The 56,092-nt window shown below is 51.8% G+C and overlaps 4 protein-coding genes and 1 long non-coding RNA gene across 10 annotated transcripts; 3 read left to right on the forward strand and 2 right to left on the reverse strand.

Moving 5' to 3' along the window:
* Positions 1-458: 458 nt before the first annotated feature.
* On the reverse strand, positions 459-7,775 carry LOC128316395 (uncharacterized). Its single transcript, XR_008300233.1, has 3 exons — positions 7,642-7,775; positions 1,574-2,383; positions 459-892 (listed from the first exon to the last, which is right to left on the reverse strand). It is a non-coding gene; the product is annotated as an uncharacterized LOC128316395 (long non-coding RNA).
* On the forward strand, positions 459-10,912 carry PRPH (peripherin). Of its 2 annotated transcripts, XM_027036041.2 has the most exons (11): positions 459-894; positions 3,467-3,542; positions 5,234-8,127; positions 8,486-8,546; positions 8,730-8,825; positions 9,231-9,398; positions 9,499-9,624; positions 9,722-9,942; positions 10,056-10,105; positions 10,349-10,428; positions 10,678-10,912. In XM_027036041.2, the coding sequence occupies exons 3-11, from the start codon at positions 7,586-7,588 to the stop codon at positions 10,744-10,746; spliced, it is 1,413 nt and encodes a 470-aa protein (XP_026891842.1). In that variant the 5' UTR covers positions 459-894; positions 3,467-3,542; positions 5,234-7,585; the 3' UTR covers positions 10,747-10,912. The 2 variants fall into 2 exon arrangements, with proteins under 2 accessions (XP_026891842.1, XP_026891843.1); XM_027036042.2 differs by lacking the exons at positions 459-894; positions 3,467-3,542 and having other exon boundaries at positions 10,681-10,912.
* Positions 10,913-27,100: 16,188 nt separating this feature from the next.
* On the forward strand, positions 27,101-33,609 carry TROAP (trophinin associated protein). Of its 4 annotated transcripts, none has more exons than XM_053226193.1 (15): positions 27,120-27,302; positions 27,555-27,709; positions 27,814-27,997; positions 28,512-28,669; positions 28,759-28,896; positions 29,085-29,167; positions 29,667-29,719; positions 30,206-30,318; positions 31,193-31,309; positions 31,417-31,500; positions 31,610-31,669; positions 31,925-32,059; positions 32,212-32,845; positions 33,108-33,301; positions 33,513-33,609. In XM_053226193.1, exons 2-15 carry the CDS (start codon positions 27,566-27,568, stop codon positions 33,525-33,527), a joined length of 2,112 nt encoding a protein of 703 aa, XP_053082168.1. In that variant the 5' UTR covers positions 27,120-27,302; positions 27,555-27,565; the 3' UTR covers positions 33,528-33,609. The 4 variants fall into 4 exon arrangements, 2 of the variants coding, with proteins under 2 accessions (XP_053082168.1, XP_026891844.1); XM_027036043.2 differs by having other exon boundaries at positions 27,121-27,302; positions 33,480-33,609; XR_008300235.1 differs by having other exon boundaries at positions 27,101-27,302; positions 32,212-33,301.
* Positions 33,610-34,698: 1,089 nt separating this feature from the next.
* C1QL4 (complement C1q like 4) lies at positions 34,699-38,466 on the reverse strand. Its single transcript, XM_015065837.3, has 2 exons — positions 37,694-38,466; positions 34,699-35,553 (listed from the first exon to the last, which is right to left on the reverse strand). The coding sequence occupies exons 1-2, from the start codon at positions 38,228-38,230 to the stop codon at positions 35,374-35,376; spliced, it is 717 nt and encodes a 238-aa protein (XP_014921323.2). The 5' UTR covers positions 38,231-38,466; the 3' UTR covers positions 34,699-35,373.
* A 10,730-nt stretch (positions 38,467-49,196) lies between these two features.
* Positions 49,197-54,702, forward strand: DNAJC22 (DnaJ heat shock protein family (Hsp40) member C22). 2 transcript variants are annotated; one of them, XM_053226199.1, is made up of 3 exons: positions 49,197-49,298; positions 50,683-51,630; positions 53,335-54,702. In XM_053226199.1, exons 2-3 carry the CDS (start codon positions 50,791-50,793, stop codon positions 53,518-53,520), a joined length of 1,026 nt encoding a protein of 341 aa, XP_053082174.1. In that variant the 5' UTR covers positions 49,197-49,298; positions 50,683-50,790; the 3' UTR covers positions 53,521-54,702. The 2 variants fall into 2 exon arrangements, with proteins under 2 accessions (XP_053082174.1, XP_014921352.1); XM_015065866.3 differs by lacking the exon at positions 49,197-49,298 and adding an exon at positions 49,384-49,507.
* The last annotated feature ends 1,390 nt before the right edge of the window (positions 54,703-56,092 follow it).

The following is a 56,092-nucleotide window of genomic DNA, read 5'->3' on the forward strand; positions in this document are numbered from 1 at the left end:
ACTCCACGGGGAGACTATAGGCTGAGGGGAGGGGAGTTTCTGCTCCAGGGACTCTCCAACTGTGGAGAGCACATCCTCTGCCAGGGAGTAGGGACAAACTCTCATCAGGTACAGTCTTGTTACAAGAGACCCCAGAATCAGGTGGAGGCCAAGGTAAGAGGCCCAGTTTCTGTTCTCATAAGTGGTGTGACCAACCCTGCAACAGCTCCTTCCCGGTCTCACTCACCCAGTAACTAGAGCCTCTGCCTTGCACCACAAGGACGTCAAAGACAATGGGACTGACCTACTAGAAAGAAGGTCTGGGATGTCATGACACTTCCCTCCTAAATGCTCCTGTGGGCACCTCCTGAGAACAAGAACATTCCCTTACACAACCATATTCCCATCTTCACAGCTAAAAACAGAATAATCGTTCCATAGCATATAATACACAAATTACTCCAATAGTGCTTTTTTTTATCCCCCTCTGAATCTGCGATCCAATCTAGTTTGTACATTGCATTTAGTTGTTATAGCTCTCGGTCTCTTTTTTTGTCTAGAACAATCTCCCACTGTACTGGGTTGAATGGTAGCTCGCCAAAAAGATGTCGACGTGTCAGAACCCGTGATGGTGACCTTATTTGGAAGAAGGGTCTTTGCAAGATGTAGTTAAGGATCTCGAGATTATCCTGGATTAGCCGGGTCATCCAGTTTAATGGCAAGACAGAAAAGAGAAGACAGACACCGAGAAGAAGGCCATGTGAAGACAGAGGCAGAGATTAGAGACGCTGCCACGAGCCAGGAAACACCAGGAGCCGCCAGGAGCTGGAAGAGGCAAGGAAGGATTCTCCCCTACCGCCTTTGGAGGAACAGCCCTCCCAACATCTTGATTTTGGACTTCCAGCCTCCAGAACTGTGAGAATGAATTTTTGTTGTTTGAAGCCCCCAAGTTGTGGTAATCTTTTATGACCTTCCTATTTTCCTAGGAAATTCATATGCTCCCCCCCTTTAAAAAAATGACACTGACTTTTTTAAAAGTCTAGGAATTGTTGTATTATCGAATGTCCCAATTCTGAAATTGTCTTCAGATTGACCTTTTAAAGTCATAAATCAGATCAAGTCATTCCCTTGCTTAAAACCCTCCAACGGCTTTTCATTGCATTAAAATAAAATAAGCTATAAACTCTTTACTCTGATTTACAAAGCCCTACGTGCCCTGACTCCCTCCCATGCCTCCAGCCTCACCTTTCCCTCTCCTCCTCACTGATCTCGCTCAGCCTCACTGACCTTTCTCTAATTCCTCAGACATGCCAAGCTCATCCCAATCTTACCCCTTATGCTCTGGTTCTTTCCTCTGCCCAGGTGACAACCAAATACAACTCTTGATCTTTGATCCCAGATTGGGGGAAATAGCTATGAAGGACATCCTTGAGATAACTGGGGGAATTTGAACAGGACTGTATATTAGATAATATTGTTGTATTAATGTTAAATTTCCTGAGTGGGGAAATAGTACTGTAGGCAAATGTCTTTGTTCTTAGGAGATGCCTGATGAAATATTTAGGGGTGAAATATCATGATGTCTGAAACTTACTTTCAAAGGAATTGTGGCAAAATACTGACAACTGTAAGTCCAGGAGAAGGGTATACTGGGGCCTCTAGCAATGTTCTTTCAACTCTTCTCTGGGTTTGAAACTCTTAAAAATAAAATGGGGAAAAAGACAGACAATTTAAAGAAAAAAAATCTTAATCCAGGAATACTCAAATTTTCATGCACATTAAGAATCATCTAGGAAGTTTGTTAAAATGCAGATGCTAGAGATTCAGAAGATCTGGTTGAGGCACTGGACACTGGCATCTGCTTTTTAACAGTCTCTCAGGTGACTCTGTCAAGCCCCCAGGCCATGCTATGAGAGGGAAAATACACTTAGCATTCCATGGCCATAAGCTGCTCTCCTGTTCTCCAGCTGAGGGGTGGCTGGTTGGAAAGGTCAGGAAGGCAGATGGAGACGTGATTTTATGATAGGGCAGGACTGAAGATTGTGAACATAGTAGAAGATGGGGGTGGGGGGCAGTGTTTGCAGGCAGAGAACAGAGTTTGCCCTGCTTCCGTGGCTTTTTGTTTGGGGTGGGGGCTGCTGGGGCAGTGCAGAGGAGGCTCCTAGAGACCAGGTGAAGAATAGAATCAGGGCTCTGAACTCCTAAGACCAGTGTTGCTATTCTATTTTACACAACCTTGTGAATTTTTCTTAGCTGTAGAAAGAAGGTGAAATAATTGTGAATTCCCCAAATTCCAATGTTGGTGAACCAACCTGGAGTCTTAGATGGATTGACTGCAGACATGTCATTCTAACTTCTGACCAGAAGGTGGCAGCAACACATCTCTCTTTATTTTCCAGACCACCTATCATGGGAAAGATTTTTTTTTTTTCAGGTGCCTCAGAGTTCCCTTCACAATTTAACCAACACTTATTTGACCTAGATCATATGCTATACTCCACAGACACAAAGGTGACTAAGACTCGATTCCTTTCCCAAAGATCATATTATCAGGGATGGGGGAGTCAGACCTATAAACAGATTAGTGCTAGTTTACTAGCTGTGTGACCTTGGGCAAATTGCTTAACCACTCTGTGCCTGCTTTTTCAACTGTAAAGTGGGAATCATAATAGTACCTATGTTGTAGGGTGATTGCGAGGATTAGAAATGATAACGTGTGTAAAATGTATACCACACAGGAAATGTTACCTATTACTATACGATACAGTGAGAAAAGTGATGGGATGGAAAAGATACCCAGAGTACTCCCTAACTGGGAGGAGCAGAGTCCCCAGAGGGAGATAATGGGGAAGGGATTCCACTCTGGTGCAGCCACTCTGTCAGTGGGGACCCTGTGGCCAGACCAGCCTGGGAGACAACCCAGCTTGAGAGGTGTGGAGCTGGACTCCTTCTGGCTAGGTTCATCTTGGCTCCTACAGGCCCAGAGCCCAGAACATCAGCAGGGCCTAACCAGCAGAGGGAGCCAGAGATTAGCCTGCTGTGCAACCTCAGACTGGCAACTTTGTCCCTCTGAGCTTCAAGTGCTACTAAGTGGTGGGGAAAGGGGACCACAGAAACCATGGGATGGTACTGAGTTCCACATCTGGACACCACCGGAGAGTCAGCTGTAAAGTCAGCCAATTCAGGGGCAGCAGGGACTTGGAGCTAGGGGTGTAAAGAGGAAGCACTAAGAAGGCAAAGAGATCTTGAGGATGACATTGGACTTTCCCCAGGATGTGGAATGGAGGTCGAGCCGGTCCTACACCTCTGGAGGGCAGGGGGACCCCAGCTGACACTTAGTTACAAGTGAGCAGGGTTGTGACATTGCTCCCCCGTGTCTCAGCTTCCTCTCTGTCACATAGGAGAGGAAGAAGGCCATCAACAGTGTTGAGCACCTACTATGAGCCTCATGACGTGCTAATTACTTCATGTACAATATCTCACCTAGACGCCACAATGCCCAGGAAGGAAGGTGTCATTTTTCCTGTTTTACAGATGAAGAAACTAAAGCTCAGAGAGGACAAGTAAGTTGCCCAGCGTCGTGCAGCTAGTAAGTGCCCAGGCTGGTGGCCTGATCTCTTTTCCCATGACCTTTTCCGTCATTTGGCTTTAGCCTCAGTTGTCCACTCCCTTAGAAATGCCCTGGAAGTCTTATCATCCATAAATACCCCAGCTCCAGAATCACAAATTCATGCATCTTGCTCTCTGACATCCACTCCCCACCCTCTCGGTGCCTCTTTCAATTCCATTGTACTGTGACTGTTTTCTGGCCCTGCCTGGGAGGCCAGCTCTGGACCTCTTTACTCTCCCAATCTCCCACCCTCTTGCCCACACGCCCTTCCTCAACCATTTTGAGTCCGTGGCCTGTCATTCAGTAGCACTATTGCCAGTAACCTCAACTTCATTGCTCACCTTCCTTGCAAACCTCTGAATGCATCTGATTGTCATTTCTCTCCAAGCCTTCACTGGAGCAGCGGAAGGGGGAGGGGTAATAATACCACTGACTACTATGTACACAGCACATATTCTGTGCCAAGTGCTAAGTGCTTCACATATTTAACTCAGTTTATCCTCCAACTCTATGCGGTAGGTACGATTCTTATTGTCCCCATTTATGGATAAAGAAAATGGAGTGGATAGAGGTGAAATCACTCACCCAAACTCAAAAGCACACAGCTAATTAATTTGAGGAGGCCATGATCAAACCCAGGTCTGTCCAGAGTCCCTGACATTGAGAAGAGATCAGCAAGGAGGTACTTGGCTCCTTCCACTCTGGGACCAGAACTGCTCTCAGCCACTAGTAGGGACAATCCAAAAGAAATCCAGAACCTCACTGCATTCGGCAGCTGACAAGATCATTTGAGACATCCGTGATAATAATAAAACTAACTTACATTTCATCCATTATTCTATTATCCTAAGTGTTTAATCCTCCCAACAGCAGTATGCAGTAGAAGTTACAATTGTCCGCGTTTTACTAGGGGACATGGAAGGACACTGTAACAGGCCTAAATTCATACAACACAGAATGTTGGAGTCAGATGGGAAGCTGGGCAGCTGGATGCCAGAGCCCTGGCTCTCTCTTTTTTCAAATTTTTGTAAAGTGTATTTATTTTAGAAAGACAGAGACAGTGAGAGTGGGGGAGGGGCAGAGAGAAAGGAGAAGAGAGAGAGAATACCAAGCAGGTTCCGTGCTGCCAGCGCAGAGCCCGACTTGAAGCTCGAGCCCATGAAACCACGAGATCATGACCAAGAGTCGATCACTTAACTGATGAATCACCCAGGCGCCCCCAGAACCCTGGCTCTTAATGGTGACCCTTTCCTACCTTTCTTCTGGCCTCAAGATCTCCCAGGGCTGGCTCATTCTTTCTTTCTTTCTTTCTTCCTTTCTTTCTTTCTTTCTTTCTTTCTTTCTTTCTTTCTTTCTTTCTTTCTTTCAAGTATGGTGGGGGGTTGCAGGGGTGGGCAGAGGAAGAGGGGGAGAGAGAATTGCAGAGCCCAATGTGGAGCTCATTGTAAGGCTCCATCTCATGACCATGAGATCATGACCTGAGCCAAAATCAAAAGTCAGATGCTTAATCAACTAAGCCACACAGGCACCCCCTGGCGTAAGGGGGGAGGAGTAAGGGGTAAAAAAGGGGGAGGGATCTCCTCTGACTTGCCTGCAGGCCTAGTTCCCCCACCCAGGCCCTGGCCTTCCTTACTCCCTCCACAGCTCCCAGAGCCCTGCTGAGGAGGTTCTGGTCCCTTTTGCTCTGAGGCATCTGAGTGGTGAGCTGGGAGCTTAAGCAGCAAAAGGGTGGGAACTCCCCTTGGAACTCCCTGGGCCCAGCCCAAGGGGCCTCTGCTCTACTCTCAAAGGCCCACACCTACCAGCAGCTCCCTATAAAGGACCAGCTTAGACTCCCAGTTTGCTCCCTAGGTACAGCAGGCAGAGGCAGGGCAGGGCCTAGGCTGGAGTTGGTGGGACTCCAGGCCAATGGCAGCTGGGGCTCAGAGCCTAGGGTTGCAGCAGAAAACACCAAAACTTCTCCATCACCCCCTCCCCCACCCCACACATAGCTGCCAAGCTCCCACCCCCAGCCCAGGCTGGACCCCACCCCACCCCACTCCTAGAAGTCAGAGGGGACAGGCCCAGGTCTATCCATCCTGTCCCCTCTCTCCCATCCTCCCTCTTCCCATTCCCCTGGCAACCAAACCAGACCCATCAAGGAGAAGGACCTGGCAGCTGTGCAGGGAGAGACTAATGGCCCGGAAGGAAGGAGGGGCCTGGAGAGGAGACGAAGGAAGGCGGTAGGGTTGTGAGCAGGCGGGCGTTGGCCCATCTCAGAGGACACACAAAGGAGGGGCGGCTCCTCTGCCCTGCAATGCCGAGGAGCTGGCTGGCCAAGGAGCCGCCCTCCTCATCCCCCCCTGCCAGAGAGTCAGCCTGGAGTCCCAAACCTGCTTCCCCAGATGCCCAGCTCTTATCCTCAGGGCCAGTCGAGGTGGACCTGTCCGTGCTGGAAAGCCCTGGAGTCCCCGGCAGCAGCAGCCCCATGGCTCTTGGCAAACCCAGCAGGCCTCAGCACCCTGGCTCCTGCAGACCATCTGAGCTGCCTCTATCCACTCCGGGGTGGCCTGTGCCTGAGTTCTGGAAGCCGCAGACATGCAAAGGCCAGACATCAGCCTTCACGATAACGGGGGTGGGGGAGGGCAGGAAGGGATGTGTGGTTGTGTGTGTGTAATGTGTGTGCACATAGGTAATGTGGCTAGCGTGCATATGCATCTGTGTGTGTGCACAGGCTTGTAGATCTGCTTTGGGACGTTCCCTCTCCTCTTTCAGTCCCTGGACCACTAGGGATGAGTACTTTCTCTTTCCGCATCTCTTCCCCATCCAGCCCCACCCATCCCTGGGTACCTGCAACTCCTCGATACTGGTAACCGGTTCCTGCCAGTCCATTCATCTCTCAGCCTTGGCAGCAGCTGCGGCCCCTCAGCCCCCTCCCCTTCCTACCTCAGGAATTGCTTTGGTTCCCGTAAGGCCCATGACTGAGCAGCAGTTGGTTGGGGGAAGGGAGAATCCAGTAAAGCCAGACAGCATACAACTAGCTCCCTCAGCTCAGCCTCTGGCAGGACACAGACTGAGTGGGACCCAGAGTTGGGCCCAGCCACCCTCAACCCCCTCTGCTGTGCCCACCCTGTTGGGGCCTGGTGTAGGTCCAAGTTTGGGAGCTGTGTCTTTAAGGCTGAGCCATCAGCAGGCAACCCCCTGGCCAAGTGTCCAGAGGAGGGGGAGGGGAAGTGGCCAGTCCATTAGCGGCAGAGCTGGCGCCAGGCAGCAGCCCTCCACAGGGCCCTGGGGACTACGGAGGGATGAGCCCTTCCCACCCCCCTCAGCTCCCCCTGCCCTCCTGTCCCCCATTTCTCCCTGGGCGTGGTAGCAGAGGGGTAGCTGACAGCAGGTAAAAGCAGAGCCTAGCCTTCAGGGGACAAGTGGAGGCACAGGCCCTGGGGCCCAAGCCAGACCAACTCACCATCTACCTGGGCCATCTCCTCCCCACTCATATGCCAGAAGCCTGCCCGTTAACTTCCAGTCCTCCTATCCCCCCATTTTTTTTTTTTTAACTGAGGTTTAACTGACATAACGTTAATTTCAGGTGGACAATGTAATGATTCTACATTTGTAGATCTCCGATTTTCAATAGCTCTCTCAGGCAGGAACCCCAGCTCCAGTCAGGCCCTCCCACCCAAGGCTCCAGCTCCGGATGCTTGCTGGAGGGTGCTGACCCCCAGCCCAGGCCTGCCAGTGGTCGCCAGGCCTGCTTCCTTCCCCGCTTGCAACAGGGGGAATCAACTAGGCAGGGCGCCAGCAAACCTAGGAGCGAGGGTGCGGCGCTCCTGCAGCTCCGCAGGAGCTGGGTGGGGCATCCCCCTCCCCACATAGCCCCGCCGTCAGGCCAGTGGGAGGAGCTGCCCGTGCCCCCCCTGTGCCCGCAGGGCTATAAAGCCGCCTCGCAGCTGTCTGCGGCTCCTTCCCCGCTCCCGGACCAGCTTTGCCAGCGGTGACTGCCCATCCTCGGCCACCATGAGCCACCCGTCGGGCCTCCGAGCCAGCGTCAGTTCCACCTCATACCGCCGCACCTTCGGGCCACCGCCCTCACTGTCCCCTGGGTCCTACTCCTACGCGTCCAGCTCCCGCTTCTCGAGCAGTCGCTTGCTGGGCTCGGCATCCCCTGGCTCCTCCGTGCGCCTGGGCAGCTTCCGCGGCCCCCGGGCGGGCGCGGGCGCCCTCCTGCGCCTGCCCTCGGAGCGCCTCGACTTCTCCATGGCCGAGGCTCTCAACCAAGAGTTCCTGGCCACGCGCAGCAACGAGAAGCAGGAGCTGCAGGAGCTCAACGACCGCTTCGCCAACTTCATTGAGAAGGTGCGCTTCCTGGAGCAGCAGAACGCGGCCTTGCGCGGGGAGCTGAGCCAGGCCCGGGGCCAGGAGCCGGCGCGCGCCGACCAGCTGTGCCAGCAGGAGCTGCGCGAGCTGCGGAGGGAGCTAGAGCTGCTGGGCCGCGAGCGCGACCGGGTGCAGGTGGAGCGCGACGGGCTGGCGGAGGACCTGGCGGCGCTGAAGCAGAGGTCAGGGGGCAGGACCGGGGCTGGGCGGCGGCCGTCGAGGCGGCTGCTCCTCGCTCTGCTCCCTTCCCCACCAGCCGCCGAAGGGCGTGGCTCCCCTCATCCACCCCAGCGTGTGCAGGCAGCATGCTCGCCTGTGGGCTCTAAGACCCCTGCTTTCCCTCTACCACTTTGTTGACTCTCTGGGGAGGGGAGGGGGGAGTTACTATGTCTGATCATCTCAGCCCGTTAGATAGTGGGCAAGTCCATCGGTCAGCATGAAGACCCCTCTTCAGAGTCCTGGACAGTAAGCAGCCTCTAGCCCAGACCCTGGGGTGCGCGGTGACCCTACAATTCAGCTTCTGCCCCCTCTTCTTGCCAGGTTAGAGGAGGAGACGCGCAAGCGGGAGGATGCGGAGCACAACCTCGTGCTCTTCCGCAAGGTGAGCCCGGGCCCCATGTCAACTCCGACTCCCCACCTCTGCCCTCGCCTTTGTACTAGGATGGCATCTGTGGGCGCGAGGAGGCGACCAGAAACCTCTAGAGACAGGCAGGGAGGTCCTGGCCCTTTCTCAGCCTGAGCAGCCCCTCCCGGCTCTTGAACCCTCATTTCCACCCCCACTAAGGATGTGGACGACGCCACCCTGTCCCGCCTGGAACTAGAGCGCAAGATTGAGTCTCTAATGGATGAGATTGAGTTCCTCAAGAAGCTGCACGAGGAGGTAGGTGGATCCGAGTGTCAGGGGAGGCTTCGAAGGTAGCAGGCGGTCTCGTTGGACCTGGAAGGCAGGCGCTGGTTCAGAAGACTGGCGAATGGGGAGGAGGAATTGCCTGGGGAAGAGTAGTGAGATTCGCTGGGCAGACGCAGCCCCTCAACCCCCTCTCTACAGGTGGTTTGACTCCCACCCCTGCGCCACCTGGTGGCGAGTAGCGGAGCTGCACCCCTTAAAACTTGGCCGCTGGCTTGGAGCCGGCCAGGGCGCAGACCGCACCGTCATATGCGCGCTGCACTCCCTGGCGCCCCCTTCTGTTCATTCGAGTTCATTTCTTCTCTTTCTGTGCGTGAACTGCGCGGCCCGCGTGGGATCCGCGCGGCAACCTCGACAACTTGTTGTCCTGGGCGGCAGGAGCTTCGAGACCTGCAGGTAAGCGTGGAGAGCCAGCAGGTGCAGCAGGTCGAGGTGGAGGCCACCGTGAAGCCTGAGCTGACGGCGGCGCTGAGGGACATCCGCGCGCAGTACGAAAGCATCGCGGCGAAGAACCTGCAAGAGGCAGAGGAGTGGTACAAGTCCAAAGTGCGAAAGCCCGGGAGGGTTAGGGAGAGTCGGGGAGGTTGGGCGCTAAGGGGAGGGCGCGTCCCGTCAGCTCACAGCGGCACTGCCTCGCGCGCGGTAGTACGCGGACCTGTCCGACGCCGCCAACCGGAATCACGAGGCCCTGCGTCAAGCCAAGCAGGAGATGAATGAGTCCCGACGCCAGATACAGAGCCTGACGTGCGAAGTGGACGGACTCCGCGGTACGGTGAGTACCAGGCTTCGAGCCCAGGCCCGGGGGGCGGGGGTGGGGTGGGTGGAGGATGAAGGCTGTTACCCCAATGGTGACCCTCTGGTCCCCCCAGAACGAGGCGCTGCTCAGACAGCTGCGGGAGCTGGAGGAGCAGTTTGCTCTGGAGGCGGGCGGGTACCAGGCGGGCGCCGCGAGGCTCGAGGAGGAGCTGCGACAGCTGAAGGAGGAGATGGCACGGCACCTGCGCGAGTACCAGGAGCTCCTTAATGTCAAGATGGCCCTGGATATCGAGATCGCCACCTACCGGAAGCTGCTGGAGGGCGAAGAGAGCAGGTGGGGGGCAAAGCTGCTGGAGGGTGGGAGTGTAGGGGACGGTCGGGATTGGGTGTGTTCAGGGAAGGGGAGGGGCTTGGGCAGAGTAACTGACCACTTGGCTTCGCTCCCAGGATTTCCGTGCCAGTCCATTCTTTTGCATCCTTAAGTATAAAGACGACTGGTGAGTCTCCTCCCATGCCTGGCTTCCAATCTACCTGTCCCCTTGTCCACTTCTGCCCTGACCAGACTCTTGCTATGGCCCTGCTCAGGGATCGATTCTGTCCACGAACTACTGAGTCCTGGTCTACATGCTACCCCACTCCGCATGTCCTGCCACTCCCCTCCCCCACAGATGGGAGTGAGGGCTTCAGAGGAGAGAAACCCCAAGCCTCCTCTCTTCCACTCCTCATCCTACTTTTTCCAGTGCCTGAGGTGGAGCCTCCCCAGGACATCCACAGCAGGAAGATGGTTCTGATCAAGACCATTGAGACTCAGGATGGGGAGGTGAGATGGGCCACTTGAGCCCAGGATCCCATCATGGCACATATTATTTCTGAGCGCCAGCCTGGCTGCATCTTAGAGTACTGTAGGTTAGTGGTCCTTGGGGTGGCAGAGAGACAAGGAGATAGAGAAGGTGGATGGACAGCCTGGAGCCTCAGCTGGTTTTGCTGGAGAAGGAGACACCATACCCCAAAGGAGATTGAAAGAGTGTGGTGCTTAATGGTTTGTGCCCTTCACATACCTTGCCCCCAGCAGGTGGTGACTGAGTCCCAGAAGGAGCAGCGCAGTGAGCTGGACAAGTCTTCGACTCACAGCTACTGAACCCATTGGTCCAGAGTTTCCTGACCCTGCCCTAGGCCTACTCTAAGTCCCAGACCCTAACACCAGTACTGAATTAGTCCTCTCTCACTCTGCATGTGTCTAGGGGATGGCACAAGTCACCCCTTCCCTGGCCTGTGGCCAAGTGCTACCCAGCCAGCCCTCTCCCTGCCCTGACGTACATATATATGACCTATATGTGCCCCTTATTGCGTCCTAGTCAGAGGCCAGCAATCCCCCGATCGAGTCTACTCCTACCATTATCCCATGACCAGTGGACTGGGCCGGGGTCTGAGTTTCGCTTTTGAATCAAATAAAACTGCTGTCAAGAGAAACCTCGCCGGGGCATTTGTGTCTGTGGAAGTGAGGGTGCCTGTGGGGAGGGGGCGTACCAGTATTTTCCCCTTGTCTCTGGTCATTTCTTTTCTGAATCCCGTATGTTGAAATCTATGGTCCTATCTGTACTTCTAGTTCTACCTCCGCTCCTTCTCGGCTTCTGTCTGCCATCTACAGCCCTGAATGTCCAAGTGCTTTCTGGGTGTGCCCTAGACCCCTCAAACTCAGCATGTCCAAAACAGAGCTCCTCATTTCCCTCTCCACCATCTGCAATCATGTTCTTCCTTCTGGGTTCCCCACTCTAGAAGAAGGCACCACCAAGAACCTCTGCTGCCATATTAGAACTCACCTCATCTTCTGCCCCTTTCTTTTCCTCACCTACTCCCCAATTCTGTTCATGCCACTTCTTAACTCTTTCAAGTCTATTTCATTCTCCCCATCCCCTAGTCCAGGCCACTGTTATCGTTTGCCTGAGTTACATCATCTCCCTCAGTGGTCTCTTGCCACTGGCCTGGCCCTGTCACCCACCTAAACCTACTCAACACATTAGCCACGCCCTCCACTTGAAAACGCCTGTTTCTACATTGCCCTCCGACTCTATTCCACCCTGCCCTCACTTTCAAGTCAAAATCCACTTCTGAGTTTAAAATAATCCTTTTCACTCAATTATAGTGCTACATGCCAAGGAAAAAGCCAGAGTCCTTGCTCTCAAGGAGCTGGTCGTCTGGGGGTGGGGGAGAGAAACCAACAAGCAGATAGTTCCAACCTTGTGAAGAGTACTATGACTGGGAAAGAAGATGACATTGTGGGAACATGAAGAAGAGCATCTCACCCAGCCTTGGGGTTCCCAGCCACGGTTTCCCAAAAGTGACACCATCATGCCGAGCACTGAAGAGCAAGCAGGAGTTGTTCAGCTAAAGCAGGGAGAGGAGAAGGACTTTCCAGGTAGGTAAGTCAGCCAGGAGGTAAGAGAGTACAGAACTATACTAGTTCTATAATTCTGGAATGAAGGGTTGGAAGGAGGAATAGTGCTGAGGTGGGAAAGATGAAATGAGAGCTGGGTCTCAGGGGACCTTACGTGCCATATTGAGGCATTCAGAATATGTCCCGAGGAAAAGGGACAGAAAGTGGGTTTCAGCAGGAGGTGAAGTATTCAGATCTGCATTTTTAGAAGATCCCTCTTGCTGTAGTGTGCAGAAACCACTAGAAGGAGGTGGAGAACCAGGTCAGAGCCTGTTGCAGTGAAACGCACCAGAGGTGACAGTGAGCAGAGAAGGGGGTGGGTTTGAGGAATATTCAGGGGGTGGATTCTGGAATACCCAAGGAGAGATTGACACCGTAGGTGAACGGGAAACAAATAGCAAAGAGGACCGAAGGTTTTGGCTTAAATCAGGCAGATGGTGGGTCTTTCACAGAAACAGGGAAGATTAGAAGAGGCGGAGGTGGGGGCCCAGACGACAGTCAGTTTTAGGCTGACTGAGTGTGAGAGGCTATGGAACAGCCAAGAGGAAGAGTTGGCAGGCAGTTGGATCCACAGGTCTGGAGTTCAGGTGTGATGGAATGTTTTGAAATACTGACTCTATCAGGATGCATTCTGCTACAAGTAACATAATATCTCATTTGTTTAAGAAAAAAGAAAGAAATAGCTAGCGTAACAAGGAGCCAGAGGTAGGCAGGCTCTGAGGTTGGTTGATTCAGCAGTTCAAAGATACCATCAAGGACCCAAGTTCTGTCCAAGGTTCTACTCAGCCTTCCTCCTTGAAGCTTTGTCCTGTCTCCTCATGGTCCCAAGATGGCTGCCAGTAGCTACCTGGTGATGCTTCTCTCTTCACATCCAGTGGAGGAAAGAGAAAAGCCTCCTGCCCAGTATGAGATACAGTCCTTTCCTTTAGATTGTGTGGCTGAGGTCATTGGCGTGCCCAATCCTGGAGCAGTAACAGTTGCCAGGGAAAGCTACTGATGGGCTTGGGCTAATCATCTGATGCAGAGTAGCCGCTGAGGCTCATTTGCAACTTACTACCTCGGAGGAGACGTATCACTGCAGAAAAGCAGACCAAAGCTTTGGATTTCAATGTTCAGGCTTTCAAGTGAGCACGATTTTAAGTTTGGCTACTTTCACATCTGTGGCCTATGTTTGGTACTGGATACAAAGAAGAGAGATTGAGTTGAAGAGAAGGGCATGAGACCTCCCTGGTATCCCACATGAGAAAGCATGAATCTACCTAAGAACAGTATATAAAGTGACAACAGAGAAGGGCCTCGAGGAGACTTCTAGAGTAGCAGTGGAAGAGAATCCTGACAACGAACTGGCAGAGATGGAGGAGGACAACTAGGAGAATGCGGCCTCGGGAAGCCAAGGCAAGAGAAGGCTTTTAGGAGGAAGCGGCTGGCAGCACCAGAGGATTCTGGGAACCCAGGGTTAGACAACAGTCCGAAAATCTGGGCTCTATCAACAAGGAAGCTGTTAGAGACCTCAGGGAGGGCTGCTTCAGGGCAGGGGGGTGCCAGAGACAAAACGTGGCCTACTGATGAGTGAATTCAAGATGAGAAAGTGGAGAGCCGACCACTCTCTCTAGATATTGGAAGAAAGACCAGAAAGAACCAGAGCAAAGAAAGACCTGCATCTGAGAAGTGAAATTTTGAAGAAAGGAGAAACGAGACCCGTAATTTTCAAACCGTGCATCGTGAAACATTGTGATAAAAATTGCTGGGTCAAGACCAACATTAAAAAAAATATATTTATTTTTGAGAGAGAAAGAGAGAAAGGAGGCGTGAGCAGGGGAGGGGCAGAGAGAGATGGGAACAGAGGATCCAAAGTGGGCTCTGTGCTGACAGCAGAGAGCCTGATGTGGGACTCGAACTCATGAACCATGAGATCATGACCTGAGCTGAATTTGGATGCTTACCCGACTGAGCTGCCCAGCTCAAGACCCACATTTTAAAAGGAAATGAATAGGTGTTAGGGTGGGGTGAAACTTTTCAATGTATTTATATACATGTGTATTGGCTTGTCACATAAAACGTATTTTTTTTTTCAACACTTATTTTTTTTGGGACAGAGAGAGACAGAGCATGAACAGGGGAGGAGCAGAGAGAGAGGGAGACACAGAATCGGACACAGGCTCCAGGCTCTGAGCCGTCAGCCCAGAGCCTGACGCGGGGCTCGAACTCACGGACCGCGAGATCGTGACCTGGCTGAAGTCGGACGCTTAGCCGACTGCGCCACCCAGGCGCCCCAAAACGTATTTTTTAAAAATCTTGAATTGTGGTAAAGACGTGAACGCGTTTAAATGCTGGGGAGAACTGGAAAGAAACGGGTTGTCATGAGTAGGCCCAACCACCTATTGAAGTGACACAAACTCGGACTTGGCTGTGATTGAAGAGTTTTAGGGAAACTCCAAATCCAATTCTAACCAAGGAGATCAGATGTTAACCTCCGGAAGACAGGGCTGGGATTTCGCTGTAATTAAGAAAGCTTATACCACATTGATTTTATTGTACTCAGCTTGTTGGAAGCAGGGAGATAGATCCATGACATCTATTAGAAGGTCATCTCAGAAGCAAGGATGTGGCCGCATTTATTTAGTAGTTCCTAGAGGGAACCGGATGTGGCGGGCGCGTGTCCCGGGGCCCAGGGAGGTGCCCACGACTGCAGCAGGGATAATTCCTCAGGGGCCACTTGCAGTGGGTAGGAGGAGTTCGGTTATCTGGGTCGCAAGGAACAGAGACTAATCAAATATCTCAGGCAAGGGGGGGTGAATTGTGGGCTTACACATGGAAATGAGGGGAATGAGAATTGCCGCTGCCTGGGGCCGAGTGACAGTGGCTTCACAGGAACCCAGAAACACCTGGGTGACCCGGCCTCCCAGGAAGAATAGACTCCGTAGCCCCGCAGGCCTCACCGAACAGAAGTGACAGGCCCCTCGGCAGCAGGAGCCCACTGCTCCCCGACGCAGGGTCCCTACTGCTTCCATTGCTCCTGTCACAATGAGCAAATGACCTCATCCTCCACCCTGGCTTTTGCTAACTCCTACTTCCTTCTTACTTCTGGTCTCGGTTGTCTTATGGCTTCCATGGCCTAATAGCGATTGCATGCTGACTTCTGGGACTTTCTTTGGTTCTGCTTTCTCTTCCTTTCACAGAAGATGCCCACTTCACCAGCCCTAACAGACTAATTGACATTTCCCATTCCCTCTCTGAGACGTACCAACAAATGTCCCAAACGCTGAGCTCTTGGGGCTGACAGGCTGCTCTCGTCCCCTGGGCACTTCCCTTCCCACTGATTAACAGATGTTGATAAATGCATAAAAGTTGTTTTGACGCTTACGCGTGTTTAGTAATCCCGCAGCAAATATTTTTTAAACTAATGAAAGAATGTGAAAAGTACAATTTTTATTTTAACTGAGAGCATAGTGATTAAGAATCTGCATTTCGAGGTGCGTAGGCGGCTCATTTGGTTAAGTATCTGACTTTGGCTCAGGTCATGATCTCGGGGTTCATGGGACTGAGCCCCCAGTGAGGCTCTGTACTGACAGTGCAGAGCCTATGTGGGATTCTCTGTCTCTCCCTCTCTCTGCCTCTCCCCCCTCCCTCAAAATAAATAAATAAATAAATAAATAAATAAATAAATAAATAAATAAATAAAAACATTTTAAAAAATTCAAAAGGGGGCACCTAGGTGGCTCGGTCGGTTGAGCATCCACCTCTTGATTTTGGCTCAGGTCATGATCTCATGGTTCATGGGTTCAAGCCCAGGTCAGGCTCTGCACTGACAGGGCAGAGCCTGCTCAGGATTCTTTCTCCCTCCCTCTCTCTCCCCCTGCACGCACACACGCACGCATACACACACACACACACACACACACACTTTCTTTCTCTCTCAAAATAAATAAAACATTTTTAAAAATTAAAAAAAATAAAATGGGATGACAGATCTGTGTTCCTGCTGGCAGCTTTAGAAAAGCCTTTTCAGCTTCTAAAGACTGCCCACGCTCAGCGGCCTGTGGCCTTCTTCCATCTTCAAAGCCAGCAATCTCATCTCTGATTTCTGCTCTGTTTATCATGTTCTTTCCCTCTCCAAGCCTCCTGCTTCCCTCTTATAAGGATCCTTGTTATTACATTGGGTGCACCCAGATAATCTAGCATAATCTCTCCGTCTCAAAATCCTTAATTTACTCACATCATTAACATCCCGTTTGCCACATAAGGAAGTACTCACAGGTTCTGGGGATTGGGATGCAAACAAGGGAAGGCATTATTATGCTTACCACAGTCTGCCCTCTGGCCTCCAAAGATTCATGTTGGTCTCATACGCAAAATATATTCACCCCGTTTCAGGGTTCCCCCAAATCTCAAGCCACTGCAGCGTCAGCTGAAGAGCAAATTCTCATCTAGATGTCATCAGCCCGAAAATCTCAAATTCATCACTGAAATCATCTAAATTAGGTATGGGTGAGGCTCTGGGTGAAACTGATCTTGGGGAGAATCTCCTCTCCATCCACAGACTTGTGACACTAGAAAACAAGTTACCTGTTGCTAAAACACAACAGCGGGATGGGCAGAGGATAACAGCTACAGACATTCCCATTCAGAAAGGTAGAAATGGAAAGAAAAAAGGAAGTTGTGAAGCAAATTGAAAATCCACCTGGGAAAACAACATAAGGTTTCAAGGCCTGGGAGTAATCCTCTGTGGCTCCTGGCCCTACTTTCCAGCCTCACTGCCTGACCTTGAAGGCCCCCTTTCCTTCTTGTGTGTTTTCAGCTGATCGTTTCCTGGCCGTACAGTTCGGAGTGGGGTGGGGGTGGGGGGGGTCGGAGAGCTTTCTTCCATCGTACCCTCTCTCTGCCTCTTTCACTACAAGGTGGCAGTGTCTTTGTTTGCAAGACATTCTCGAGAGCCATGTGGGTCTCCTGTGTATGGCTCTGAGATTCACTCCGTTAGACACCTCCACGGATCTTTCTAGACACTCCCATTTCTCTGCTTGGTTTCTGCCGAGGTGGCTGAGGAAATCCACAAGTCACATGGCTAATCTCTCCAAAGGGGCCTTTGTGCGATTGAATACTCTGACCTTTGATCCTTCCTAGGCACTAGCAAAAGATTGTCCAGGTACATCCTCGGATTTCTCCTCAGAGCACACTTTCCTGACAGCGAATGGCGTAATTTTAGCATTGTTTGCAATCTGGGTAGGCTGAGAATTTCTAAAATACCAAGTTCTGGTGCCTTTTTGCCTCTTTTGTTCCTCTCAGGGGAAAAAAAAAATCAAGCCATACCTTCAACACTGGCAACACAGATAAATACCCCCATTTATCCTCACAAACGCTGCTTTTCATAGAACTGTAAGACACAATTCTGCTAAGCTTTCTGCTACTGTATTAAAAAAAATCCCCTTTCCTCCATCTTCCAATAACATATTATCCATTTCCTTTTGAGCCCTCAATGCCAGCAGGACCTTAATTGTCCATATTTCTACCAACAGTCTGTTTGTGGTGATTTAGGTATTCTCTACCATGCTTCCTCGCCTCCCTCCAGGCCCTGGCTAGCAAGTTGTAACATTCCTGTTTCTACTACTAACAGTCTATTATTCAAGGCAAGCAAGGCTTTTCCTATCATCCTCCAAAGTTATTCCAGACTCTATCCATTAATTAACTCCAAAGCCACTCCCACATTTTTAGGTGTTTGTTATAATAGCCATTTCCAGGTACCAAAACCCGCATCAGTCAGGGTTCAACCAGAGAAATAGAACCAGCAGGAGATAGATATTAAGTGATTTATTGCAAGGGTCTGGCTCCCACGACTGGGGGGGCTTCCCACAGCAGTCTGGGGCAGAGCTGGCTGCCATTAGGAAGGGCTGGCTGCAGCTGTCAGGCCGAGACAGCGCTGCTGCCCACAGGTGGAACCTCTTGTTCATCAAGGAAGCCCCAGCTGTGCTCTGAAGGCCTTTCAGCTGATCCAATCAGGCTCCCCAGCTGATCCAGGATAATCTCCCTTAAAGTTCATTGATGGTGGATTTTAATCACATCTACAAAACACCTTCACAGCAACACCTACCTTAGCATTTGGGGACTGTAGTTTAGCCAGGTCAACACATAGAACTGACCTTTGAACGCGCAACTCCTTAGAAATGGCAGAAAACATATGCCAAGAAATTAACGAATACTTAGCCACATTCTAAAACAAACAAACGAACGAACTAAAAGAATTCTTAGTGGGCCAGAACTCAAGATAATTCTTTTTTTTCCCTAGAGGTCCCATTTTATTGTTTTCAGTACAGTCCCAGATATATACCCAAAAGACAAGTACTCAAACAAGTAACTGGAAATGCAGGTTCATAGCAGCACCATTCATAATAGCCAGAAGGTGGGAGAAAACTCAAATGTCCATCAATGGATAAATGGATAAACAAAATGTGGTCCATCCACACAGGGGACTAGTATACGGCTATAAACAGGAATGGAGTGCTTATATAGGCTACAATATGGATGAAACTTGGGAACATGATGGAAGAAGCTGGACACGGTAGGCTACACATATGTGATTCCATTTGTATGAGATATCTGGAATAGGGAGACAAAAAGCAAATTGGTGGTTGCCAGGGATTGTGGGGAGGGAAGAACGAAGAGTAACTGCTTAATGGGTATGAGGTTTCCTTTCGAGGTGATGAAAATGTTTTGGAACCACGCAGAGATGGTAATTACACAACACTGTGAATATACTAAATGCCACTGAATTGCTTACTTTAAAATGGTTGATTTTAGGGGTGCTTGATTTAGGGGTGCTGGATTTCTAAAATTGTTCCATATTTCCTTATTTCCCTCCAAGTCTAGCTGGATTGTAGAGTGAAGTTTATGATTTGTACACTGGGAAAGAGTCTACGAAGGAATACTGACACCTTTCTTCTAAGGAAACAGTTATCAGGCCACATCCACAGAACCTGACTATAAATGAACCCGTCTTTGCCACCTCTTTTAAGACAAACGAGTCTCAAATATTTGAAATGAGAGAATAAACCTCACCAGCAGAAGGTTAAAGAAAGTACACTAGATTATGTTCTGTCTGATTATTTTTTTTACTTTTTTAATGTTTGTTTGTTTTTGAGAGAGACAGAGCGTGAACAGCAAAGGAGCAGAGAGAGAGAGGGAGACACAGAATCCGAAGCAGGCTCCAGACTCTGAGCTGTCAGCACAGAGCCTGACATGGGGCTCGAACTCACAAACCATGAAAGCATGACCTGAGCCAAAATCAGACACTTAACTGACTGAGCCACGAAGGCACCCCGTATCTGATTATTTTTTTAAAAATGTTTAATGTTTGTTTATTTTTGAGAGAGAGAGAGAGTGAGTGCCTGAGCAGAAGTGGGAAGGGGCAGAGAGAGAGGGAGGGAGAGAGAATCCGAAATAGGCTCTAGGCTCTGAGCTGTCAGCACAGAGCCCAAAACGGGGCTCAAACCCATGAGCCATGGGATCATGACCTGAGCCAAAGTTGGAGGCTTAACCAACTGAGTCACCCAGGCGCCCCAGGTTATGTCTGATTATTAACAGGTGTATGAATTTTATTTTTTATTTTATTTTATTTTATTTTACATTCATTTATTTTTGAGAGACAGAGAGAGACAGTGTGAGCAGGGCAGAGAGAGAGGGAGACACGGAATCTGAAGCAGGATCCAGGCTCTGAACTGCCAGCACAGAGTCCGATGCAGAGCTCAAACCCACAAACCATGAGATCATGATCTGAGCCCAAGTGGGACACTTAACCAACTGAGCCACCCAGGCACCCCTGGGTATATGAATTTTAAAACAAATGAACTTTTGGCTGATCTCTGTCTTTTTTGTTGCTAAAATTTCCATCTCAATTCATTTTTGTTTGTTTATTTTTTGAGAGAGAGAGGGACAGAGAGAGAGAGAGAGAGAGGGACAGAGAGAGAGAAAGAAAGAGAGAGAGAGAGAGAGAGAGGGAGAGAGAATGAGTGGGGGAAGGGCAGATAGAGAGGGGGACAGAGGATCTGAAGCAGGCTCTGTGCTGATATCAGTGAGCCCAATGTAGGGCTGAAACTCATGAAGGAACTATGAGGTCATGACCTGAGCTGAAGTCAGATGCTCAACTGGCCAAGCCACCCAGGTGCCCCTCCATCTCGATTCATTAATTGGAGTCTGGCAAAGAGAAGAGAGTCCACATTAACTTGGGAAGTTCCTAAGATGTTTTCTAAGGACAGCAGAAAAACTTCGAAGTATTTTAAAACAGGTAAATGATGTGATTTTTAAAGGCTAGTCTTGAATTCATGGTTTTCAATATGTTTAGATGTAGAAATATAGATGTAAATGTGGTGGGTTCGTGTGTGTGTGTGGGTATAGATTATATTTGTGTGTGTAGACTGTTTTCCCTAGCTCTGTTCACTGAGAACAACTGGGGGCACCAATACCCTAATAGCCATGAACGCAGCTAGTGCTAGCTCTTGGTTTCTGTTTTCGTTGTTTTAATAGGCTTTACTTGGGGCGCCTGGGTGGCTCAGTCGGTTTAGCGTCCGACTTCAGCTCAGGTCACGATCTCATAGTCCGTGAGTTTGAGCCCCGCGTCGGGCTCTGGGCTGATGGCTCAGAGCCTGGAGCCTGCTTCCAGTTCTATGTCTCCCTCTCTCTCTGCCCCTCCCCCGTTCATGCTCTGTCTCTGTCTCAAAAATAAATAAACGTTAAAAAAAATAAAAAAAAATAATAGGCTTTACTTTTTTTTTTTTAGAGCATTTTTAGATTTATAGAAAAAATTGAAGAGAAAATACAGAGGTTTCCAAATACTTTCCCTCTGCCACACTAAGAGGGAGAGTATTTCCTCTACTTTTTTTCTAAGTTTATTTATTTATTTTGAGAGACAGAGAGAAAGAACAACCTGGGAAGGGGGAGAGAGAGAGGGAGACAGAAGATCCAAAGCAGGCTGTATGCTGAGAGCAGACAGCCTGATGCAGGGCTCAAACTCATGAACCAAGAGATCATGATCTGAGCCAAAGTCAGATGCCTAACAAACTGAGCTACCCAGGGGCCCTAGTATTTCCCTTATTGTTAACGTCGTGTACTGGTGTGATACATTTATTACAACTGATGAACTAATGTTGACACATTATTCTTTAACTAATGTCCATAGTTTACATTAGGGATCACCGTTGGACGGTTCTATGGGTGTTTTGAAATGCACAATGTCATGTATTCACTATACTTATCATACGGACAGCTTCAGTTCCCTAAAACTTCTCTGTGCTCCGCCTGTTTGTCCCTCCCACTCCCCCAGCTCCTGGCAACTTTCCTTCCTGCAAGCTCTTGCCTTTATCAGAATGTCATAGAGTTGGAATCATATAGTATATAGCCTTTTGAGATGGGCTTCTTTCACTTAGCAATATGTATTTCAGATTCCTTTTTGTGGCTTAATAGCTCATTTCTTTTTATCACTAAATAATATTGTATGGCCATGCCAGTTTATTTATCCACTCGGCTATCAAAAGCTATCTTGCTTGTTTCCAAGTTTGGGCAGTTATGAATAAAGCTACTATAAGCACCCATGTGCAAGTTGTCATGTGGACATAAGCTTTCAACTCACTTGGGTCAGCTCTTGGCTTCTAAATAACATACTCCAATAAAAGGGACCAGAGATCCTTGGAGAAATGGCCGATTCCAGAGCTGATGTCGGGAAAACAGAGTTTGACCCTGAAACTTGTTGCTATGCTAGGAAGAAAAGAAACGCTTAAAAAAAAAAAAAACAAAAAAGACAAATGCTAAAAGAATGCAGTCAAGGTGAAAGGTTACAGAAGACAACTTGAAAGGACCTAAGCTGACCAAACCAGAGTCAACCTGAGTATAAGAATGAACCATATTGGTAATTGGGTAATAATCCACTGAATATAATAGAAAAGTATGAGTCCATATTGATATAATTCAGTAAAGTGAAAGTTTGATGAGGAATGGAATATTTACATAATCTCAACATACTTTTCCCCCCACACAACATAAAAATTACAAGGGCCACCCAAACGCCCCTGTAACTGTTTATTTTATTTTATTTTTTTATTTTTTAATGTTTGTTTATTTTTGAGAGAGAGAGCGCGATCAGAGAGAGGGAGACACAGAATATGAAGCAGGCTTCAGGCTCTGAGTTGTCAGTACAGAGCCCTATGCAGGGCTCGAACTCACAGACCATGAGATCATGACACCCCACCCCCATCCCGTAACTGTTGTTTATTTGCAGAAGACATAATTATCTCTATAGAAAACCCAAGAGAGTCAGTAGAAAAACCAGGAAAACCAAGGAAAGAGCTAATTAAAACTGCCAGATAGAAAATCAAGTATAGGGGCACCTGGGTGGCTCAGTTGGTTAAGTGTCCAACTTGGGCTCAGGTCATGATGTTGGGGTTCACGGGTTTGAGCCCTGCCTGGGGCTCTGTGCTGACAGCTCAGAGCCTGGGGCCTGCTTCAGATTCTGTGTCTCCCTCTCTCTCTCTGCTCCTCCCCCACTTGTGCTCTAAGTCTCTCAAAAATAAATGAACATTAAAAAATAAAATTAAATTAAAAAGAAAAGCAATTATAGGGGCACCTGGCTGGCTCAGTCCGTAGAGCATGTGACTCTTGATTTTGGGGTCATCAGTGTGAGCCCCCCATTGGGCGTACAGATGACTTACAAAAGAAAGGAAGAAAGAAAATCAATTTTATTTCTCTGGAGGCCTAAATGAAATATTTGCAACGTGTAAAGTGGACATGGGATTACTATGCAGAATATACAGTAAAATCTTAGAAATCAGCAAGACTCAAGACAGGAAAGATGACAAAAAAAAATGCACAAGAGACACGTACAGGCATTTCAGGGAGAGAGAGAAGCACTGTTGGCTAATAAGAATATGAAGCAACACTCAAACTCACTGGTAATTAGAAAAATGCAATTGTGAATAACCAGGGGCGTCTGGGTGGCTCAGTCAGTTAAGTGTCTGACTTCATCTCAGGTCATGTTCTCACGGTGTGTGGGTTTGAGCCCCATATTGGGCTCTCTGTTGTCAACACAGAGTCCACTTTGGGTCCTCTCTCTGCCCCTCCCCTGCTCGCATGTGCTTTCTCTCTCTCTCTCTCAAAAATACATAAACATTCAAAAGAAAGAAAGAAAAAGAAAGAAAGAAAGAAAGAAAGAAAGAAAGAAAGAAAGAAAGAAAGAAAGAAAATAACCAAAAGTCCACCTAATACCCATTAGAATTGCAAATATTAGAAAGCTGTATAACATCAAGGGTTGGAAAGGAGAGAGATGGTAAAACTTCAAGTAATATTAAGAGTGTAAACAGTTACAAACCTTTGGGAAAATAATCTGGTGGTATTTAGCGGAGTTAAGCTTGCATAAGCCTTCTGACCCAGAAATTCCACTCTGGGATATTTGTCCCAGAGAAATCCTTGAACAGGTTCATGGGGGACCACTTAAGAGGATAATTCTTTAGCATTGTTCATAGATGTGGGGAATAGATAAGCAAAGTATGAGGGACGCCTACCATGGAATTCCATGCAACTATTATAAGCAAAGGACTGTATTAAATACAGCAATAAGGATGGATCCTAGAAACAGAGCTGGCTGGAAAAAAAAAAGTAAAAACAAAACCATATGGTAATGCCACTTATGCAAATTAAAAACACAGACACTAAGCGAACTGTAGTAGGTTGAATAATGATGCACTCCCAAAGATCTCCACGTCTCAATCCCCCGAATCTGTGAGTGTTACCTTATATGGCAAAAAGGATTTTGCAGATGTGGTTAAGGACCTTGAGACAGGGATGTTATCTTGGATTATATGGGTCGCCCAATGTTATCACAAGGGTCCTCATAAGAGAGAAGCAGATCACACTGAGTAGTAGATGTGATGACAGAAGCAGAGGATAGAGTCCTGGAAGAGGAAGCCACAAGCTAAGGAATGCTGGCAGCCCCTAGAAGCTGGAAAAGGCAAGAAATAGACTCTCCCCTGAAGTCTCCAGAAGGAATGGAGCTGTGCCAACACCTTGATTTTAGACTTCTGACCTCCAGACCCGTAAGAGAACAAATGGGTATTGTTTTAAGCCACTAAATTTGCAGCAATTTGTTACAGCAGCAACAGGAAACTAATATACGACTGTACATGTTTCTTTTTTTAACATTTATTCATCCTTGAGAGACAGAGGTAGAGCATGAGCAGGGGAGGGGGAGAGAGAGACACACACAGAATCCGAAGCAGGCTCCAGGCTCTGAGCTGTTTGTTAGCACAGAGCCTGAAGCGGGGCTCGAACTCACGAACTGCGAGACCATGACCTGAGCTGAAGTCGGACGCTCAACTGACTGAGCCACCCAGGCGCCCCCAACTGTACATGTTTTATAAGCACACATTCACAGTTAAGAACTTCTGTTAAGGGCTCTCTTTGGCAGCACATTTACTAAAATTGAGAGAGAAAAAAAATTCTACCAAGCACATTAGAGTTAAAACAACATTTAGTTTTTTTAAATTTTATTTTTAAGTAATCTCCACACTCAACATGGGGTTTGAACTCACGACCCCAAGATCAATTAATGTTTATGGGGCAGAGGACTAAGAAAGCAGATAGGGAATAAGGGGTGGGGAGGGATAGAACAAAACCAGAGAGGTGGCTTGTACCTTCCCGTGCACAATGTCCAGCAAAGGCAAACAGAAGCAGGTCATTCTGGCCGCTGTGTAGAAAACAGGTTGGATGCTCTGACAGGCTTGGCAGATATTCTGGACATTGGCTCTTTTAAAGACTTCTCTGATATAAAAATCAGTCTCCCTTGTACTTTGAGTCTGTGAAGGCAATGCCCTGACGAGCAGGCATAATATTTTGGTCATTGGAAGGTATACCCTCTTGATAAATCACTCAGTTTCTCTTACGAATTTGATTAGTGTGAGTCAGTCTCTAGATCTACTCTGGGTGGCCTGACAATCTGTCCCATTTCCAGGTTTGTGAAGCCGAGGGCGACACCTGCGCTGTGCTACCTTAAAATCATGTAAAGCCACTATGCAGCCAGCCTCCATCCCGGTGCCTCCCCATCTTCCAAACTTCAGCCTTATTCCTCCCTGTTTCCCAAACACCCGAAAAAGGGCTTTACGCATGGTAGGTGCACCATGCTTGTTAGCAGCCATCCCTGCGGATCTTGTGGTTAGAATCTGGCACATTCACAGTGCCTGCCAGTGGAATAAGGTGACCTTCTCTTTCCCTCAACTCAGACTACCTTTCTAGTTTTATTTTCTGTTCCTACATTCCATCTACCCCTAAGAGCTCGCCATTCTCTGAACACACCATATTCTTTCATGTTTTATTTTTTCCTTTGCAGGTACTGTTCCGAGTGCCTAGGATAGACTTCTTTTATTTTTTAGTTTTTTAAAATTTTATTTGTAAGTAATCTCCACACTCAACATGGGGTTCGAACTCACAACCCCAAGATCAAGAGTTGCATGGTCTACCCACTGAGCCAGCCAGGTGTCCTGCCTTCTCTCTTTTTCAAGAGGAAATTCAAATATTACTTCTTAGAGGTCTTCCCTGTCACTCCATGCATTCATTTGATCAATTATTCATCCATCCGTTGACTCATTCAACAAATATTGAGCACTTTACAAGCCAGGCACAATGCAAGGCATTGAAAATACGACGGTAAGCCAAAAATAAAAGGTCACCACCCTCATGGTGGTCTAGCAGGGGACCAAGTTTAATAAACACAATAGAGTATGTTCATACTGATGAAAAATCAATTACCAACTAAGATGCATGCTCTGAGGAAACAAACGCTGTTCTCTGAGAGCACATAACCAGGGAATCTTTTTAGAATGAGGGTGGATTGTGAATAGAGGGGTTCAAGGAAGGTCTCTATACGGAAGTAACAGTGAATATCAATTTGGAGGCACAAATAGGCCAAGTGGAAGCAAAAAAGGCATTGCAGACAGGGAGACTAGAAGGAACATGACCAGTTTGAAGAACTGAAAGAGGCAATGAAGTTGGGAAGCTGGAAAGCAGAGAACAAGGGGGAGAGTGGTACAAGATGGGGACTGTGAATGAGGAACGGTCAAGGCACAGTGATAACGTGACCAGAATTGCAATTTTGAAAGATGACTCTAGCTGCTGTATGGTGAATGCATGAAAGTGGAGAGCAAGAGAGAATGGAGGGTATGAGACTCTTGCAATCCTTTAGGTGAGATTAGGGTGGATTAGGGTGGTGGCGATGAAGAAAAATGAATTGCAAAGATATGAAAAATAGTAAGAGTGAGCAAGAGATTGTAAGAGTAAGGAAAGGAGTCCAAAAATAACTCCTGGTTCCTGGCTTGAGTAACAGAAACCACTGTAGTCAGGGAGAAGAGTCCTGCACACTTGAAACCATCGCCCATTTCCCCGTCTTCCATTAGAGGTCACCACTCCATTCTCACCAGGGTATTCTTGGTTCTCTGTTTCACACCCCTGCCTGACATTAACAGGCCGGTGACACCCCTCTCCCCAGTCCTCCAGGCCTGTTGTGTTGAATGGGTTCCAGTGACACTGTTTGAGTCTTATTTCTTATCTGTGAAATGGAGACCACACCTCGCCGGGTCGTGAGGCTCCTGCGAGGAAAAGATGGTTTATTTTTATTTTTATTGTTGTTAGGCTCCGTTCTATTCCATCCAGCCTTCTCTGTCGGTTTGGAAGCGCTTTCCCATCCCAGATACAACGCGCAGATGTTTCCTATACGTGTCTGGAACTGCGTCCCCAAAGGTTAACGCTGCTTTCGGTCAGAGTGGCCTCTGGGGGGTCGGGCCAGCCTCCTACACCGTTAGCCTCTTTCCGGACGGACCGCCCCTCCCGCAAAGCCCCGAGAACCGTACTTGTCACAGCAGTCCCGAGATATCGCGAGAGTTCGCAGTGCCCGTTGCGGCTCCCACTTGGAGTGCCACGCCTTCTCCGGCCTCAAAACGCCCTCCTCCTTTCTCTTATCCCGCCTCCCATCCTGCGCTCCGCTCTCGGATTGGCTGACTGAGTCGGGTCAGCTTTTTTCCAGGCCAGAAAGCGGCTCGACAGCTAGTCCTTCTTCTGGCCCCGCCTCCGAAGCCTGTGGATTGGACTGCTCAGCCAGGTGTCACGCGCCTCCGCGGGAGCGCAGAAGAGCCAATCAGGCGCTCGGCGTATTTTACAAACTGGGGAAGGAGCGCCGTAGAAGCCAGAGTCAGGAAAAAGCGGAGGCAGTGTGAGTGAGCCAGAGTGGTTCCGAGGTAGGTGCGGCATGGAGATCTTGGACGGAATGGGGACTGCGGGGCTCATAGGGAGGAGAGGCAGCTCCGGGTCCTGGGGTGAAAGAGTAGGCTCGGGATGTCTGGAGGTGGCACCCAGAACAGTGGCCTTGGAAGCATCGGTCTTCAGGGCTCATGGGTTTGGGAGGAGGTGGGAGCTTCAGGAATGTCAGAACTGATGCGCCGAACTGGCTGACTGACCTTTGATCCCAGATCCTTTCCTCCCCATCTCAGTTGTAGCCGTCATGACCACCCTCCAAGCCACAAAGGAACCTCTCCTTAGGGGTGTATCTCCTACCCCTAGCAAGATTCCCGTACGCTCTCAGAGACGCCAGCCTCTCCCTACAGTCAAACCCCGCGTCCTGGACCGGGAGAACCAAGATCCAAAGGTAAGAAGGGCCTGGTGGGTGAAGACAGTAGCTACGAGGAGGCAGCACATACCAGCAATGCACCCCGAAGCTGAACCCCAGCTTTTTGTCCCCCTCTCCCTTAGAGACTGGTGCAGAAGCTCAGTATTCAACGCCCCGTCGACTCAGCCGGCCCCACGCCAAAAGTCACACATCAAACGGAGAAATCAGAAAGATCACTGGAGAGCACTCAGCTCCGGAACCCCTTGGAGGAACTGAGGCCTAGCCCTGGGGGACAAAATGTGGGGCCTAGGCCCCCTCCCCAGACAGGTACCTGTTGTAGGATTGAAAACACAGTCTCCTTGTGTGGAGGTGGGGGAACGGCCTTTGTGAACTTTCCACTACCCTGATCTGCTTACTGTAAGAGTCTTGGAACCTGCTCCTGGAAAACTCTCTACTCTTAGAAGCCCTCTCCTTCTTTCAGCAAAAGGTCATCTCTTCTAAAGCCTTTTCTAGCTTCCTCAGTCACAACCAATTGCTCTGTGTTCTCGTACTTTGTAGTACTTCTTTTATAATATGTCCATACTTTGGCTTGAGTCTGTTACCTCTCTGTAGTTTGATGGTAACTTCTGGAGGATGGAGGCTGGGCTTTCTCATTCGTCTCTGAGCTCCAGTGCCTAGAATAGTATCTTACATAAAGTAAAGTTCTATGAATTTTGCTGAACTGAGTTCAATAATATGAGTCTCTTCAGCTCCCTCTTGTACCTCTAGGTAACTATACTCAGGTCCATGGCCCCTTAGCCTTCCTCCTTCTGGTTCCTTTTCACTTTTCCTTCTCTTGCAGAGGCTCCAGGGACCGTAGAGTTTGTGGCTGACCCTGCAGCCCTGGCCACCATCCTGTCAGGTGAGGGGGTGAAGAGCTGTCGCCTGGGGCGCCAGCCCAGTCTGGCTCAGAGAGTACTGGTTCGAGGGAGCCAGGGAGGCACCATCCGTAGAGGCCAGGTAATAAGACAGGATATGAGAAAATCAGGCTGGTGTGGACTGAGGACGGACTCCTGAGCCTGTGCTGACAGCCTCTTTTGTGGTGTCAGGGTGCCCGGGCCTCTGCATATTTAGCCCCTAGAACTCCCACCCACCGACTGGACCCTGCCAGGGCTTCCTGCTTCTCGAGGCTGGAGGGACCAGGACCCCGTGGCCGGACCTTGTGTCCCCAGAGGCTAGAGGCTCTGGTGAGTGCCCTTGAGGGGCTGATACTCAGTGCTTCTGGGAGCTCTTTCCTGGGACAAAGCTGAGCTTTAGGAGAGAAGATACCTCATGATGAACCAGAGAGGGTGTGGAGGCTGATGGGGCTGGTGGAGGCTTGAAGTTTTGAGGTCCACCTCTGACTCTGTTTTTTTCTCTTTCTCCCATGGGTCAGATTCCACCTTCAGGACGTTCCTTTCACCCCTCTGCGCACCCCAGTTTCCAGGAGCTAAGAAGAGGGACAGGTGGCAGCAGCCGGTGAGGAAGAAAGGATCATTTAGAAAAGAATGATCCAATGTCTGATACAGGGGTCCCTCAGAGCTAGCGTCTTCCAGTAGCTTTAGGACTTCCCACCAACCCAGAAGGGAAGAGGGAAACTTGTGGCTGCTTAGGGTGAACCCTTGGAATAGGGTTCAGCCTCCATAGCCAGGCTTTAGTATGACACGAGTTTTTTTTGGGTGGTGGGGGAAGAAGGAACAGAAATGAGAAATGCTATATCTCTTTTGCTTAGTGGCTACAGCATAGATGATGGCAATAAATGGAATTTGGGGTTGATTCAGCATTTACTAATTGTGTAAGCTTGCCCTAACCACCAAGCTTCAGTTTTTTTTAATCGGTCAAATATGGATAATGTTTGTATCATTAGAGGTGGTTGTGCGAAGAATTAAATGAGATGATGTTTGTAAAGCACTTAGCAAAGTGCCCAGCTCATACTTGGTACTCAGTGACTGCTAGCTGCTATCCTTATTGTCATCAGGACTTCAGGGAGCCAGACCTCAGAATTACTCCTGGAGACTTCAGTTCAGCCTGGTGAGTTTGTGTGGCCATGGGGAGAAAACAGGGGCAGATGGGCTGTGTGCAATCGGGAGCAAGACGGGAGAAAGTTCAGCAGGTCAGGGTGGGGGGTGGTGGAGAGAGGGGAAGGCCACATCAGAAGGAACCAGAAAGGAAGGAACCTTGATATGCTAGAGGTTGCCCAGTTGCTCTTGGGTAAAAGGAGGTGGTCCCCACTTCAGCCCTCTCTCTGCCACATCCTATGAGATTTACCTTCCACTCACTGTTCTGTCCTCAGCCCTAAGAGCCATCATCACACCCCTAGCCCACTCAGGGTGTTCAGATTAATAAGTGATTGCTGAGATAGTGCTGGGCTCCAAGGGGGTGCTGGATGTGTCCCCACCTCTGATGGTACAGTGGGGGCTGTCCAAACCCGCACACCCTCTTTGGAGGTTGCAAAACCCTATGCCAGACATTGGTGTCTGTTCTAGACACTACAGCAAATTTCCTGTCTCCTCATAGCTCCCTCTCTCCCTGAAGGAGAACATGAAGTTGTTACTCACTCTGATGAAGGAGGAGGGGGCCCCCTAGGTCTGGCCCAGCGGGTACCATTAAGAGAGATAACCCACACCAGGGTGAGATGGGTCCCTTCTGGGATGGGGAGAGGCGGGGGAGATGTTTGGGGGAATTCTCTGGCAGCAGCCAGCCCTGAGGATTGTGGGTGGGCCTCGGGATGCTAGCTGAGTCTGTGTTTGCCCCGTGGGCCCAAGGCCTCTCCAGAGGGGGACTAGCCTCTGTTTACCAGGTGTCAGGAGCCTGGGGCTGAGAGGTCACAGTCCGGTATAGATTTGTAACACCATCAGATCAGAGCTGAGAATGAGACAGACCTGACATTCATTCATACCACAGTACTCTAGGTTCTGGATACACAGTAGTCAATAAGTTTATATTCTAGAAGGGGGAGACAAAAAATAGACCCATATGTAAAATATGTAACATGTCAGGCAGTGGTGATAAGGTTAAAAAAAAAAAAAAGCGGGCACTGAAGGGGTTGTGGATGTAGGGGAGGAGGGTATGGCAATTTCAAATAGATTGGTCTGGGCAATCACATTGAGAAGATGAAATTTTAGTGAAGACCGAAAGGAGCTGGGGGAGTGAACCATGCACATATCTGGGAGAAGGATGTTCCAGGCCAGAAGAACCACAGATGCAAAGGCCCTGAAGAGCCTCGTGTGTTTAAGAGGACTCCAGCCAGGCAGAAGCAGAGTAAGGAGGATGACAGGAAGTGAGGTTAGGGTGATGGCAAGATCCCATCGGGTAAGGATTTATAAACCAGTGTGAGGCCTTGGCTTTTGCTTGGATTGAGTGGAAAGCCATGGAGAGGGGTGATGAACAAGGGAGAGACAGGATTTGATTAGGTCTTAATAGAATAGTACTGGCTGCTGTAATGAGAAGACATAGGAATGCAAAGCGGGAGTGATCCCTCTTCCACCTCATTCCTCCCCACAGGACGGCCGTGCCTCCCACCTGATACCCTCCCCTGGCCGTGTGGTGCCACCTTCCATCGCCCATCCATCACCCTTTGGACAGGCTCAGCGTGTACCCTCGCCTCACACCTCAGCTCCAGTTTGTATCCACAACTCCTGGGGGCTGGGCGAGGGCAGAACAACCTGGCTGGGATCCCTGCTCAGTCTAGGTTTTGTTCCTGCTTAACCATCCTCCTCTCTCCCCAGACCTCGTATTCAGTTTTGCGGCGTCTTGCCATTCGCCCCAAAACCCAGTTCACACCCATCCTGTCGGCCCCCAGAGTTCAGCAGGTAAGGGAGAGCGGAGAGAGTGGGGGCGGGTAGCTGGCATAGGCCAGGGCAGGGGAGGAAGGGAATGGATGGGTACAGAGAGAGCTATGATGTCTCACTTCTGTCTCAGGCCCAGTGTTTGAGTGGCCTCTCCCCTCAGTCTTGCCCTGAAGACCCTGCCCTGCCCTGGGTAAGTATCTGAAGGCTTTCCATGCTGAGATCCCGCTCTGTGTCCTGTTGGCCTGAGCCCAGCAGTTTCAGGCACGTGGGCTCTCTGGAAAAGCTACCAACTCTCCAACTCTCCCTGCTCCTCTGCTGCCCCTCCTAATCTCTGTTTAGGGCCTCTCAACTAACCTGATTCCTTCTTTGTGGACCCCTTTGTGGAACCTGGTCTTCCTGCCCCAGCCTGGCTTCCTCACACAGCCCCTCTCCTCCCCTGTGGCAGGAGCAGATTGCAATCCGGTTATTTGACCAGGAGAGCTGCGTGAGTTTGCATGAGGGTCCTGGGAAACCCGCTGTGGCAGCTCCTCATGGACCCCACCCTGGCACAACCCCCAAGCTCCAGGAGCTGAAGATGCAGGTGGGTCTGTGGGCAATAGCTTTGATGCCTGATTGGCCGTGATGCAGCAGGGAAGGGGATGCAGGAGAGGGAAGTATGGGAACAGGACAGTATGGGTGGAGACTTGAACCCACACACTGACATCACCCTGGGTACTCTTCTCCCACTCACAGCGCATCAGTATCCTGCAGCAGCTGTTGCGACAGGAGGTAGAAGGGCTCACAGGGGGCAAGTGTGTCCCCCTGAATGGAGGCTCCTCTCTGGATATGGTTGAACTTCAGCCCCTGCTAGCTGAGATGTCTAGAACTCTCAATGCCCCAGAGAAGAATTCAGGGGACTTACACCCTCCCGGACTGTTACAGAACCCTGGGCTACCAAAGCCCTGCCTCCCAGAGGAGTGTGGGGAACCACAGCCCTGCCCAGGAACAAAGCTGGAGATAGCTCAGCCCTGCCCTGCAACAGAGCCAGGGCCCCCAGAGTCCAGCCATAGCAGGGAGCCTGGGATACCAGAATCCCCTGTCCAGGAACAGCCTGAGGTATCAGAGCCCCGCCCTCCAGTAGAGCCTGGACCCCTTCAGGCAGACTCCCACGGGCAGACTGGACTCCTAGAGCCCTCCCCTAGGATAGAGCCTGGGGCATCAGAGGCCTGCTTCCTGGAACCTAGAAGTCCAGAGTCCAGCCCACGGCCCTGCTGCAGTCCGTGGGCACCAGCCACCACCAACCTGATCTTCTCCTCCCAACGCCCACTCTGTGCCAGCCCCCCTATTCACTCACTCCGGTCACTGAGGCCCCCAACAGGCCAGGCAGGTAAGGAGTTGGCTGGAAGGGCTTGTGAACAAAGGAGGTCCTCATCTCTTACTGGGAGCGGGCCCCCACCTTGCACCAGCTGGTCCCATTGCTTGTATTTCCCCACCTACCCTGCCCCAGCCTGGCGCTCTTTCGGGAAGAAGGGAAGAGTTGCGCCTCGAGCTGTGTGCTGCTCTTGGCCCTTGGTGGGGGAGTGGGGAAGCGCTGGATATGACGGGAGTTTAGAGCCTGCCCTCAAGTCTCTGTGGCCCTCGGCCCTCAGGCCCCAGCAACCTGGCCCCTCGAACCCTGGCTCTGAGGCAGCGCCTCAAAGCATGTTTGACTGCCATCCACTGCTTCTACGAGGCCCGCCTGGATGATGAATGTGCCTTCTACACCAGCCGAGCCCCACCCTCAGGCCCCACCCGGGTCTGCACCAACCCTGTGGCCACATTACTTGAATGGCAGGACGCCCTGGTGAGCCTCCCATTCGCAGCCAAGCTGTGCCTGCACAGCAAGCCTGTAGAAAGTAGGGTGGTGTGGGGAGAGGGAAGGCAGGGGGGCGGGGAAGCCTCTGCTTCTTTACAGTGGTCAGTGGGGAAGGGTTGGCTACAGTTCAAGGATGGCTGGGCTGTGACAAGGTCTCTCTCTCCAGTGTTTTATTCCAGTTGGTTCTGCTGCCCCACAGGACTCTCTATCATGATGCGTCCACATCCTGTCCTGCCATGAGCCTTCCTTTTAGCCCTTATTTATTATCCTTCAATAAAGTTTCTTTTTTTATTTTATTTTTTTAATGTTTTATTCTTGAGAGAAAGAGAGACAGCATGAGTGAGGGAGGGGCACAGCGAGAGAGGGACACAGAATCTGAAGCAGACTCCAGGCTCTGAGCTGTCAGCACAGAGCCCGACGCGGGGCTCGAACTCACGAGCCATGAAATCATGACCTGAGCCGAAGTCGGACGCTCAACCGACTGAGCTACCCAGGTGCCCCTTTTTTTATTTTAAATGTTCATTTACTTATTTTGAGAGAGAGCAGGGAAGGGGCAGAGAGAGAGAGAGATAATCCCAAGCAGATCCAGGGCTTTCAGCTCAGAGCCTGACTCGGGGGCCTTCCACAAACCTGAGAGATCATGACCTGAGCCAAAACCACGGGTCAGACGCTCAACCAACTGAGCCACCCAGGCGCCTCAATAAAGTTTCTAAAGTGTCCAAATGTCTGTTTCCCTCCCGGCTGACCTAGGCCAGCTACGACTGTTGCTCTCCAATTGCCCACACGGTGGCAGTGTCCTCCAGCTTAGAGGCAGGCCCTGGGCTCCCCCAGGCTCCCTCACCTAAGAGCTATCCTAAAGGCAGACCACTCCTGCCCATCCCCACCCCTCAGCAAGCTCTATGAGTGTGTGTGTGTGTGTGTGTGTGTGTGTGTGTGTGTGTGTGTGTGTGGTGGTAGGGACCAGAGCGGGGGGCAAATGTGGGCCTTTGGGGACCTGTTCTTTTTGCTTCTTGAGATCAATGCCACTCCTAGGAGCCATCAGCAACTCCCCAACCCCTAGCGCTCCTCTTCTTATAAGTCCACCTGCATCAGGCAGAAAGCAGAAGGACCAGATCCAGATCTCTGGAATCCTCCCTTGTTAGTGTCATTCTGGCTGATGTCTCCCTACAGTACAAGGTCTCCAAGCTCTCCTGAAGCTGATACTCCTCCTTTCCCATATCCGAGCAGAAGAAGCCCTCCTCTTTTCCACCAGAGACAGACCTTGCCAGGAACAAGTAAACCTTTACCTCTGGCAGAGAGTGGTAGGGCGAGAGTCCTTGAAGGGAGTGAGGGAAAGGGTCAGCCATTTTTCCCCACACTGTGCACCAAGTTAAGAGGCACACACATTCTCCAACTTTGCTTTATTGGAAGAGGCAACAGCAGCTGTAGCCCCAGGGCCTAGGTGGAATGGGGGTGAAATGGGGACTGTACAGAATGAGTTTTAAATGCTAGGAAAGAATCCACTCCTTCCTCCAGTTCACAGGAAGGCTGCCAAGGCCGGTGCCTGGAGCCTGAAAATGGGGATGAGGGAAGGAGAGAAAGTTGTGACAGAGGACGAGCCTGACCCCTCCAAACGTTTCCTGTCCTCCCACCTAGATGGGCTCCTGTTTCTGCTCTCCATCCCCGCACACACACCACCACCACCAAATGCCGGGGCTTCCTTTCTGCTTGCAGCTCCGGGTGGTGAAGCTGTTCCCCAGCTCCTAGCAGAAGAGAGGGCCCGACCTCCGCCCCTCTCGGTTCAGCTTTGACAGGCGCGCACTCCGAAGCCGGCGGTCCCTTCCCGAGCCGCTCTGCTCCTCCTTAGCCCGGCTTCCTCCTCTCCCCGGCCACTTAGACCTCGGAGCGTCCCCGGAGCGCCAAGAGTCCACCCAGCACGGCCGCCTCCGGGAGCGGGAGGGTCTGCCCCACCGCCAGGCTCTCGAAGGTTAGGATGGCGCCTTGGGTGGGACCGGCTGAAGGTGGGTGAGGAGGGGAGCGGAGGCGAAGGGCGAGCGGGGGCGCGGGGGATGGGGCTCTGCTCAATCCGGGTAGATGATGAAGCCAGAGAAGGTGCTGTACTTGTTGGTGTTACCGCCGTGCACCTTCCCGCCGTCCAGCTTGATGAAGACTTCATCGCCCACATCCAGGTGCAGGATGACGCTGTTGCTGGCGTAGTCGTAGTTCTGGTCTGCGTCCTGAGCAATGGCGCTGGCCCGGACCTAGAGGGGGAGAACAGAACAACCCACTCACGCCCGTGCAGAGCTGAGGGTGGAGAGAAGCGTCGGGCGGAGTAGGCGCAGCTGGGCCTGTGAAGGCGGCTCGAGGGTAGCAGGGTGCAGGGGCTGGGGAGGACAAGGAGAAGGCAGGAGATCGCTGAGCTTCCCAGGCACTGCCATTTACCAGCTGTGCGACTCGGCCAAGTTTCACGCCTGCTCTGGTCGTCAACGTGAATTATAAGATGGGAGGTAATAATAGAGCCTACCTCATAAGGTTATTAAGATTAAGTGAGTTACTACGTGTGAAATGTGTTAGAATAGTACTTAGCACCTAGATAGCACTATATAGGGTTTGCTATTATTTAAACAATAAAATTAGGCTGTAGGATAACTTCTAACATTCTGAACCTGCTCTGACCTCCTAAACTTGGATTCCCTCCCCTCAGTGATAGGGCACAGGTGTGTCTGTATGTATGCAAGCAAGGGTGCGGGCCATGGGAAGGTGCAATGATGCATTCTCGCCTCTGGGTGCCCTTTCCCCTTCTAGCCCCCACCTGCGCCATGACATGGGGGTCGCCTTCTGCCCCAACAGGTAACCCCTCCTTCCCTCTGGCCTCCCTGCTGGTCGCCTCCGGCGCCCAGCCCCTTCCCCAGCCCCCCTCTTCCCGTCCCGCGGGGGCTGGTTATTAACTCATTAATTATTCATCATTATTCTAATCACTATTTACCGTCCCCAGGGCCGCAGCGCCCGCGCCGCAGAATACAGAGTGGGAGCCGCGGGCCCCCGCTCCCTCAGAAACCGGCACACTCTAGATAGACACTTGCCCCCTCCAACTGCTCACCGACACCCTGCATAGACCACACACACCTACTCAGTGCCACATGCACATAGACGCTGCTCTATTTTCACACCTTGGCACCCTGCACCCACAGAACCTCACATCACGCACACACGCTCTCACTCCCTTACACACATACAGCCCTCACTCCCATACAGACACACATACACACTCTCTTTTCTTGGGTTCCTGGGGTGACCCTGCTGGGAGGAGACCCCAATGCAGTGCCTACTAGTCCTGGAGCTGGAGGGTGCGGCAGCCGGCAGCCGTAGCAGGACCTGGGTTCAGACACCAAGACCAGCAGGCCTGATGCACCACGGTCAACACCACCCCATGGTGTGGGGCATTCGGAGGTCACTGCTCAGCCCCAGTCTTACCTCCTGCGATTTGTGGGGCCCAGGCACCTCCCCAACCCCCACCCCTGCGGCTTCTCGTTCCCTCTATGTGTGTCCCGGCCCTCCAGCTGAGTCCTTGGAGCTATTCTCCCAAGCCAAGGTGGCAGTGACTCCAACTGACCACAGGGGCAGGGAGTAGCAGAACCTGGAGGCCAGAGGTTGCCAGGGAAGATGTGGGGCCTACAGAACCAGGCCTGGGGCCAAAGCTTCTGCTTGATCTGCCCTTTGCCTCTTTCCCCCTCCAAATCCCTTCTGTCATGCCGCCTGGCTGGCCCCTGAGCTGCCACATCATTTCCACCTCTGCCTACTGACTCAGTATTAGTATTAGGGTAAGGCCAGCTGTAGAATTGGTCCCAGGCCCTGGGCGAATGCGTTCTTTTTTATGTTCTACTCAAAAATCCAAGCTAAATGCCCCCACATGAGAACAGCTGCTGACAGCCCATGGCCAGAGATCCGGATTCCATTCTAATTTGAAGGAGCCAGACTCCAGGTAACTCGACCATGGTGAGGCTGAGAAACCCAAAAGCCAGAAGACCTGTCTCAGGAGAGAGGGTGACCAAAGACAGGATAACTGGCAGGGAAAGACACCAAACAAGTTTGGTGTAGGGTTGCCTATATAGTTGGAGTGTGAAATAGCAGCTGTAGAGACATTAAGCTTTGTGTCCCGAGTTCTGATTCTGACACCATTCCTAATGCTCGTTGAGACCCTGGGCAGGTCATTTCCTTTCTTTGGCAGCTAATTCCTCTTTGGCTAGATGAAAGGATTCATAAGTTCTTGGCAGCCCTGCGTTTCTAGACTCAATGACGTTGTTGGGAGAGGGGTTCGAATGCAGCCCTCCAATGTAATGAGTGCAGGGAGATCTAGAAAGCTACCCTGTCGCCTCTGGGCCTGGGGTGGGGGCATCTCACCTGTCCATTCTTCATCAGGTCGGCCCACATGCTGGTGCCGTCACCGCCGCGCATGAGCACATGGTAAGCGAAGAAGTAGACACCTGGCATGGGGCAGGTGAACTTGCCGCTGGCCGCCTCGTAAGCGTTTCCCACGTTGGTCACCACGTCGTCGAAGCGCAGCACCTCATAACCTTCGTGTGGCCGCCGCAGACCCGCGTAGAAGGCAATGCGAGGCACGTAGCCGGCAGGGGGCGCCACCCCGCCAGGGCCTGGGCCGGGAGGACCTGGTGGACCTGGCCTGCCCGGCTCTCCTGGAGGCCCTCTGGGACCTGGGGGTCCCGGTGGCCCTCGCAGACCTGCCTTCCCGCGCCTGCCCACCTCTCCCTTGGCGCCGGGAGGGAAGGGGGGCACGGAGGAGGGCGCGCCGTCGGGTCCAGGGCCTCGAGGCCCGTGTGGGTCGCACACCATGCGGCAGCGACCCAGCATCTCATAGTGCGCCGGCCCGCGGGAGCTGTGCACCAGCAGCGGAATGGCCACCAGCAGCAGCAGCACCATGGCCACCCCGACGGCCGCGCCCGCCACCCGCTTGCGGCGGCTCAGCCGCGACGCGGCCAGGGCCAGCAGATCCTCCTCACTCTTTGGCGCAATGGCGGCGGAGGCCCGGGGCTCTCCGCGGGCCCCGGAGGCGGTGGCCGGGCTCGCGCTTGGGTCGGGACCCCCCCGACGGCTGCGCCCGGCCCCCCCGCCCCTGCGGGCTCCCGCCTCAGCGGTGCCGTTCCCCAAACCTTCCGTCAAGGCGGAGGTTCCCCCCCCCACCCGCTCCGTAAGTTGGGCCAGGGGCCTCCCGACGGTTCAAAACCCGCGGTCCTCTATTACCCTCCTATGCAGCCTAACGTCTCCGGGCGCCTGAAATCAGCGGCTTCTCGGACGGCTGGTTTCTTACAGATCTAGGATGCCTGCTTTCCGGACAGCTGCCTTCTCAAGGATGGCGGCGCCTAGGTCCCCGGCTACCCAGACGGATCGCTCCCGGCCGGAGCAGGGGACTACTCTCCGCTCTCTGGACGTCCCGGGCTCTGCGCTGCGGGTGGCGCCCACCGGACGCGACCTCCGTGGAGGTTTGCGCTCTGGTTTTTGGAGAGCACTGACGCGCCTCTCTACCCCAGCCACGGCCCCAGACCCTGCTAGAGCCTGGCCCCGCGTTTCTCCCCAGCTAGAGCTCTCCCTCTCTGCGTCCCTAACCTTCCTCCCCTCCCTCCCGGGGCGGCAGTGCGGGTGGTGTGAGCCGCTGCGCGGCTGGAGCCTCTATAAGCGGCCCGGAGCGGAGCGACCCCTGGCGCCCAGAGTGGGAAGCGCGGGGGCGGGGCAGGCAAAGGCCCCCACCCGCGTCCCCCCAGCTTCTCGGTGCCTGCCGGGTTCTGAGCGGATTCTGCAGGGGTTCGCTGCCCCCACCCTATCCTTACTTTCACCGCACCCAGAGTTCGGTATTCCTGGATTCCAGAGGAAGCCAGAAATAGATATGGGATAAAAAAGGGGTCTAGATACACGCAGAAAAAAAGACAGAGGTGGATTCCAGAGCTAAAAAGCGCCCTCCACCAAAAGAAAAGAAAAGCCCACAAACATAACAAGAAGGGTGAATAAAAGAAATTCGCCACCCCCCGCCCCTCAGTGCCCGTGACCCAATAACATTTGGTAAAGGGTTCAATGAGTACATGTTGGCCTGAACTGGAAAAGGCAAATTTCCAGCCACCTCCACCCTCGACCCCCAGTGTTGGTGGGTGGGGGGTGGGGGGAGGGCAGAGCAGAGCAGAAGGTGAGGGAGAGAGAGAGAAAACAGATCAGTCTGGGGGAGCGAGCAGGAAACCGACAGGAAAGCAGAGAAGGAGCGACAGAGACATCAAAGAGACAGAAAGCCAGCTAGAGACGCAGAGACAGAGACAAAGCTTCGAAAAGAGACTAACTGACAGGCCCAGGAGGGGGAGAGGGGAGAGACAGAGATAGAGAGAGAGAGACAAGGGCTGAGACAGGTTGACAGATCGAGAGAGAAATGTAAATGGCGCGCTGCGGAGAGACACCCAGGTCCGTGTTCGGACTCCAATGTGACATATCAACTGTGGGGAAGATGCGGGGGCGGGGCGGTTTTTCCAACAGAGTGGTATGCTCTGGGTCTGTGCATTGTGACAGTATGCTGGCAAGTGCGGTCGGGCCATGGGACCCTGGTCTGGTGTGTTCCTGGGTGAGTGGGATTGTGGATTGTGTGTTGTCTTTGTGTGTGTGTGTGTATGAGGGCTGGTTGAAGGGAGGTTTCTGTATTTGGCTTCCTCTTAGTCTCTACATGTGGGACCCCACGAATGCCATCTCTCCTTAGGACTGAAGAGTAGAGAACCTGCTGGGGAGAAAGAGTCAGAAAGCAGCTATCGGCTCACTTGTCCTGCCCTGCCCAGCCCAGCCTAGCACCACCGCTGCCCTGGTCCCAGACCTTGTCCAGCCCCAGCATCTCTGCCTCTTTTCCCTTCCTAAAGGTCTGTGTTTCGATGGAAACCCAAAGAAACTGGTCCCCACGTAGCAAATGTTTGAGGAAGGGATTTGAAGTTGGTGATGCAAATGAACACAACTAAAATGCAGATTAAATGCTGGGCCCCCTCCTGTGAGAGGTGACTGTTTCTGTCATTCCGAGTGACCAAGAGGGGACCCAAGCTTTGATAGATCCCTCTCTGTGAGGGGTCAGGGTCCATGAAAAAAGCCAGTGGCTTCATCCTTCTTTAGGGTTTGGCACCTCTGGGGGAAATTTCTTGCTCACAAGGGACTCCAGGGGCAGAAGTTTGGAAAAGGGGCAAAAGTGAGGATGTTTGGAGACCCTGGAGGTGTGCAGCTGCAAAGGACCTCTTATTGACTAGGATAGGCCAGGACTGTGATATATAGGAATAAGTTGTGCAAATGGAAGGCACAGGGCACACCAGGGCATGATTATTGGGCAAAAGATGATTCCCTCATCTCATTTTCCGTACCCCTTCCCTGCACCTCCCATCCCATAATGGTGCAAGAAGAAAGAGGTTGCTGAGGCTGGGCCAATGTGGAGAGAGGCCCCTACATGCTTGAAAGGGTTGGGAGAGAAAGGATTGGCAGTCAGTGGGGGAGGGGCCTCCTCCTCCAACCATAAATACAAATTTTATTCAAGGTCTTTGTCGCCATTTGTCTTCCTCGGGGGGCTGAGGGCCATGTCGGCCCCGTGCATGTCTAATTCCGGAACTGCTCCCCCAGGCTGAATGATGGATGGATCAGAGAGGAGAGAGCAGGCCAGGGCTCACGCTGGCCTACCCTGCCCGATCTTCAGGCCCCTTCGTCCCCAGGTCCTGCCACCCTCTCCTTCCTCCTCCCTCCTCTCCTGCCCTCCCTCCACTGACCAGAAGCCCTCACTGCTCAGCCCCACTCCCCACCCCACTCTCCTACTCACCAAGGCCCTCTTTTTGAGCCCCTCACCTCAGCCCCTTTCAGGTCCCAGCCCTCTTCTCTCTGGAGCGTCCCTTCTCCTCCCGTCCCCAGCCCAGGCTGTGAGCTGCGGTGACCAGCAGGGCTGCAGGCGGCAGCGGGTCTGTGTGGTGGGGGGAGCAGGCTTGGCTCACAGGGAGCCGAGGGGCCAGCTCCATGAATTTATTCATGTTCTGTTGCTCTTTCCCCACGCTCTGGAATGAAGCTGCCAGCTCACCAGGTCCTTATTGCTTCCCCTGCAGCTGTCACATTCGGCCGAGGAGGGACCTGGGTAGGGTCAAGGCCGGCCGGTGCTCCGGGGGCCAGGAGCCAAGTGTCTGGGCTCAAGAGGAAATGCCAAGGCCCAGGCTGGGATCTGGGACAATTTATCCAGAGCTCCTCAGGCAGCCAAACTGGGAGGCCCCAAGAAGGTGGTGTGGTTGGGAGTGGGAAGTAGGCAGAGAAGGGTCTGCTACAGGACATAGCAAGGGCTGTGGAGGTGAAGATGAGTCTGATGGGGGAATGGGAGGAGAGAGGAGGCCTTTAAAGAGTCCCCTAGACTCCCCTATGTAAAAGCACAGCCCAGGAGCGCCTGCCTGGCTCAGTCGGTGGAGCATGTGACTCTTGATCTTGGGGCCATGAGTTCAAGCCCCACATTGGGCATAGAGCTTACTTCAAAATAAATAAAATAAAAGCACAGCCCAATCTGAATCTTACCTTAACCTCCATCCTTGACTCTGCACTAACCCTGATCCTAATTCCAAATTATACACTTGACTCCTCTTCAATCCTAAAATGAATCCTAACTCCATAACCTGAGCCTAAATGGAACGCATCTCTTGTCTCTCTTGCCCTGGAACCCAGGGGTCTCCCAAGAATTTCCCCCAGAGCTTACAGCCAGGTGTGTGTCAGAGTTCTGAGGACCAGACTTTGGATTAGCATGTGATTAGCATATGATTTGCATGTGATATGTGCCTTCTACTCTGAGGAAGTTTTCGTGTTAAAATTTTATGAAGTCTAGTGGAAAGGTCCTGGCTCCTTGAAGGTTCTCTCTTTTTGTTCCTTCTCCCACACTCCTTGTCATTGACCCAGGCCCTCTCAAGGGAAGAAGAAGAGTGAGGAGATGAACAATAGGGGGCTCATGGGAGGAAAGATCCTAGCAGTGTGACCTGTCCCTGTCACTTGCAGTGTAACCTCCACAGGCCTCAGTTTCCTCGTTTGTAAGAGGAGAGGAACCAGCTGGCTGACGTCACATTAAGATCTAAGAAAGCACTTTTGTTTCCTTGCACTCTCTCCTTCCTCACTTTTCAGGGTAATTCATAGCGTGGCCCCCATCCCCTCACAAACATTCTGGCTTCCTGTTCCCACATCTAAGGTTATGCAGAGCTGGAAGCAGCCTGGGTTGCCTGGTACCAGACGCCTGGTATGAAGAGAAAAGAACTTTGCACACCTGAGGGGACAGGGGATAACATGGAAAGGGAAATAATACTGTATTGTAGGGCTTTTATATGCAAGTTCTTACTACGTCCTCGAAGCACCCCTGAGTGGTGGATATATTTGTCTCCATTTTACAGATGAGGAAACTGGTCCCAGAAAGGAGACCATGGCTTGTCCTGTATCACCCTGTAAGTGGCAGGCCTAGGACTCGAGTTTTGATCTCTGTGCCCCGGAGAAGAGAAATGGCACCGGAGGCAGTGGAAGGGTGAAAGAAGCAGGACAGGAGTGGGGGGCGAGATTTGAACGAGTCTCAGGGGAGACCTATGTGTGTGGGGCCGGCAGTTGGCTCAGTGTCCCTGATCCCTCACCCCAGCGCTGTGGAGCCTGACACCCAACAGGTGCTCAATTGTTAGCTAACGGTTGGCAGAAGTTAGCAGCGGAGAGGAGTTGTTCAGAAGGAAGAGGAGTGGGCAGAGAAAAGGGATGGAGAAAGAAACCAAACAAATCGGAGGAAAATGTTATCAAGAGGTGAATGAGAGGAAAGCTGGCCAGGAGGGCTGAGGACCGCTCTCCTCCCACCATGGGTGGGGAAACAGTCATGGCCCAAGATGCTGCGCACCCTTTGCCCCATTGTTCCACAGGCCTCGGCCACAAGGTGAGATGGTTAGTGTGCCATCCGGCCTAGGGCTTCCATTCCCCTCTGGCACCGCAGCTCTGTACAGCCTTGGGCTCAAAGGGCCGCGCTGACTCCCACAGGGAGGGGTAGTGATTGTTTGCAAGGTGTTTGTCAGGCCAGATCCGCGCTGCTGACTTACTTCCTCAGCCCTTGACCCCTGGCCAGGTGCGTCTCCTCGCCCTAGCCTCCCTCTCCACCTCCTGTTGCTCTCCCTGGCCCCCACCCTCTGCCGGCTCCAGCTTCCAGTTAATGAAATGTGGCGAGCGGCCGCACAGACAGCTGTCAGACCCCTCATTTCTCCGCCGGGATATTGGATCCGCGCTGGGAAACCGACAGGTGAGCAGAGGAGGGGTTTGCGGGGGGCCGAAGGAGGGGCTCCAGCTGGCGAGAGCCGGGAGCCCAGGAGGCAGCGCCAAGCTCGAAGCCTCGAGGGCAAGGCTAAGCGGGTCGGCCCTAGGATGCTCTTTCTGTTGGTGGCACCTAGCTTTTTCCTCTTCTCCAACAAGCAGGAGACGTAACGAGCCCCATATCCAGCGCGCCCAGAACCGGGTCGACCCGGGACGCCTGGTCCCGCGCCCTAGGCGGGCCCGCTCCCGTGTGCGCCGCGCGCAGCGCCTCTGAGCCGGCAGCCGCGGCCCGGTGCTTCCTCCCACCTCCTTCCATCCTTTCCTTCTTGCTCCCCCTCCTTTCCGCGCTCCCTCCCCGGCGGCCGCGGCCTTTATTAGGGATTCCGCGGCTGTCGGTCCCGCCATCCATCCTGTCCGCCGGCAATTAGGCGGCCAGACAAAGAGCAGCTTCGGATGGATGAGGGTCCCGGCGGATCGGAAATGTGAAGGGTCAGCGCTGCCGCCCGCGGCGCACCCCGCTCCCCCCTCCGCATAATCACCGGCCGCCCGTCACTCAGCCGGCCGCCCGGGGAGCTCCGGGGCCCGGGCTGGGGAGAGGGCGGGGGTGGGACTGCAGCCTAGGCGCCTAGGGCTAGGAGAGAGCGGACCAGCAACAGGGACGCCTCCTGCGGGAAAACGGAGGACTGCGGGAGGCCGGAGGCACCTGCAGGAGAGAGAGAGAGAGAGAGAGAGAGAGAGAGAGAGAGAGAGAGAGAGAGAGCGCGAGCGAGCGCAGGATATGGCCCCCGGCGTGACCTGAAGGCGGACTGGAGGACCGCTGCCTTGGGGGCTTCCAGTGCGGAAGCGGGGATCTAGCTGCAGAAGAGGGTGGTGGCCCAGGCGCCCCCTGCTGGGAGACTGGGGGACGAAGTCCTAACGGCCTCTGGTCTATACAGGTGGAACTGCGCCCAAGAGGAGCTTTCCTAGGGAAACTGAGGGTCTGTAACCTGGTGCGCCTCCTATTGGAATAGAGTGATGCTGTGCTTCTATTCCCCGATCTCTCACGCAAAATCCAACCCATCCACATGAAATCCAGAAAAGCTCCAAGGCTGGGAGAACCCGCACGGAGCCAAGAGGAAGTTCAAGGAGTCCGGGTTTTACTGCGGATTCTTTGGCTCTAGCTCCCAGCTGACAAATCAACATCTCAATCTGACAATTAGTGGTCGAGGTGGGGGGAGAGGGGCTCTCGTCGCCTGGGCCGCTTAGCCCTCACGGCGGGCGGCAGAGAGGTGGGCGGTGGCTGGCAGTGATGAACGACTCCGGGGGGGCCCGGGGCCCGGAGCGCGCATTCATTACTCGACTGACAGGCGGACGGCGGGCTGGCGAGCAGCTAGTGGACGTGCGGGGAAAGAGGCCAGTGGCAGGAGGGAGAGTAAGGGAGGCGTTTAATAGCCCCACCGCTGGGTCAGCTCCCGGTTCTTTGCCTCTCTCTTGGTACTTGACTTCTTGAGCTCTGGCTCACAGCTGTTGGAGCTGGCTCTGGTTGTAGAATTTGGCGGCCGGGGGGCCGGGACCTAAGCCCTCTCTTTGGGTTAGGCGATTTAAGGTCTAATATCAATAGAGTGTGTGGACAGGCTTAAGACTGGGAGCTTCAGCTTGACCTGGGAGGCATTGTGCATGTCTGTGCACACAGAGATGGCGTGTGTGACAGGGATGGATGAGTGTGGATCACACGTGTAAGTCAGTGACAGCGTGGGTCAGCGTTAGGAATGTGTCGACCTGATTTTGTCAGTGGTGGTGTGTGTTGTCTGAGGATCGGCTGCAGCCTCTTCCTCCTTCATGTCTGTGCTCCCCCCCCCCCCCGCACTACTTGCTGTCAGCTCTCTCTCTCTCCAGTTCTATAGGAAATGGCAGTGTGCACAGTGACAGCTGAGGTATGCTGCTGGGGGTGGGGGGGATAGATGTTAACTGTGAGGATGCTGGTCTGGACAACTGCTCCTTTCCACCATTTCCACCCAAAATCTCACCTGTTCCCCAAGCTTTCTGAAAGTAGTGGATGCTTTTTGCAAAGCTTGGAGACCCATTTGCTGAGTCCTGGGGAAAGAAGTGGTCACTACTAGAGTTTTCTATAGTCCACACTCCTACATGTACACAATCTTCATCACACACAGGATGTGCTCTCCAGCCCATCTGGGTCCCCAGGCAGTCAGAGAGGAGAAGGTGGGTCTCAGGCACAGGTCAGATCATCAGACCTCCAAGAGAGCCCATCTCTTTGGGGCCTGGGCTAGTGGCCCTTGGGACCCTTACCTTTTGGACCTTAGGTCCAGTTACTAGTTGATACTTTGGGAGAGTAATGCTAATTATAGTCTGATTCCTTACCCCAATAACTCTCTTTCTTCACCTGGCTTTGTCCTCCCCCACTCTCAAACACACTAAAAGGTCAAGCAGAACTTCTTCCCAGCCCTGAATCTCCTAGGTCTATAGGGCAGAGTTGGGGGTGACTCTGGATCTCTGGTTGCCTGCTTTATTCGCTGGCTCTCAGCCACCTTCCCTTTGCCTTGCTCTTCCTCATAGCCAGGGTGTCTCTTGGAGCCTTTATATCTTTGTCTCTGTACCTCTCCTTGCGTCCATGTTTAGGGATCTCCTCCAAATTTGTCTTCCTACATTTTGGGTTATGTCTTTGTTCCTCTAGGGGTTCTCTCTTTGGGAATACGCCAGTGCAAGTTGAGGTCCATGGGAATGGGAAAGAGAGCAGGGCTTCCTTCCTGCCCCCATCTAGAGGCGACTGAAACCCAAGGATAGCCACACAGTGTCAGGGCCTGGCCACGACCAGGTCGCTTCTCATTCAGGGCACAAGCACCTGGTCGATGCCCCGCGGTCCCCCCGCCCCCCCCCCCCCCGCCGCCCCGCCGCCCTCCTCCAGCCCCTCCCCCGCCCCCTCCGCCCGCCTGGAAAAGGCAAATTTGACATTTTTAAATCCCGAGCCTTAGAGGGATCGATGCGGCCCGGGGGCCCCGCCCGGGGTCGATATTCCTGATTGGGAAGCGGCCGCTGCGCGGAGTCCGCGTGTAAATCACCCAGACTGGGGGAGGGGGCACGGGCGCCAACCGCGTCCCCGGCAAGCGGAGCCAGGCGGGGTCCCGGCCCGGGCCGACCCTAGGGCAATGGAATGAGGAGACCCACTGGCCTCAGAGACCGGGAGACAAGCCCGCCCAGGGGCTCTCCCCCCTCCCGGCCCAGCTCTGCCAACTCTGCGGGCCGGCTCCGTCTCGCTTCAGCGGCCGCCACCCTCCGTTGCCCCTGGAGCCGCCGGGGAGGCCGGTGTCGGAGCCAGCCATGCGGCGGCTCCTCTCAGGCCGCTCCCGCGGGGCCTGAGCTTCGGCGGCGGCTGTCACGAAGCCGACATGCCGGGCGGGCCGGCAGGGGCGGGTGGCGGGGGAGAGGAGTGGGGGGAGGAAGGCTGGGGCGGCTCTGGCTCACAGTGGGCGCGCAACAGATGTTTGCGCTATTGAGGGACAAGGTGGTGTGGGGCACCCGGCGGCGCGGAGCCTGGGGCTGGAGGGCGCGCGTGGGGCAAGGGGTGGCCTAGACTTATGGGGAGTGGGAGTCTGGCCACCCAGCGGGGGTGAGAGGAGCTCTGGGGACGGCTGAGCTGAGATAGACCCCCTCCCGCTATGACCAGGGTATAAAGAACAAAACAGAATGGATAAGCAGGGAAGTTTGGGCCCCACCTGCAACGGCCTCCGCGGCCCCTACCCTCCAATCCTCACAGTTCTCTTTTGGAGAAACTGAGGCAGCCGAGGCTGAGAAGGGCCAGGAAGGTTAAAAGCGGGATCAGCAACGAGGCTGGGACGCCAACCAGACTTCCCGCGTGGGTCCCCGGATTCACCCGCCCGCCCCGGTCCTTTCGTGGGTAAATACTCCGCCACGTCCCCCACCGCAGCAGAGACCCTCCCCTCCCGCTTCAGCTTGTCAGATCCCCCTACTCCCCACCCCCCGCCAGTTTATAGAACAACAATTTGGGGAAAACAATCCGGGCCGAGTGACGGCCCCGTAATTGTGACAAAGTGAGTGCGGGCGGCTGGAGAGAGCGCTAGGGCGGGAGCGCGGCGGGGCGAGGCGGAGGCAGGGGCGCCTCCTGCCCGCCCCGCCGCCCTCTCGTTCTCATTCCGGTCACCTCCCATCCTCTCCTTGACTCTTCTCCAATTCTTCTCCCGGCCCCTCGCGCCTCCCTTCGCTTGTTCCTCCATCGCTCTTCCCTTTCCTCTCGGTAACGGCTCCTCTCCCGCCCCCACCCCCGACCGCCCCTCCCTCGATGTGCTTTTTCTCCGCTCACTTCTCCTTCTCTTCTCCGCCCCCCACTCGTTTCTCCATCTTTTCCGCGCACTCCTGTCGCCCTTGGGCCCCTGGCTCCCACCGCACAATCCGCTCTCTCCCCGCCCAGCCCTCGCTTCCTGAGCTGGAACCCTGAGCACCCTCCCCGACCGCCACTCTCTGGGAGGTCAGCTCAGCCCAGCAGCCCTGGGTTCCTCCGGCCTCAGAGCAGGCTGCGCGCGGCCAGGCGGCCAGGCGGCCAGCCCCTTCCCTCTGCGTTCCGCCGCTGCTTCCCCCACCCCGCTTCCAGCGCCGGGAGCGAGTTTGTTTGTCCAGCGGCGGCCGCCGCCGCCCGAGCTATTTGCCGAGCTTAGCGCGCCGCCTCTCAGTGCGGGCCCAATTAAGTCTCATTCATTATTCAGCGCCCTGTCCGCCCCCGCCCCCCAGCTGGCAGCTCCCGCGTCGCTTTGGGGCCCTTCCCAGCCCTGGCCCCTCGGTGAGCCTTAAGGCGCCTTAGGAGAGCCATGTTCCCTCCCCGGGCCGGGATAAAGGCTGAGGGGCTGGCAGTGTGAGGGCCACCAGGCCCACCCCACCCCCAGGTCAAGACTGGGGACTTTGGAGAGCCAAGCCTTTCCTCTACAGAGGAGGAAACAAGCCCAAGAAACTACGTGACTTGGCCAAGGTCACGTAGCAGAGCCAGGATTGGAGCCCAGGGCATTGAAGCGAAGGCATCTTGCATCCCAGCTCTTTCCCAGCGTCGAGGTGGGAGGAAGGCAGACGACTCTGGTGCTGCGGCTTCGCTCTCGCTCTGCTCTCTGGGTGGGACGCATATCCCTTTTTGCTAGTGTTTCTGCCTCTCGCCCATAGCCTTCAGGATACAGCAGGCTCGGGCTCCCACTAGATCTGGAGGCCCCTCAGGTTCAGGCTCAGGTCTAGACGTTATTCCCCTGACTAGCAGGCCTGGGGGCGGGGCAAATGAGGCAAACTCGGGCTGGGGGTCCTCTCTGCAGTCAGTCCGTGGGTGAGTCGGCCTTAGAGGAATTGGAAGTGGAGCCATCCAAGGCCGTCTTGAAAAACAACGGAGTAGGAAGAGCGTGCACCCTGAGAGGGACAAGTCACCCCCTCATTTGTAGGGATGGAAAGGGGCGATCAAAGGCCTATTTTTGCGTTTATAGCGAACCACTCGGGGCTGCTTTGCCCCGGCAACTGGACAAGGTGAGTCTGGAGACCCGCCCGGCCCCGCCCTTCCGTGAGCGGCAGCGCCACCTGGCGACGGTGGTGCAGCGGTGCAAGCGCGCTCGGTCTGGAGTGGGGCGCTGCGCCAGCCTGAGTAGGCTGGATTCGCCCTGAGAGCCTCACACCGGGTTTACCCGACAGGGCGGGCGAGAGGAGCCGAGGCTGAAAGGTGATCCCAAGGGGACCGGGTGTGTGTGTGTTGGGGGGGGGGTGCTTAGGGAGGGGACTGACCCGGACGGTCCCACTTCCGTGACACAGCAAACACAGAAAGACAAAGTCCATTTGGATGGAAGTGAGAGCGGAGTGACAGGGGCCATTTTGACTCTGTAGCCAAAGGAAATGACTGGTCTGACGGGGTCTGGGAGCCGGGGTACCCAGGTACGGCAGTCCACCCTGGGACTAGCGAGTAACTGGCTGGTGGTCTTGAGGCCTACTAGGGGGGAGATGCTGGCAGGCACACGTTGGCATCTGGCTTGGTATTCTGGGGGTTCAACCGGCCTCTTTGGAGAGACTCCAAGTCCGCCCTGGAAGGAGGTGGTTGAACTATGGAGTGCCAGGGTTTAGGTCAAAACGTTAGTTTAACAGAACTGTTTAAGTGGAGGGACTTCAGGACCTCTTTCAAATTTGACTTGTGGGAAGGTTTCGTGGCCTGGAGAGATGGGAAGGCTGGAGAGGAACCTTGGCCATGTGTCTGAGGGCGGCCATAGTGCGAGTCTGAGGAGGGCTAGGGATGCCAGGGGACTTTCAAAATGTGTGGGAACTTTATTTTTTATTTATTTTTTTTTAACGTTTATTTATTTTTGAGACAGAGAGAGACAGAGCATGAATGGGGGAGGGCAGAGAGAGAGGGAGACACAGAATCGGAAGCAGGCTCCAGGCTCTGAGCCATCAGCCCAGAGCCCGACGCGGGGCTCGAACTCACGGACCGCGAGATTGTGACCTGAGCTGGTCGGACGCCTAACCAACTGGGCCACCCAGGCGCCCCTCAAAATGTGTGGGAACTTTAGAAGGGCATTCTGTTCACTCCTGTTCACTCCATTCTCCCATGAATCATTCCAGGAATCAGTGGTCCGAAATTTAAGCTTCTGCTTTTCTGTCCATGTGCTGAGTTCTAAACCAACTGAAAGCATTTAAAACATTTTTCTCCCTTAAATTTGGAGTTGGCTGTGCTTATAAGAAACAGAAATGAAGGGCGCCTGGGTGGTTCAGTGGGTTAAGCCACCGATTTCGGCTCAGGTCATGGTCTGGTGATTTGTGGGTTGGAGCCCCTCATCCGGCTTTGTGCTGACAGCTCAGAGCCTGGAGCCTGCTTTGGATTCTGTGTCTCCCTCCCTCTCTGTCCCTCCCCTGCTTGCGTGCTCTCCGTCTCTCTCTTTCTCTTTCGAAAATAAACTTAAAAAACAAACAAACAGAAATGAGGAGCCAGACCAAAGGATATGGGAGAACCCGCATTTCAGGGACACTCAGGAAGATCTGCGCTTATTATTGGAAGGAGAAATGGTTACTCTTAGGGGCCTGGATATAGTCTTATGACTGCTTTTTTCATCTCCTAGGGTCTCGGACCATGACAGCCATGTTTCTCACAGATGACCCCAGATTTCTGCACTCTGGGCAGTATGTCAGGTGCCACTGGACTTGATCTGACACCCTTTACCTAAAGGATGGCCAAAGGGCTCTTGGTGACCTATGCCCTTTGGGCTGTAGGAGGCCCTGCTGGGCTCCACCACCTGTACCTGGGGAGGGACACTCATGCACTGCTCTGGATGCTTACCCTGGGGGGTGGCGGGCTGGGCTGGCTCTGGGAATTCTGGAAGCTCCCGAGCTTTGTAGCTCAGGCCAACAGACCCCAGAGGCAGAGGCAGAGCTCAGTAGGGAGGACACCCCCTCTCAGTTTCATTCGCTTTGTCGCCCAGGTGACAGTGGGCATCTATTTTGGCCTGGTGGCTCTCATTAGCCTTTCTTTCATGGCCAACTTCTATATTGTGGGCCTCCCACTGGCAGTTGGCTTAGGGGTCTTGCTTGTGGCTGCTGTTGGCAACCAGACCTCAGACTTTAAGAATACACTAGGGGCAGCATTTCTTATTTCCCCTATCTTCTACGGCCGCCCCATAGCCATCCTTCCCATCAGCTTGGCTGCCAGCATCACAGCCCAGAAGCATCGCCGCTATAAGACTTCAGTTGGGTCAGAGACACTCAGTGTCCGGCTCTACCGTCTGGGCTTGGCTTACCTTGCTTTCACAGGCCCACTAGCCTATAGCACCTTCTGCAACACAGCAGCCACCCTTAGCTATGTGGCAGAGACCCTTGGCTCCTTTTTGAGTTGGTTCAGCTTCTTCCCCCTCCTTGGCCGCATCATAGAGTCTGTCTTCCTTCTGCCTTACCGGATCTGGAGGCTGCTGGTGGGGGATCCTGGTTTCAGCAACAACTCCTTCCGTGAGTGGGAGAAGCTCTATGAGTTTGTTAACAGTTTTCAGGATGAGAAGCGTCAGCTGGCTTACCAGGTAAGTCTTTGTTCCCTCTCATTCCTGTCTGGGACAGCTCTGAGAGTTAGGCTAAGCCTTACTGGAACTGATGCCCCGTATATGGGAGTATATGTTTTCATGTCTGCTGGGTTGGGCCCTAGAAGGGTGTCCAGCTTTCTTTGGGCTTCTGTGTGCAATGGGTGAAGGTACAGGGTCACTAACAGTGAGTGGGAAAAGATAGGTATATATTGTTTACTTTTTATTGAGGTGTAACATATATAAAGTAACATATAACGTATATGGTGCCTGGGTGGCTCAGTCAATTAAGCATCTGACTCTTGATAGTGACTCAGGTCGTGATCTCACAGTGGTGAGATCAAGCCCTGTGTTGGGCCGTATGCTGATGATGCATTTTATGTATACATCTCTGTAACCACCACTCAAACCAAGGTATAGAATACATCCAGCACCAAGAAGTTTCCCTTGTGTCCCTTCTCGCTCTAGACTCCTTTCCTTGGAAGAATCTCTTTTCTGACTTCTATTACCATAGATTAGTTTTGTCCATTCTTGAACTTCATACAAATGGAATCATTCGGTATATACTTTTATGTCTGACTTTTTTCCTTTTTATTTTTATTATTATTATTATTTTTAACATTGATTTATTTTTGAGACAGAGAGAGACAGAGCATGAACGGGGGAGGGTCAGAGAGAGAGGGAGACACAGAATCCAAAACAGGCTCCAGGCTCTGAGCTGTCAGCACAGAGCCCGACGCGGGGCTCGAACTCACGGACCGCGAGATCATGACCTGAACTGAAGTCGGATGCTCAACCGACTGAGCCACCCAGGCGCCCCTGACTTTTTTCCTTTTTAAATTAACTTATTTTTATTTTATTTTTTTAAAGTAGGCTCCACACCTAGCGTGGACTTGAACTCACAACGCTGAGATCAAGAGTCACATGCCTGAGACAGCCAGGCACCCCATGTCTGATTTCTTTCATTCAACATTATGTTCGTGAGATTTATTCATACTCTTGCATGTACTATGAATAAGTACTGTAACATTTATAAATTGTTTCCATTGTTGTGTAGTATCCCATTGTATAAATATACTACACGGTATCTATCCATTCCTATTGTTAATGAACATTTAGGTTAGTTCCAATTTGGGGCCATTCTAAATAAAGCTGCTGTGAACATTCTTGTACATGTCTTTGGTGGACATATATGCTTATTTCTCTTTCAAGGAAGAGATCTTGTGAGGATGGCGAAGTCCCAGGTTAGAAAACGGGCAGCTGTGGTTCAAAGCAAAGCTTGGTTCTTGCCATCAGATCCAGAGCTAGCCCATGTTTCAAAAGGCTGGAATTCTAGGGGCACCTGGGTGGCTCAGTCGGTTAAGCGTCTGACTCTTGGTTTCGGCTCAGGTCATGGTCTTGCTGTTTCATGGGTTCAAGCCCTGCATTGGGCTCTGTGCTGATGACATGGAGTCACCTTGGGGTTCTCTCTCTCCCTCGCTCTCTGCCCCTCCTCCACTTGCACTGTCTCTGTCTCTCTCAAAATAAATAAATAAACTCAAAAAAAGAAAAAAGGCTGGAATTCTAATCTGAGGTTCTGGGCCTTTCTCTCAGGCAAGTAAAAGCCGACTCCAGAGATAGCACAGCCTGATTTAGCAAGGAAGTGGGGAGAGACCCAGGTTCTCTGAAACGTATGGAATTCTAATTTTCACCTTCTGTTTCCCTAAGGTTTTGAGTGTCTCAGAGGGGGCAACAAATGAAGAAATACATCGAAGATACCGGGAGCTAGTGAAGATCTGGCACCCTGATCACAACCGACACCAGACAGAGGAGGCTCAGAGGCACTTCCTGGAGATCCAGGCTGCATATGAAGCCCTGAGTCAGCCCAGAAAGCCCAAGGGATCCTGGAGGTGAGAAGAAATTGCCCCTTGAGGGTGGACTCTTCCTGGCAGAGCTGAGCAGCTTGTCCCAACCCAGCTTTGCCCACACAGGTCATCCCAACAGCATTGAAGAACTGGTCTGTTTGCAGTGGAGATGAGAAAACCTTAAAGGAGTGAGAAAGCTATTGTAGTGGAATAACGTTTCTATTTTGAATTTCTCAATTGTCGGTTATTGTATTCCTGATAAGTTCTTCCTAAAACTAGATAGTGAAATTAAAGGCATGTTATAAAACCAATAAAATATCTTTTAGAGAATATACAACCTTGCCCACCCTGGTACATTGATGAGCGATGGAAGAAGATTGTTTAACAATTTCTTTTCTCTTTCTCTCTTTCTCTCTTTTTCTTTCTTTCTTTCTTTCTTTCTTTCTTTCTTTCTTTCTTTCTTTCATATGCAAAGTACTGAGGAGATTAAAGGAAAAATATGAAGGTTCTCATATTTCACAAGCTGTCCTGTGGCAATAGGGATTTGATCTATTCTGTAGATTACCAATGGGTAAGAGAGGGGTTAAATGAGAAAAATTGCAGAAAAATATCTTAATTCTATTTATAGGAGAGCTTTCTAGGAGATCCACTTTTCCTAAGAAGGAACAAGCTGCCGTGGAGTGGGGGTAGTACCGCTATCGCAAACTTTTCTGCTTGGTGAAGTATTGTAAAGAGCTCTGAGATTTTGCTTGGGTGGTTGGACTGGCTGAATTCTCAGGTCTCCCCCTGACCCTGAACTACATACTCTGCTGCCTAGGAGCTTACAGTCTGGTGGGGAATATAACATACACAGATATCCAAGTTCACCTCCTTCAGCGTTTTGAACTAAGTGTCATAAGAATTATAAGTGGAGTACACTGGAACATTGGAGAAGGGGCAGATGACATTGTTTGATGGGGACTCATGGGATAATTTATGATTTTATATTTCATGTGCCTTTATGAGGGCTTTGGGGAAACCGAGGGAACCAGTGCTTGAGTATCTCAACAGGGTCTTATTTAATTTCCGTGTAACCAGCCAAGTGTGGAAGAAACGTCTAGGATGCACAGGAAGACTGGAGAACCGGAACATGATGTTAAACTTATATACCTTTACTCCAGTTTTCTTGCTCTTCTTTTGTGTTTGTGTGATCCCTCGAACTTTTTTTTTGGGAAATTAACTCTGAGTGATTATATATATACACACACACACACACACACACATATTTTAAAGTAGAATTATTATTATTTTGGCTAATACTCTTTGCAGATTAAAATAAAATCTGGTCTCATCTGATCAACTGAGAGGAATGAAATTTGTAGATGTGTTTTTCTTTGTATTCATATATAACAAAACTTGAACAGTTTTTGCTAATGAATTTTTTAAACTTTATTTATTTTGAGAGAGAGAGAGAGAGCATGAGCAGGGGGAGGGGCAGAGAAAGAGAGAGAGAGAGAGAGAGAGAGGGAATTCCAAGCAGGCTCCATGCTATCAGCACGGGGTCCAGCGCAGGGCTCAATCTCATGAACCCTCCAGATCATGACCTGAGCTGAAATCAAAAGGCAGATGCTCAACCAACTGAGCCACCCAGATGCTCCTACCAGTGAATTTATATACCATGATTTCAAGGCCAAATTAACTTTTACACCTTTGTAAAGTTGCCAAAAATTGATATGTTTCTTTTGAAAAATACTTAGAATCTGTGAAATCATCACATGGAATTTTAATGAGGTATTTTCATAGACCATTGATTAGTCACTTATTAACATGATATCTAGTACTACTTCTGCATAATGTAAATATATTAAAAATAGTCTATTAGGGAAAAGGAACAAAAGAGTGATTAGGGGCTTTACTTAATTTGGAAAATATTTTACTATTCTCAAATTTTGTTATGCACTTTTGTTACAAAAATATGGCTACACTTTAATTTATTAAAATAGGAACTATTGGGGCACCTGGGTGGCTTAGTCGGTTAAAATTCCAACATTGGCCTAGGTCACGATCCCATAGTTCGTGAGTTCAAGCCCCACATCAGGCTCTCTGCTGTCAGCACAGAGCCCACTTCAGATCCTGTCTCCCTTTCCCTGCCCTGCCCCCACTCACACTTTCTCTGTCTCTCAAAAATAAATTAAAAAAAAAAAAAAGAACTATTCAGGAGCAGTTTCTATTGTTTCAACATGAGCAATGCTACAATAAATATCTTTAAATGTGTGTACTGGTGCTTTTTGTTTTTTTGAGGCTGGATTCCAATAAGTGATAATATAAGGTCAAACAGAATGTATATTTAAAATTTTCATTGATGCTGTATCAGGTTACTTCTGGAAAATATTCTGATAATTTATACTTCCTCCAGCAGTGTCAGAAAGTGGCCCTTTCCTTGGAATTGGAATGGACTGTTATCACTCTTTTAAATTTTTGCCAAGATGATGGGTGAGGAATAGTATCTGACGACTTTGATTTGCCTTTCCCTGACTCATAGTAAAGGTCAGCATCTTTTCAAATTTTGTTGGGTACTTGCATTTCCTCTTTAGTGAAAGCCTGAACATAAGTATTTTCTGCTTTTAAAAAAATATTATCTC

Source organism: Acinonyx jubatus, chromosome B4 (assembly GCF_027475565.1).
Source record: "Acinonyx jubatus isolate Ajub_Pintada_27869175 chromosome B4, VMU_Ajub_asm_v1.0, whole genome shotgun sequence".
In the NCBI taxonomy this organism is placed as follows: Eukaryota; Metazoa; Chordata; class Mammalia; order Carnivora; family Felidae; genus Acinonyx; species Acinonyx jubatus.

Coding starts and splice junctions, on each gene's coding strand:
- C1QL4 (XM_015065837.3), bottom strand. CDS start 38,230: ATGGTGCTGCTGCTGCTGGTGGCCATTCCGCTGCTGGTGCACAGCTCC. Junction 35,554..37,693: donor ACCTGATGAAGAATGGACAG/GTGAGATGCCCC, acceptor CTCCCCCTCTAG/GTCCGGGCCAGCGCCATTGC.
- TROAP (XM_027036043.2), top strand. CDS start 27,566: ATGACCACCCTCCAAGCCACAAAGGAACCTCTCCTTAGGGGTGTATCT. Junction 27,710..27,813: donor GGGAGAACCAAGATCCAAAG/GTAAGAAGGGCC, acceptor CCTCTCCCTTAG/AGACTGGTGCAGAAGCTCAG. Junction 28,897..29,084: donor CCCAGAGGCTAGAGGCTCTG/GTGAGTGCCCTT, acceptor CCCATGGGTCAG/ATTCCACCTTCAGGACGTTC.
- DNAJC22 (XM_053226199.1), top strand. CDS start 50,791: ATGGCCAAAGGGCTCTTGGTGACCTATGCCCTTTGGGCTGTAGGAGGC. Junction 51,631..53,334: donor AGCGTCAGCTGGCTTACCAG/GTAAGTCTTTGT, acceptor TGTTTCCCTAAG/GTTTTGAGTGTCTCAGAGGG.
- PRPH (XM_027036041.2), top strand. CDS start 7,586: ATGAGCCACCCGTCGGGCCTCCGAGCCAGCGTCAGTTCCACCTCATAC. Junction 9,399..9,498: donor AGGAGTGGTACAAGTCCAAA/GTGCGAAAGCCC, acceptor CGCGCGCGGTAG/TACGCGGACCTGTCCGACGC. Junction 10,429..10,677: donor TTGAGACTCAGGATGGGGAG/GTGAGATGGGCC, acceptor CCTTGCCCCCAG/CAGGTGGTGACTGAGTCCCA.